The 72,089-nt window shown below is 31.6% G+C and overlaps 3 protein-coding genes, 1 long non-coding RNA gene and 1 other non-coding gene across 54 annotated transcripts; all 5 read left to right on the top strand.

The window, feature by feature from the left end:
- The first annotated feature begins 20,414 nt into the window (after nt 1–20,414).
- Nucleotides 20,415–27,721, top strand: LOC112802150 (ATPase 11, plasma membrane-type). Of its 50 annotated transcripts, none has more exons than XM_072237538.1 (14): nt 20,419–21,001; nt 21,312–21,404; nt 21,475–21,552; nt 21,656–21,793; nt 22,442–22,524; nt 22,944–23,047; nt 23,180–23,490; nt 23,599–23,717; nt 23,814–24,059; nt 25,384–25,460; nt 25,725–25,772; nt 26,569–26,617; nt 27,078–27,204; nt 27,375–27,721. In XM_072237538.1, coding segments are annotated over exons 9-14 (495 nt in total). In that variant the 5' UTR covers nt 20,419–21,001; nt 21,312–21,404; nt 21,475–21,552; nt 21,656–21,793; nt 22,442–22,524; nt 22,944–23,047; nt 23,180–23,490; nt 23,599–23,717; nt 23,814–23,867; the 3' UTR covers nt 27,377–27,721. The 50 variants fall into 50 exon arrangements, with proteins under 50 accessions (XP_072093659.1, XP_072093639.1, XP_072093634.1 ...); XM_072237533.1 differs by having other exon boundaries at nt 22,384–22,524; XM_072237529.1 differs by having other exon boundaries at nt 21,286–21,404; nt 22,384–22,524.
- Nucleotides 27,722–31,682: 3,961 nt separating this feature from the next.
- LOC112799788 (uncharacterized) lies at nt 31,683–32,685 on the top strand. Its single transcript, XR_003201218.2, has 2 exons — nt 31,683–32,055; nt 32,474–32,685. It is a non-coding gene; the product is annotated as an uncharacterized lncRNA (long non-coding RNA).
- Nucleotides 32,686–49,136: 16,451 nt separating this feature from the next.
- Nucleotides 49,137–51,722, top strand: LOC112803827 (uncharacterized). The gene is made up of 2 exons (XM_025847286.1): nt 49,137–50,981; nt 51,711–51,722. Exons 1-2 carry the CDS (start codon nt 49,137–49,139, stop codon nt 51,720–51,722), a joined length of 1,857 nt encoding a protein of 618 aa, XP_025703071.1.
- Nucleotides 51,723–53,025: 1,303 nt separating this feature from the next.
- LOC112802149 (indole-3-pyruvate monooxygenase YUCCA2) lies at nt 53,026–56,596 on the top strand. The gene is made up of 4 exons (XM_025845213.3): nt 53,026–53,964; nt 54,866–55,114; nt 55,309–55,431; nt 55,829–56,596. Exons 1-4 carry the CDS (start codon nt 53,248–53,250, stop codon nt 56,048–56,050), a joined length of 1,311 nt encoding a protein of 436 aa, XP_025700998.1. The 5' UTR covers nt 53,026–53,247; the 3' UTR covers nt 56,051–56,596.
- Nucleotides 56,597–70,961: 14,365 nt separating this feature from the next.
- Nucleotides 70,962–71,069, top strand: LOC112804230 (small nucleolar RNA R71). Its single transcript, XR_003202847.1, has one exon. It is a non-coding gene; the product is annotated as a small nucleolar RNA R71 (small nucleolar RNA).
- The last annotated feature ends 1,020 nt before the right edge of the window (nt 71,070–72,089 follow it).

Below are 72,089 nucleotides of genomic sequence, written 5' to 3'. Positions count from 1 at the left end.
AAATATTAATTTAATTTTTTAATTTAATAATTCAATAACAAAACTTAGTTTATATTTTTAAATATTAATAACTAATTAATAATAAAAAATAATAAATTTTAATAATTTTTTAATAATTTTTTCTAAAAAAATAAAATAACAATTAATTTTAAAAAATTGATATTAAATATCAAACCCAGCAACCAAGTAGTCACCAAAAAAAACCAGCGATCAAGTACTCCACACAACCAACTAGTATAAACAAAATTGACTAATAGAAAATATTAAAAAGCAGGATTATTATTATTATTATTATTATTATAACTATAACGTGGCACATTTACAGTCGCAACTTTTTTATTAGCACCTAGATTATAGTAATACCACAAAACAACAATTTTTAGCATGATATATGTATCAATTTTTTATCGTTAATCCAATAGCAACAATTACTTTCTTGTATGAACAAGTGCCAAATTGACTAGTGTTATTTTTAAGTAGATAAAATATATTTGTTATTTTTAAAAATATCTCTATAATTTGATTTAATTTCAATTTTATTTTGTCCTACAAAATCACATATAAATATTTGTGAAATTATACGTTATAAATAGTAATTTAAAATTAAAAATAAAATTTATCCTTTCAATATTTAACTTTAATTTAGGTAAAATTTTATATTATTTTTAATTATTTTATTAATATAATTATAAGCGTCAATTTTTATTAATTTTTTATTAAAATAATATTGTATCTCTAAAATAATATTTATTTTATTTTATCAATTAATTTTAATGTATATTTTAATTTTAAATAATTTATTTTTTGAAAATATTAAAAATGATACGTACTCTAAAAATATTTTATTGAATACGCTCTATGTTTACAATTTTTTTTAAACAATACTTCAATATTTAATTTCATTTAATTTTGTTAATATTTTTTATTTATATCAAACTATTTTTAAAAATTTTTAATTTTATTCTTAATATTTTATATAGAATTAACATTTATAAATAATTTTAATACAAATAAAAATATTAAAAATATTTTTTAAAAAAACACAAATATTTTTAAAAAAAACTCAGATGCGCTCTCACAAGTCAGGCAGTCACCATCATCATCACTTATTCACTTACCTCAATTTTGTTTTATTTTAATTTTAGTTTATGAAAAAAGAAAATTTTAAAGCCATCCACAGTTATCTTAGAAAGTGTTTATATTAATAAAAAAATCTCGTAAAAATTTGAATTAATTAATTGAGTCCATTAAAAGAACAATGGTACTATACTATGTTAGGGACAGTGGCTTATGTGTGTCCGGCTTTTTATATTTTTTTAAAAAAATATATAGAGGAATAACGATTTTTTTAATAACTTAAATAATAGGTTAAAAAAAAGTTAATTTTAATTTTAAAAATTAAATTTTGAAGTAATTAGATTTAATTATAATTATAATTTTTTTTAATCATTACCACTCTCTCGTAATATTCTTGTGCCACCGTCGCCGTTTTATCGTGATTTTAATATGGGAAAGTATAGGGAGCCAATGGTTTAAGACGTACAATGCGTACAATGGAGGTTTAGAAAGTATTAGAGATATAATCATTAATGTTATATTGTCCTATTAGGTTACGCTTTTGGGATGAGTGGTTTCATGATATGATATTAGAATTCTAGATTCGAAAGGTCAAGAGTTCGATCCTTGGTAAACCCCAAAATTAGCTCAAGTTTTTAGGTGATTGGTTTTATGACTGAGATGTTTATTTATCCTGGTATCCGAATGGTTATTCTAGATAGTATGGGTGATGTTCATTTTATTCATGAACAAAGATTTAGCCCGTTGTACACATTGTACACTTAGGCCATTGGCTCCCTAGCACTACCCTTTTAATATTTCCACAGTTGCTGTCTCGTTACTTATTTTTTATCAACTAAGTTAGATGTTTATTTTACTATATATGTGGATGTTTCTTTTCATTCTAAAATGGATGTTTATTTGGGTATATCATTGATATTTTACTTGATTTGTTTGATTACGAATACACATGCTCCGCAGAATATTTATTTTACTATGTATGTAGATGTTTCTTTTCACTAAGATGTGGATATTTATTTGGATCATACCATTTGATTGAACGAAGTAAAGTGGCATGCGATCGAAGTGGCAAAGACACGATGCATAGCGGCGTGGAAGCAAGGACAAAAGTGCAGCATTGGAGCAGCGACAGAACAAGGCCTTTGGCTCGGCGATGGTGCGACGTCACGGAGGGGAGAAGAAGGCACGCAGCGGCAACGCCACTTGCAGGGAGAACATGAGCGCTGTGACGCATAAGAGAAGAAGGTGTAGCAACGGCGTTGAGAGCAGACACTAAAAGAAACACCGTTAAAATTGACAGCTAAATCGATGGCTAGGCCGTTGATAATATTAAAAATTGGCCGCAAAATCGAACGGCGAAAGTGGTCACTATTAAGCTTGTCAATTTTTCAAAATTCTAATAAAATTGATGGCTTCGATAATAATTCAATAAAATCGACAATCTTCCTGACTATAATATGAGTTTAAGAATTTTTCCTGCTTAATAAAATCGACAGGTTTGCCGTTAATATTATTATATAAAATCGACAACTTTTCTGTCGATATTTGATTTATTAAAATTGACAGTACAGCGGTCGATTTAATTATTAAGATATTGACAAGTTTGTTGTCTATATTTTATTTTCTTTTGTCTATTTTAAATTTAAAAAGCGACAACGCTACCGTCGATTTTAATAGTCATATTTTTTAAATTATTTTTCTATTTAAAAAATAGTAGACAATTATGCAAAAAAATTTTAAATATAGAATAAAATTTATACAAAATATTACATAACAAGACAAATAAATTTTTAAATATAAAAATAAAATTTATACTAAATATTAGATAATAAATTTACAAACTTATCAAAATAATAAATAATCCTCTAACATAAAGACTTAAGACAAGATAAATAACTAAACTCAGACTTATATTCGTATAAATTGTAATCCACTAATAATACAAAATATTCAAAGCAAAGTAAATAACCCTATATTCATACTCGTCTAAAGGAGACAACAAAGAATATGGATTGTGCGTGTGTAGATGGCATCCCAGGGTCAGATTTCATGGCTGAAGGACATTCCTGATTCAGTATATTTTTTTAACAAAACAGAGAGAAACAAATTTAGAATAGACCCTACAAAAATCCACTAGGCTTCTTCAATATCATGGCTCCAAAGAATGAAACCACCAAAAGAAATAGCTACTATTCACTTGCTCTGCAAACAAGAAACAACATTACAACATCCATTAGCTTATAGAACTATAACTTATAATGTTAATTTCATCCTCAATAACCAAACCTCGAGATAGGATAACACAAATTTCTTGTCCTTTACAATTGGTTAAATCAACACCATTTCAATTCGAAAGGTACCCCATGATATCCTTGAGATTTAAGTAATATTATTACATTGGATACCTCTGTATACTATAAGAAATGAGACTAAGCACCATGTAAACATTGAAGGAAGTGAGTCCAATTTGCCCAAATGTAACACAATAAGTATCTATACAAGCACACCAATATAGATTTGCACATTCATCTACCAAAACAAAATAGACTAATCTAAATTCAACTAATCTTCGATCAAAACTATGTTAAAATCCAACCAAAAGTAAATTATTGCTCTGCAAATGAAGAACAGCAACTTCTCCCTTTTTCGCGGTCAATACCTTAATCTAATTCATGCTAAGACTGATCTATCACTTTTAGTTAGAAAAACAAAAACAAAATAAATTGTGTAGTGCCACCTAAAGCATGAAAGTCTCTTTATACCTCAGTAAGTCTCATTTAAACAAAATAACAAGTACAACACAATCAGAGTATTATAGTAACATAATACCAAAAGCAATAACACAATCAGACAACAATTTCAGAAAAAAGTTTATGTAAATTGCGGGAAAAAAATCCAAAGAACTGAGGACGAACAAAACATCAGAAAAAAATAGAAAAAAAGATTTGTAGGGGTGTCATGAATCAGTTTAACATGAACCAACCTTTAGAAATTAAGTAATTAACATAAGAAAATGGCATGTAAAAGGTAGAAAACCATGCCTTTACAGAATCAAGGAGAGCAGCGACAGGTAGCACGCTGTGATGGCAAGCACATACCAGAAGCAGAACAAGGCCAGAAGGGCTGAAGGGAAACTATAAGTGCTTTATATGCTTTAGAATGGGGTCTGTCTAAAATCAGCTCAAGTCTTTTGAGCTTATCTGATGCACCATATAATTTGAAGCGTTAGATTAGATTGATAATAGATCTAATGATTTATATTTAATTTATAAATAAATTATTAAAAATTACAATAAAAAATAACAAGTCTTTGGTATTTTAAAATTGGCCCCATATAAAATTTGAGTAACAAACCCTCGTTTCAGATGCTTGCTGCCGCTTCTTCCCCTTCGTGAGGACCTCTTCCTCACCAGGTACCTTATGCTTGCTGTCGCTTCTTCCTTTTCGTGAGGACCTGTCGCTTCTTCCTTTACTGTCTTCCTCACTAGGTACCTTCCTTTTTCAACGTAATTTTTCGATTTCATTAAAATTCCCTTGAATTCGTGTCGGACGCGGTACCTCTTCAGTTCTACCGGGATCCTCCTTGAGACCGTTATCAAGAGAATTCTCATTGGCACAAGTTAGTTTTCAAGGTTTAATACTTTGGCATTTTCAATTTTGTGCATTTTACAATTAACGGATGTTGATGATGATGATTGTTTTGTTTCGATGTGTGATTTGTTGAATTTTATTTAAGCTACCACCAACTTCGTGGTGCTCGTGTTTCTCAATTTGTTCTGCTGCACCACACTCTTCTTCGCGTAAGGATAGAGGTTTAAGGTTTGGCTTGTGCACCCATCTTTTACTATGTCCCTTTTCAACTCAATTGAAGTTGTAAACTTATTTCTTTTAATTTTCTCTTTTCATCATTCAGAGTTTCATCATATGCTTCTGTTATTTAGAATAATCATAATACTGGGTTTTCTGTTATTTAGATTTTAAAGGGTTGGATGGGTGCTTTTTATTGTAAGATCTTTATATCTTGATTTAGAAATACTGAAGATGAGCGGATAGATATTTATTTTTGTATATTATAACCTGTTGTCCAATATTAGCTATATTTTGTTAATTTGTATTATATTTTTAAACTGAAGCAATCCATGAAAATATATGATAAGCTGTTTTCTTGTCTTCTTTCTTTTCTTTTGTTTTTACCTTTTTCTCTCTTTTTTAATATCCTGTATATGAATATTTGCTAAAACTTTAGTTATATCTTAGCTCCCTTATTGATGAATCCATGTGCCAATGAATGATGTTTGTGTAAAGTTTTTATTGCTGCTGAGCATTTTGAATCATCTTTGTTCTTGTCAACACATGTCTTGAAGTATGCTTTAGCTAGATGTTGGATTAATGGTGTTTACAGAGTTACTTTTCAAGTTGGAAGTCTTCATTTTTCTCACTTTTAACATTTCATTATTTTTGGTATACTGATCTCTTGTTCTGCGCTATTCACATTGTCCTAAAGCCTGTAAACTTCATCCTGTTCTTGATGTGCAGTATGTAATGATTGTACTAAAAGGGTTAGTGCTCATAGCCTTTGGCAGGAATGAGCAGCCTGCAACTTATAGTGAATTGGTGTCCATTGGTGGTCTTAACCTCGACATGAACAAGAAGCTTAGCGCTGGAATCACTTCAATTCTTGAAAACAAGCTGTCTGTGCCGAAGTCAATATTCTTTCTTTTTAGCATTTTAATTGCCTGGATTAATTTTTAGTTGATTTAGTTCTTTATTCTGATTTTGATTTCTCTGCTATTTATAGACATGTTTAATGTGCAGGATGCATTCGATGCACTATTGTTAAGCTTTATGCATGTTTCTTACTACGAGTTGTCATTGGTTATTCCGTGATTTACAAAAACTTGTATTATTTTTAATACCTTGGCTTTCTTAAAATGTAGAGGCATATTTTTGTCATTGAGAAAGAAGAGAGGTGAACTCAAGCTATTATGGACAAGAGGCGAACCGGAAATGCCTTGCACTCATAACCAAGAGTCTCAACATTGAACGAAGTGATAATAGGGATAGTAGTATAGTGTACCATAGGGGTTAGTTTAATAGGAGTCTGATAGAAAATCTAGAAGACTATGTAAAAATTTGGCACTGTCATAACCAAATTTTAACCAAATAAACATTTTTCACTTGTGAATCCCAAACACAATGAAATGAATTTGGATATTGTCATGTTGCCCTCCCTTTCATATATATACGAGTGTGACCACGCCATGCCACAAGCAACCAGCAATACATGATTCAAGAAATACAATTTGTTGAAAGAAAGTGGCCATCAATCAGTATGATGGTATGTCCTCTCCATAAGCTAGAATAAAGTTAATAATGCTAGTGATCTGCCACTGCAACTATTCTAAAGATAATGATTGTCATCCATAAAAATAAAAATACTACTTCAAATTTTAACATGAAGTGTAAACACTTTAAGATGCTTTAAGGCGTAGAGAGGCTAGATTTTTCACATGTGCACTCGAAGCTTAATCAGGTTAGAATATTTCATGAATAAAGACTAAATGCTCAGACAAGAGATCAATAAAGACCAACTTGAAGTATTACAGTTAATGCCACTATCTCCATAAGGTGGCTTTGTTTATTAATATGTGACACAACGTCACAAAATATTTCATAATCATCTGTAGTTCTAGTTTTTGACTTCATCTTCCATGATCGATGCTGAAAATAAAAATAGTTCATTTACTAGCTAAATATTACAATCCACTTATATATTATTTATTTAACTCTGAATGGTACCCAAACAGCTGCTTCTATTATTGATTTATTTGACCAAGTTGCATTCTAGGAAGAAGTCAAGAATATGAAATCAAGTTCTGCCAATGATATTGCTTTTTAGTTTTTTTTTATTGATTAAATCATATGAAATCAAGTACATTGGGGAGGTAAAGTGCTTATATCAGATTGGAAAAGGAAGTAGATCAGTTATACTCAATTTAATTAACATTCATAATTATTTAGGTGCAAAAAAAGACAAAATGGATATGTTCATAGCACTAACAGTAGCTTAACAACAAAACCTTTTCAGAGGGAATCACATAGTACCTCCATGACTTCTTGCTACTGGTTATTTTCAGAGAGAAGCACAATGAATCATATATATTCAGACAGCAATAACAAATAAAAAATAGAACATCATGAACAGAAACATAAACCCAAAATTAAAATCAGAATCATAAAAATAAATACCAAAAATTTTAAACCCTAACTCAAATTTTAAACAACCATATAAATGGTACAAAACTACTAATTTAATGAAATGAATGAAATAAGTAGAACAAAGAAAATAATTGAATGCCTTCAACGAAACAGATTCATACATCAGAACATAAAGGGATAAAAAAAATGAGCTAAATGAAACAAGTTCATACCTGAGGTTGATGCTCCATTGGAACTCTAGAAGTGTAGCGATGAAAGGGGAGACGGAGCACCACGGCGCTGACGACGATGCTGGCTCTTTGAGACCCACGCCACCACTGCCTGCTAAGGACGATGGCGCTGAGCAGTGAGATCGACGATGCTTAACGGCGATGAAATGACGCAGTGCACGATGATGGCAGAGAGAACAACGACACTCTAATACTAAGAATAAACCTGAGAACGGCGCCGGGAGAAGCTGAGAACGGAGCGATGAAAAAGAGAAGAGTAGACGTGGGTTCTACAAAAAGGGAAGAGAAAGAGAGAAGAGTGTGTTAGTTACTGAGTGAAGGTAGAAAACCTAGGGTTGTCCAAATGAATTTTAAAAATATTTGTGATAAAAGTAAAAATTTAATAATTATTATTAAACTTCTATATGGGTTATATTTATAAATTATTTATTGTGCTTATCACAAAAGCTCAAAAAACTTGAGCTTATTAAAGACAAACCCCTAAAAATGCACTGAATCAACCCTTAATGAATAAATTTTGACTTCAGCCTCAAGAGTGCAACTTGCTTGCACAAACAAACTCAAAATGAATATGCACAGACTACACAGGCATAACTAAGATTTTAGAACCATTGCTGCCAAATTATTGAACAATCATTGCCATAATTCATAAGTGCAATTCATAAACAAGGACAAGTTCTGCAGAATCTCGAAGCAGAGTGAACCAATCCTCATTGCATATAGATTTGGAATTACTTTTAGTGGCATCATTGCAATATAACAAACTTTATAAATGATTAAACTATGATATGATATATAAACATTGACAAACTCTACATACCTAAGGGATTATTGTAGCCATTGTTACATACTAATTGTCGCGCTAATTAGCCCCATTTGCGCACACATAACCGCACTCATACATATTCTTCGCAGTAATAACAATTTTTTTAATCGAATAGCTAGCTATAACAACATCGGAAAACTGAGTATGCACGAATTGAGCACAAATGCACCTTCTGAAAATTAGTCTGCATATATCCATCTTCTTCTCTAGCCTTGATAATATCAGTTATATGGTCAATCAAATTCAACTCCCACGTATTTTTTTATTAATGTTCTGCACTAAAGAAACATTTTTTGGAAAAAGAAAATCAAAATACAATTTAGTTCAACTTGTAGAACTTTTTCTTATTCTTTTTCTGTCTGTCTTACATTTTCACGGAAAAGGATCAAAGTAGGAGGAGCGATTGGCACGACAGCAGTGGAGCGACAACGGCATGAGCAAGAGGAGCGATAGTAGCATGAATATGAGGAGCGACAGTGGCATGGCAGCAACAGAACCCGACGGCGGCGCGAGTAAGAGGAACGACGGTGGCGCAACCATGACGGAGCGATGATGACAACGGAGAATAATGGTTGAAAATGGGGTGAATTTGGGATAGAACGAGGGTTTGGTGATGGAATTTGGGGGAGTTGTGGTTCTGAACTTTTGATGCGGGGAGTGGACGCGGTATATGTGTTTTTAGTGATAAAAATCGTCCGCATATTGGTCGATTTCAATTTAAATAAAAGCAATACCTTAAGCGTCTATTTTATACATTAAGTCTATACTGTTTACTTAATTTTAGAAAGCGATCTAGACCGCTTAAATTTATCGATGGCAATATGATGTCGATATTTTAAATAATAAAATAGACGCCATGTTCGTTGATTTGAAAATAAAAGTGTTTTCAACTCCTGATTTGTCGATAATGTGACGATAGCAGAGGAAGATTAATGCATCATAAAAATATGGATGACCTGGTTGTTGATTTTAATATTTTATTTTTAATTATCTTTTTTAACAATATTGACAGCAAGCTGTCGAAAAATATCGACAGCAGAAATAACCGTTGATTTTGGTGTCGAAAAAACGCTTTTTCTTGTAGTGAGAGGGCGCGATGTAGGGAAGAAGAAGATGCAACAGCGGCGGCGTTGGTTGCAAGGAGTACAGGGACGACGCGATGCATGGGAGAAGAAGGTGCAGTTGCGGTGTGGCGCGTTGCTTGACGGCGATGAGGTTCGTTGGCGACGGTGCGACAGAAAACGGGGAGTAAAGTGGCTGCGGTAAAAGAAGAGAAAGGTGAAAAGTGAGAGGCTATGATTGTGGTGGATAAATGTGTTAGAATATTTTTTATTTTATTGAGTTTGGAATACAACCTATTATTCACGCTGTTCGCATCTTTTATTGTCTATGTAACAGAACTAAGTGATGGTTAGACTTAGATATAAAAACAGAATAAGCAATGATTTTTTTTTAAGAATATAGGTGTTTAAAAAAAATAAAAAAAAAGAAACATGATATGAAATATGAATTAAACAACTAATGATAATTATCCCACAATAATTGCACAAATATAAGAAAGTAGAGTCAAATATTTTACCATTTCAACCATAACTATTAGAAAAAATTAACATTTGACATCATACAAGAAAAATGATTTAATTGAAAAAAAATTAGGTGGTTACAAAAGTATATTTACATTATAATAAATATGAAGTGTGTAGTATGCTATCTCATCAAAATATAATTGTTTTTATAATGATCATTAATTAACAATATTATTCTGTCAAACGTTATTTTTTTTGGTGATTAAATGTTGTTATTATTTTAAAAAAAATTTCATATATTTTTTTATTAGGAAAACAAACTACTTATTTATGTCATTTAATTTTGATAGACTATTACACACTTGTAATAGATATTCAACTCATTTGTTTCAAATAATTTTTATTTTTTTTTATCATTTAGTATGGACTATGGATTAAAAAAATAACTTATTTTTTAGAACATATTTTGGTCACTTTTAGTTAAACTTACCATCCTTTATTGATGGCGACCAAAACATTTTAATAATTATGTTCGAAACGTAATAATAATTAATTGATAAGTAGTGACCAATAAGATTTGCCTCTTTCGTTAAAAAAAGGAACATGGCGATGAGATAATATTTTCAAAGGTATTCTCTGTGAAAGAACTTCTCCTTAACAAACATCACTTAAATAAATTATTGTTTTTTTTATTTTGTCATAAAATTATAAAAATTAAATAAAATATTAAAATAAAAACATAAGCAAAAAAACTCATAATTTTTATAATTTTTTTTTCAAATACATAATATATTTGTATTAATGTAATATTTTTTCATATTAATTTACTTTGAAATTTACTCATAAGAACAAGATATTGTGAAGTGTGATCATGAATAATAATAAGAGTAATACTCCAAATAGGTCCCTAAGGATTTGGCTATTCGGCTAATTTGTCTCCCAAAAAAATTAACTAGGTCTCCGGTCCTCAAAATTATTAGATACATGCCATATACGTTTCCAGCCCAAGTTTAGCCGATTTACAGAACACTCTCTCTCCTAGGTGGAGGTAATTAGTGTGACGTGTCAAGTATAATGATATGCATCGCTTTCAGGACACATTAGTCCCTGTACACATGGCCAAAACGACATATTTTTATGACTTCTCCAAATGACGTCGTTTTGAATGGGACAGATTAGTCCCCAACCTTTGGCCTGGAAATTTTTAATACGACAGCATTTTGAATGGGGGCCTTTTAGAAAAAAAACTCATCCTTTCCCTTTCTCTCTGTAAAATTACTTGATAACCCAAACCCTCACTCATGTTTTACAAGCTAACCCTTCATCTTCCTCACCCCTATTAACGTTGATTGAAGTCTGTAACGGTGCTTTGACGGAGTTGACGGCGACTAGTTGGTGTTTGTGTGTTGTGAATATTGCCATTGTTCGAAGTAAGTTAATCAACTTTTTTCTGGATTAAATTGGAAGTGAAGAGCGACGTATGATGAACGTGCATATCATGTATAGAATAGATAAAAGATAATGTGGTCCTTATGTAGCTTCAGTCAAAGTTGAATGTGGTTTAGGGATTGCCATTTGATAATAACATTAATAATGCAGGTGTTAAAAATTTGAATCCATTTTGATGTTATTGTATTGTGTTTGTCGTTTGGTTAAATTGTGATATATTTTTGTTTTTTTATATTTAGATGAGTGAAGACGTGGTATCTGTATTTCCCTAATGCGTGAGCATATTTCTTGTATTTTTTTAGTAATTTACATGTAGATTTGCTATATCATCCTAAGATTTAGGTGTTTTAAGTCACTATGAATGCTACTTTGAATTGTTTTGCAAATTGATTTATTACAGGTAGCATTCGAGCGAGTTTACCAGAGCTCAGAGGGGCGAAAAGATGAAGAAGCGCAGTAGGAGGTGGCGCCAAACGCCACATCACGGCGTTTGGTGCCATGTTGAACGCCATACACCACAAGCCCTCAAGCCAAATGCCTGGAATATCAAGTATGGTGCCATCAAACACAAGCTCTGGATTTTATTCAAGAGAGAAGATTTTGTTTACTGTATAAGGTAACTCTGGATTTCGAGTCAACACTACTTTTAACCCTGGTGAAAAATCTTCAGTGAAAATTTTTTTGTTTCTCCATCCCCTTGGCACTTTCTTCTTGGGCACTTTCTCCTTAGTGGATGATGCACACCCAAAACCAAACTTAATTTTGATGTCAGGTGGAATTGCATTGATTCCCACACAAAGGAGGCTTGAGCTGCAAACTCTGTTTTACATCATTCACCACAGTGAAAGTTTTGTTAGAGACAAAGAGGGGATACTTGTGTACATCAATGGAGAAGCCAAAATTTTTTCCCTATGGACATTAACTTGATATGTTTCTTTGACCTGAAAAAACTTTTTTTGAACTTGGGTTACCGTGACTACAAGGCAATGACTTGGGTTACCGTCACTACAAGGCAATGTATTGGTATGATCCTGGTTTTGTTGATATGGAATCTGGTCTTCACCCAATTCACGGAGATAAAGAGATCAGAGCTATGCAAAAGAATAAGATACTAAATGAGGATACTAACGAATTCTTTATCTATTTTGACTATCCAATCATGGAAGATATGGAGTTCATTGATGATGATGATGCTAGTGTTGAGGAGGTAGATTGTTGAGGAGGTAGATGTGTAAGAGGTTAGTGCTGAGAATGATGGTATTGACAATGATGCAGATATTGAGAGTTCTGATAGTGATGATGGGTATGAGTCTGCAGAAAATGAATTGTACAAGCCCCCACCTTTTGGATATGGTTTTTCGGATTCAAGTGAAGATGAAGAGTCAGTTAGAGGTGGTAAGAAAGGGAAGAGTAATGAGAACAGGAAATCTCCAATGAAGACCTTACATAAGAAATCAAAAGTTGGTAAGTTTGTTAATGGGCCAGTTGGCAAGGGCAAAGACAATGGTAAATAAAAAAGGACAAGCATTGGAAGACAAGAGAAAGCTGGACCATCTGTTTAGAAATAGAGAAATGGTGGGTCTACTAGGCCCAATTAGAGTGATACAGGGCCTGTTGGAAAGAGGAGATTCTTAATGGACCTTTTAGTGACAACAAAAATAATATTATACCTATTGGTGCCAATGAAACTGCATCAAAATCCAATAAGCTTGCTACACATGATGAAGAACTAGGTGTGGAGTTGTTACCAGCTGAATCATACATTGAGTTTGAGTATGAGTCTAACCAATTTTTTACTCCTGAAGACTAAACTGATGATGGAGAAAATGGGTTTGATTGGCCTCAGTTTAATCCAAGTGTAGAATTTGGGGAGGTACCATTTTAGCTGAACATGGAGTTTGAGTCACTTGAACAGTTTAAGCAGGTTCTGAAGGACTTCACCATAGGAGAGGATAAGAGGATATTTTACATCAAGAATGATAAAAGAAGGGTTTAGGCTGCTTGTATACATGGAGAATTCATGCCAGGAAAGGAAGTACAGAAAGCCAAAGCAAAGGCAAGAAAAGAGGCTAAGGAAAAGGCAAAGTTAGAAGCTGTTAAGAAAGCTAGTGGCAATGACAAAGCTAATATAGTGGTGGCAACAAACGAGGGTGAGGGTGAAGGTAAGCAAGGCAGTAACATGGTAGTGGACAAAAAGTATAGAGCTAATGCCAATGAGGAGCTACTGCCAGTGGGGTACAATGACAACCTAATGCGACAGGCAAGGAAAACATTGCAAATCAAGGTGAGAAAAATGGTGAATCATCTAAGAATGAGTGTCCTTAGCTTATATACTGTGCAAAGAACACACAGTCAGGTGGGTATCAAATAAAGATTTACAACACCACTTACACATATGGAAGAGAGTTTGACAGTAATATGACAGATCAAAATTGGGTAGTAGGTAAACTAGAAAAGAGATTGTTGAGTCAGCCATGTTTGACACATGCAGAGACATGGGATCATATGAAGGTTGATTACAATGTCATACTGAGTGACAAAATATTGTACAAAGGACTACGGATGGCTAGGGAGAAGTATGTTGGTAACGAGAAAGCGCAATATGGCAAGCTACGAGACTACTTAAATGAGATATACAGAAGCAACCCTGGATCATATGCACTATTGGCAATGGAGCCTATATCTCAATCTCCTCCATTGTTTGACAAATTGTACATTTGCTTACATGCCTGCAAAAGGGGGTTTAAAGCTAGATGTTGCCCATTGATAGGTTTAGATGAATGCTTTCTGAAGGATTTTTATGGAGGACAGCTATTGTTAGTTATAGAAAAATACGCGAACAATCACTTTTATGGGATTATGTATGCAGTAGTTGATAGTAAGACAAAGGCTTGTTGAAAATAATTTCTAAATTTGTTACAAGATGATCTTGGGAAGTGCACTGTTGATGGTTGAAACTTCATCAGTGATCAACAAAAGGTATCCCCAAATATCACATATGTTTAATGTTTCAACTTTGAATGTTTGCTATGTTTACTATTACTATTTAATCACTTTTATGGAATACCTATTATAATGTTTGTTATTTAATTAGTAGTTATATGTATGTTATTATCTACTGCCATAGGTTTAGTGTCCTATTTTTTAGCTGCACATATTTTTCATAATTAGTAGTTTTATGTATGTTATTTTCTGGTCTGTTTGAACTGTGATATAGGGTCTTCTATCAGCACTAAAAGAGGTTATGCCTAATGTACATCACAGAAACTACGTTCGGCATGTTTAAAAGAATTTATAAATAAATACAAGGACAAGTAGCTTAAAAACATGGTCTGGGCATGTGCCAAAACTTCAACATTTACAGAGTTTAATGAGAACATGTAAAGGTTGAAGAGGATGAACAAGGACGCATGAGCTTATCTTGCAAAATTCGATCTAGAAGGCTGGACTAAGTCACAGTTCAACTACTGGCTTAAGTTGGACAATATCACTAATAACATGACAGAGGTGTGGAATGCTAAGATAATGCATCATAGGTTAACCCATCCTTACAATGCTAAAGGAGCTCAAATGTTACATTATGCGGAAGATGGCACAACACAAAAAGACTGTAAACACGTACAGTGGTGTAGCTGCTCCTGTGCAACAAAAAAGGATGGAGAACATCATGAAAGACACCAAGCACTGGACTGCTCAATGGATTGGAGATGATGCCAGACATGTATTTGAGGTGTAAATGCACATGAAGAAGTTGGGAGTGCACTTGGGTAATAGCACATGTACATGTAACATGTGGCAACTTATAGGTATAACACTAAGGAATTATATAATTATATATCTAATTGTAGTTGATTATCACTTATAGGTATTTCATATGTACATGTCATGGCTACTATTGCTAAAAGGGAGACAAATCAGGCACATATATGCACACGTGGCTGAAGATGGATGCTTTCAAAGAAACATATGGTCATTCCATTAGCTCTGTCAACAGTCAAAATTATTAGGAGAAGTCTGAAAAAATAAGCTCAAGCCCTTCCAAAATTAAGAAGCCAATAGGTCGTCTAGTAAAGACAAGGAGACTAGATCTAGTGGAAGATGGACCAGAGGGTACTAAGGTAAAAAAGACCTTCAGAGTCACCTGTGAAAAATGTGGAGAGTCTAGCCACACTGCCAAGACCTGCAAGGGAGCTCCTAAGGCAGGAACTAATGCTAAAGGTAAAGTAAAGGGAAAATCTAATGAAAAGTCATCCGTAATACAAGAAGAGATTCAGGTTTCTCAATTAGTACCAATCACTTAGGTACTCATGATTATCACTTACTTTCTGATACTAAATATGATATACTGTGCACTTGAGATCTGTGATAACATGTTTAGGATTGCATTCTTTGATAGAAAGTAATTGCTTTATTCAAGGGACCAATTTGACATATAATATAATTGTTTAGGGACCTATTTGACTTATAACAGAAACTTTAAGAGATATATTTGACTTATAAGATACATCATAAAAGATTGAATCGTCCTAATAAATTTGTTCATGTATGAGATAACTCAGCCTGACGCACCAACAAATGTTGTTGTACCAAATATTGGAATGAATGTAAATGCTACAAGTATAAGTGTATATGCGCAACGTATTTTACTATTTATCCCTAACACTAAATCCTAATATCTTTTTGTCTTGGATTCTCAAAAGGTACCTACTAAGGAAGCAAATATGCATGCTAGACCTCCACAGCAACCTTTTAAGTGCCCGAAGCAAACTATAGTGAGGCCGAATTGACTAGCTGGTGTCTCTGGAGAGACAATGGCAACAACAACAAGTGGCACAACTTTCAGGCTCTTTGAATTCATTCCTACCCCAGGCCTAAATTTCTCTAAGAAGAAATAACTACTTGTAAGTGAAATTTTTCTTTTTCGAAAGTAACACTTGTGTGGCTTGTTCAAGAAAATAGACCTTATTTTTGGCCTTGTATGGTGTAAAATATGAGAAATTAGTAAATAATTAGCCAATAAAATAATTATTAATCAAGAAATTAGAAAATGAAATTTTATAGTTTAATGGAGAAGAGAAAATTAAAATAAGAATTTTGAGACTAATTTCAAAGAATTTGGCCCAATATTGGGCTGAACGGGCCGAACCGGACCCGTGGGCCCAACCAACTCACTTCTCTCTCTTCTGCATGCAAGAACACAGAAGCATAGCCAAGGGAAGGGAGGAGAACGAAGGTGAGACTCCAACCCTCACTTCCATATTCAATCTAGAGCTCTGATTGACGAGCCGTCAGTGGTCACGCGTTCGTCTCGGAATTATCTACAAATCCCACTAACCAATTTGGTAAGAAATCCAATTTTCTTGCCCAGAATCTCCCTCTTTAGTTTCAAAATTCATGAGTTTTGGAATTGAGAGTTATGATATTTTGATGTTTTAGGATCGAATTAGCTTGCGGAAATTTTTGGGTGTTGTTCTATTAGTCCATGGGTAAGGTAAAAAGCCCTTAAACCTTAGTAAGTTTCCAATTTAGTAAACCTTATGTTGAATTTTGATGAAATTGTATATTATTAGATTATATGTATGAAGTTTAAAGTAATTGGTGGTATTGGTAATCTGAATTTGGAATGCGGTAACTGAATTCTATTTGACGCACTAATTGGAGCTTTGGGTACTGCAGAATGGTGATCATTTGTGGTGTTTCGAGCCTTAGGGAGAAATCAGTCAAGGTATGGTTTAGGTTTCTCGTATATAATATGTAGTGTGTCATGAAAACTTAGGCTAGATGACCATAGGATAATTTGGATTGAAGTTGGTTTGTTGATTGGATTAATGAACATATGAGTACTTGTTAGTGTTGTTGAGTTGGGTGGTTGAATTGTGTATTGTATGAATGATGTGTTTAATATTGTATGTGAAGATTGGTAAATAATAATATTGATGTGGTTGATGAATTGGAAATGGTGGGTATTTATAAGGCTTGGCAAGTTAAGGTTGTTAGTGAAATAATGTAAATTTTGTGGAAATTGATGATGTGTATATGCATGTTGTGAATTGATGTTGTAATAAGGAAGTTGATTGATGAGGTGATGATATTAATGAGGAATGAATTAGTATTGTTGGTAAGTTGAGGAATAAGGTTATAATGAGTGAAATTGTTGGTGTTGGTGTTAGTGATTATGCATAATGTTGTTTGGATATGAATTATTGTGTGTAAATATAATTGTGGCCTCGGGTAGTAGGTAGTGGTGATATCCACTTGCTCTGGATATGGGCTAGAAAAGAAGAATTACGAGAAACAAATTTAATTATGAAGTTTTGAATGAATGTATGTTTAAGATCCTGGGTAGTAGCAAGGGTGGTGGTTTGTCCCGCTTGCTCCAGGTTAGTGATTGTGACGCCTGGGTAGTAGCAGTAGTAGTGGATTATTCTGCTTACTCCGATCCAAGTTGAGCTTTTAGACACCCACTTGGGTAGTATCCGCAGTAATGGTTATTCCACTGGCTCTGGGTTAAGCGGGTAGTAGCAAGGGGGTTGTAGCTCAAACTCACTTGCTCTACATGGGTGTTTCCGTCCATGGTTAGCTTCTAAGACATATCGGGTTGGCTATATAACCGACAGATGATATCATCAGGCATAGGGCAGGCATTCATCATATGCATTTGTATGTTTTGTTTGATTGTACATTGTCTTGACTTGCTTAATTGTTTATTCATATTAATTTCTAACTGCCTACTTGTTATATATGTTTTCTGTATGTGCTTGAGTTGTCTGTTTTGCTTTTCTGTGCACCGGAGTTAGAGGATTAGAGGGTAGGCAGAGGATTGAGGGTTTTGATTAGATTTTCATAAACTTTAGAACCTTAGATATCTACCCCTGCTTATGGTTTCTGTTTTGAATCCTTAAGTTTTATAATCTAGGTGTTGGTGTTATAGGATTGTCTCTGGTTTTTTCGAGACCTTATTTATTATATATGTTGGCACCTTTACCATGTTGAGAACCCCTGGTTCTCACCCCATACGATATTGTTGTTGTTTTTCAGATGCAGGTCGAGATGCACCCCAGTGGTCGATATTTTGTTTTATGCTTTGTATATATACGTATATAGATTCTCCACCCTTGTATTTTGTATTTTGTCCCTCCTAGAGGTTGACTTGGAGAAATAGGTGTTTTATCATATAGTTGGGTTACTCTTTTGGGTTATATATATGTATATGTATATATTTGCTTTGGCCAGTTCTAGCTTCGCGAGCCGAGTCAAAAGCCTTGCTATATGTATCTTTGGAATTCTTCTCTCCTAGTTATCGTTTACGTGAGTGATGCAATTTTCCGTTTAACGCTTTACTTAACTCTTCTTCACAGGCTTCTAGTGAAAATTCCTTTCAACTATTATTATATATTTTTACTTTTAGAAGTTGTAATACCTTGCCACTTTAACTTTATGACTTAAGCATAAGATTCTGTGTGATAGGGTATTACATTTGGCTAATAGTTTATGGTCATATTTTGTTGTTTAAGATTCTCTTGCTTAAGGTTTAAGTTATTTGTTTAACATACTCTATTTTAAGATATTTTATTATCTATGATTTTATGAGATACACTTCTATGGTTTCTATGTCTTTATGAGCTACTCTATTTTAAGATACTTTATTATCTATAGTTTAGATACTTTATATCTTTTTGAGTTTACATACAGAATAGTATATCCTTAATTCATATATTGCTTATCTTATAATTTGGGATTACATGTACAATGTCACATTCACCAAAATATCATTATAGTCATTCCATATGTTATAAGTTATTAGATCATTTGAAAGAACAACTAAATTTACAACTCTAAACTCCGCTAAAGCTACAACAAAAAACAACTACAAATACCCATAATATCAAACCACTAACAAAGGCAAAAATTTCATATTCTTTAACAACATTATCATTTTTTTCCTCAAATATTAGTTCTTCCAATACCTTAACTCTCTCATCTAAACCACTATGTAAACCTGCACCATCCAAATAATTATTCAAATAAGCCAATTCATTTCGATCTGCTATGCCGTCATTCACATAACCAAAATTGTCGTCAAACCAGCGAAAAAAACACAATGTGGTTGATTTTTCAGCATATATAATAACACATCCAACAATCACCAACTAATTCTTAATATATTTCTTCGAAATTAAGATCTTCACATTAAATAAAACCTACAAATACCTTAAAGTAAGGACACCCAAAGAAAACTCTATTTGAATTCTTCACTATCTGCGACTAGGTGATTATAACATACATCTCACACTTGCACTTAAGGTGTTCTTCTTTTTTAAAATGTCTCTTACCGCCAAAAGTGGTGCTTTCAACGCTCAATCTAGCGCTGTCAAATCTCCCACCACGACACCTACTTGTTATCGACGTGCTGCCTCCCATCACCATCACCAATTAACTTCCCTCAATCTATAATGGTCTTGGTCGAATACAGAAGAGAGATCAGTTATAGATTACGTTAGGAGAGAGTTGAAAGACAAATCCTAATTTTATAAAATTTTCAGGCCAAAAATTGGGGATTAGTCTGTCCCATTCAAAATGACGTCCTTTGGAGTAGTCATAAAACGATATCGTTTTGGCCATGTGTACAGAGACTAGTGTGTTTTGGAAGCGACGTGTATCATTAAACCTGACACGTCACACTAATCACCTCCATGTAAAATAGAGAGAGTGTTCTGTAAATCGATTAAACCTGAGTTGGGAAATTATATGGCATCTATCTAATAACACTACTAGAAAACTAGTTATTACAGACGGATATTTCCGACGGATTTTATCCCACTGAAATACAGATGGAATTTCAGAGGGATTTTTTTGTCGGAAAACAAAAAAAATAGATTAGTATAAATTACAGACGGAAAAGAAAATCCGTCTATAATTCCGTCAGAAAAATTAATTTTTTTCGCAGAATGGTTACAGACAGATTTTCCATCTGTAATTAAGCTGGCAAAACGCGCATTTTATTAAATTATTACAGACGGAAAATCCGTCTGTAATTTAAAACTTTCCGCCGAAAAAAAAACTTATACCTAATCTACCCCCTGTCTCTCTCGAGCACCTTTCACAAATAACTCTAACCTAATCTACCCCCTCTCTCTCTCTCTCGACTCCATTTACAAAGCATTCCATGAAGATGAACACCGTCTTCATCGTGCCTCAGGAAGACGATTAACCTAGCTAACCCTAACCTGTCTTCATTGTGCCTCACTGTACCCTAACCGTCTCTTCATTGTGCCTCACGAAAAACCCCTAACCACCACGAAGAACGTCGCCGGTCGCCGGCGCTTGCAATGCCTCCGTCGAAGAACCCCTAACCGCGATGAAGAACCCCTAACCCTCCTTTGAGTTTCTTCGCTCTTCTCTCGCCATTCTCACCCTCAAGCTCACTGAGTCTCACCTCTCTCACGGCTGGTCTCGCCGTCGACCTCTCTCTATCTCTCCTGTATATCGCTTCTCTCGCGGGCGTTTCAGACTCAAGGTCGTCACGCTTTGTTTCCGTCGCTGCTCTATCACCGTTGCTGCTCTATCGCGCTCTGTCGCAAGCAAATCGATGGAATTCGACCCGATCCCAATCGTTCCTGCTCCAAAGAGAACCAGAGCAACTATCAGTAGCTGTTTAAATTACGCTGATTTAGGTATGCATTGTTTAAATTATGCCGATAAATCTTAGGGCTCAATTTTTCTGCGCCAGTTTTAGCTAGGTTTAGGCAATTTGTAAGATAGAATCAGTTATACACTATACACTAAAAGAGTTTTGATTTCAATGCTTAAACTACTTTAACTATAGTATGTAGATAGAATTTCTCTTCCTCTTTTGAATATTATCCGAATCTGGAAAGTGGAAGCTTGGTTCTTTTACTTGTCATAAGAAACATATCAGAGACTCAAGCTAGTTCTTTCTTTTTGCTGCTTTTCAAAGATTCTATCTCTGAATGTGCAAAGTAGGACAAGATGGAAAGTAGAAGGAGCAAAGCAATGGCTGCACAGAAAAATGGGCGTCGATCAAATCAAGAAAGGAAAATGGCTTTGATACAAGATGTATGTGATAATTTATTAGTGAAATAAATTTTCAGTACATAGAGTAAATTAATGTTTTCAAACTTGACAGGTTGATAAATTGAAGAGAAAGCTGAGACATGAAGAGAATGTGCATAGTATACTTAATACTTGCTTTCTTTCTTGTCAGGTCTAAAAAAAACAAACTCACTCTTACGAAGAAAGTATAATTAGGAATTTAGGATGGATGAATTAAGTTTTAACTAAAAAAAATAATTTTGTGCGGTTACTAGGATCAATACAGGGTGTTTATTATTATTCTATCAAATATTAAGGAACAAAGTCGAAGTGGCTGCACTAGAACAGAAAAGGCTAGGCATTGGCGATGGATCAGTTGGGATGTTCTCCTCACTTATTGTTCGCGCATGCAGGTAATTCGCTAGTCCATAGTCAATTCCATTCACTTTTCTCATTGCATCCCCTTTCCTTGTTCTCTTTGCTTTCCTTTTCCTTTCTCTTTTTTGTTCTGATTAAGCTCTGAATATCAAATTGAAACATGATACTATTTTACTTCTGTAAGAAGGATACTGTTTCTTTCTTTGATTTTAGAATTTGCTTGATTGAAAATAGAAAGATTCATGAACCTTTATACTTGTCTCTCTACTTCCTTTCTAATTCATGTAGTGCAATAACCAAATTGTGCTTTTGCTTCTACTTGTGGGAGTGATATAATATGACATTAGGCTTTATATCAAAGTCCCTAATGAAATTATCCTTGGTTTTTGATGAATCTGATGATGATATTTGTGGATCATCAACAACAAGTATCTCTTTGATTGCTTCAGGCATGCTTTGCCCTTTTATCATCTTCTTCTAATATTCTCCCACCAACTGGTACTATATATATATAGATTAATGTTACAAGTTTACTTGTTCAGGCTTTAGTGAAGTCCCTTTTGAAGTTTTAAACAATCTGATTGAATCTCCATTTTGATATGTTGATGCTATTTGACGTGATCAGGAAGGTGATGCATGGTTTCTAAATACTCCTGAACAATCATTGAGCTTCATCCTTGCAGATCAAGGTTTTGATGTATGGGTAGAAAATGTGCGTGGAACACACTGGAGCCATGGTCATAGGTCTTATTCAGTGAAGAATAAGGTGTGTGGCTCTTCTTTGACCTATAGAGATGCTGACGGCGTGTGTGATTAAACTGAAAATAATATCAGTGCATAAAGTTCAGTGCTAAATAATTATGAGTCAAAACTAAGAACCAAATGTTCATTTATTCTGAATTTGAATTGGGGGAAAACATTTGCAATTGATATGAATAAGGTCACACTTTAGTAGGTTTTATCATTCAATTATTTAATAGTAAAAGGGTTTGTGCCGAATACTATCAAGCCTTTTCTATTTACTTTGATATGTTTGAAATAAGAATTATTAAATTGTTCTCAGTGCTGAAGCTACTTATATTCAGCACCAAATTGAGTTCCACAGCACTGTTGATGATCACTGATCTTGAGAAAATATTCTAAATTGTCATGATACTTATATTTTCATTTCACTGTCATTTTCAGTGTATATTATTTTTATTGGAATTGTTAGAGCTAGAGTTTGTACAGTGCTTGTTGTAAAGTTTTCTTCTGCTGCAGCAGATTCCATTCATTCAGATGAAGATCAGGTAACATTTTTTTAAAAAAATTCAACTTGCTTTTGGTATTAATGTGCTTTCTTTGTCAGACATTACATCCCTGGTGCTTTTGTGTGTTCCATTTTCTTACATGGCACCATATGTTGCTTTCATTGGCTGCAGTTTGATGTAATTCCACCAGAAACCGGTTCCGTAAGCTCACTTGGAAAGAAGAGTATTAGAGAAGAACCATCTAAGAGAAAGAATCCTGGAGCAGTCAAAATTAGTCCTTGGACATTGGCACGATTAAATGCAGAAGAGGTTTCCAAGGCAACCTTTAGTTAATGATATTAGTTGGATAAAACTCTTTCTAGTGATACTGAATAATTTGAAACATACATTGAAAATAAAGCTTGTCAAAGTTTGTAGTTTAAGTTGGAGAGGGGGACAAATCCGTGGAGTTAGAGGCTGTTCTCAAAGAAACTGTTGATTTGGTAACATAGATCTGAATCACTATCATTTATTGGGTCTCTTTTGGTCTAATTGTTATCCTCATTGATGTTTTTTTTTGTTTTTTTTTTGTTTTGATGAATGAATGTAAGAAAACATACCTATTGAGGAGGTTTTTGAGAATCTGAGATGTAGCAGAGAAGGTCTCAGCAGCAAGGCTGCTGAGGAAAGACTCGCCATTTTTTGCCACAACAAGCTTGAAGAGAAAAAGGTCTAACCTTTCTCTCATTTCATTGACCCCCACATGAATTTTTCTTTCTCCTTTTTTGTTTTGGTAAATTATCTTGTTCTGGGTTGTGTTTTTCAGGAGAGCAAGTTTTTGAAGTTCTTGGGATTTATGTGAAATCCTCTTTCTTGGGTTATGGAGGCTGCTGCTATAATGGCAATTGTACTTGCTCTTATTATTATTATACAGGGTAAGCCTTCTGATTGGCAAGACTTTGTTGGTATTATCACTTTGCTTGTCATCAATTCAACCATCAGTTTCATAGAGGAGAACAATGCTGGTAATGCTGCTGCAGCTCTCATGGCTCGTCTCGCTCCGAAAGCAAAGGTGTGGGATTCAATGTCATTTTCTTATGTCCTTAATGTTTGCATTGGATACTGGTATTGGACAAAACATGCATTGGATAAAACATACTGAATGATCTTTCTTCTATTTTAGAATGACAATTACAAGCCACTGATTGGTTCTTGAATTAAATAGTGAGAGGAATGTTGGATGAGGATTTTTCTTATCAAACTTTATCCATCACTTTTATAATTTTTCAGTCAAATTGAGAACTGAGTCATGGACTGTCCTTCGAAATGGGATTGCTTAATTTTCTAAAGTTACTTACAAACTCTCAATAACTTTACATAGATATGGTATTTTAATTATAACTTCTCTGAAGAAAAATATTGTAACCGGTGTTTATTTGATCCTTTTCAAATGCTTTTATTCATCTTATTTGCAAGTGAAGTTGTCTGGATCAATTAGCAGTCAATACTTGACTGCATTGCTCATGGCAGCTCCTTTGGCCCTTGGTGATGTTGAAATTGAGATTATCGATAAACATTTTGATCATGCTTAGGTGTGTTTATGTGTGCTTATATGGTTTCAATCTCATATGCTCTGTACTAAGACAAAGCAAATCTTCATTCTCACTGATACAAACTGCTTTATCAGTTTCTGCCAAAAATGATTTGGAGTCAGCCTCTGCAAGTTGCGATTTAAAGATCAAGAGTTCCATATGTTTCTCTTCAATTGCACAAAAACATTTTTCAAGTTCTGTTTGAAGCTCCCTTATTTCTTGTTCTTTGGTGTTCAGTGTAGACTTGAAAGTACTGATATCTGCTTCCATCTTTTCCACTTGAGAACTCCATTCTGATTCCTTAGATTTGAGCACCAAGGAACAATTTTTTATCAACAATCCACTTTAGCTCCTTTTTTTATTTTCACATTGATGAAAGCTTTCCTATTTTATCTTATATAGTTTAATTTCTTCATTTTTTCTCTAAAAATTAAATAAAAGGTAGCACCACTTACATGGTTTGGCCATTTTGATGAAAAAGAAAGGGACAGTGATATTTGTCTTTATACATATACAACACAACAGCTTTATATATATATATATCTCTTGCAGGACAGTGTGTATTGTATTGTTTTATAGTAACCTTTCTCAACATGCATTTGTATGTTAATAACGTTGAAAATGAGAGAATGAATGAGATGTTTGTCGTATTAAGATTTTGTGACACATCACTCACCTCACTCTTTTTTGTTTTCATTATTGGATTATTGTATATGCTCCACTGTGTTCTTTAGAAAAATAAAATTTGGAGGTACAAGAATATCTTTGAACACAACACATTATGTACCATTCCATTTACTGCAGGACTTGCCAACTACTGTGTTCCTGCTGGTGAAGCTTACACAAAGGCACTTGAGGTTGCCAGGAATATCAATGAGAAGGTAACATCACTGAAAAATATCTTTCATGTTTGTTGAGAATCATGCACTGAACTGGGCAGCATCAATTAAAATTCAAGAGAAAGTGTTTTTTTCCCCGAATTATGGTTGTCTTTTCACTTTCTTTATTTTGAAGATATTAAAACATGGGTCTTAAGTAATATCATCATTGTTGGGTTATCATTGTTTTTCTCTCTTTCCATACCTGCCTACTTTCAACAATATGGTCTCTCTCCATCCAACATGTTAGTGCCGAATTATTTCCAGTCTTATGTTGTGGCTTCTCATGGACCTATACAGAGCAAGAATGGAGGGGTATGTCTTTCTCATGTTTTAACAAACCTTATGCTTGCATTCTTGGTGTCAAATTTTGTGAAAAAGATATTCAGAAGTGTCATTGTCTATTTCATCTGTTGGGGTTAGTGCAGTAGATAAAATTGTTTCACTGCCTAAATATCTGAATGATTTGGTGAATGGAAGTAAACTAAAATAATTTTCAATAGGGAATAGTTATTTGCAGTTTTCTGTTATTTGGTTTTGACTGTATATTTCGCATCATTGACATTCTCTTGCCTGCTCTTATTTAATTAGTAATTGCGGCATAATCATCTTTTCTTTTTTCCTTTTTTTATTTTTATTTTACTGGTACTACATTATATATTGTTAATGTGTGTGTATATGTTTATATTTTAATATGTGGGTTCATGTGACTTGTGAATTCAAAATCCGGTGAAAGATATATATATATATATATATATATATATATATATATATATATATATATATATATATATATATATATATAGCTTTAGTTTTGCAATGGGCCTGTTCGTTTGTACTTGAATGCTTTCTCTAAACTACTATGCTCCAATTATTCAGGGTCAAGTTCCTAAAATAACACGATATTGGTTCATTTTGCAGCTGATGTTGGTATCTCTGGCTACCACTTCTTTGATTTACACTATTGAATGTTATTATTATTACCTTTATTATTTAAGCTTTTTGTACTTATTACCTTTATTATTTACCCTAGAATGAGTGACCTTTGTCGTCATATTTAGTGGGCTTTTTTCCTCCAACTTACTCATTCATCTTCTGTCCACTATAACAGGTCTGGAGAATGGGGAGATCATTTGACATTGCAGGCAGCTGCTGATAAGGTTTGTTGCTGTGTTCCAATACTTTCCTGTGTAATGCTATCAAGTATCAACTGATTATTAATTTATCTTTTTCCCTTTTTTCTTTGAGCATGCCCCTTGCTTGGACCCTGCATTATGCGGGATGCTTGTGTACCAGACTTTAATACCTCTTTTTATTTTATAATTTTGGTATTAGAATAATTTTTGCTAATTGTGATGATTGAGTTTTATGCATGAATTAATTTTTATAATTTGTTATGGCACAGTTGCATCTACGATTAACTGTTGCTGGCAGTAGCTAACTAAATGATACATCTGCATGGAATTAAATAACTTCAAACTGTTATTATGTTTGAGATTCCTTCTTCAGGGTCAATGGCTAGTCCCTTAAATTATTAATTTGTATATATCCCCCTTTTTCTAGAAAGCTTATCTAGTTAACTTGTGATCTTGGTTGAATCTTTTTAGGTTTGCTATGCAGATATATTTGCTCTCATTCCCTAAGAATTGGATCTCACTCAATCTGACAAATAACTTGTATGCATGTTTGTTTTTATGCATTCTGTGTATGACCATGATTGAAGAGCATGCAAGCATCTCTCTTAAATGTGAGTGTTCCTGAAGAACAAATTAAATGTGCTTCAAGAGCATGCAAGCATCTCTCTCTTGCAGTTCTATTTTAAAGTTGTATTTTTGTTATCCTCCTTCACTTTTTCTTAATCCTATAAAACATTGCAAGGCTTCTGAAATCTGTCCATATCCTATTTTTTGACACCAGGAAATTGCATATACTCAGTCCAATGTAAACAAATCAAAGAAGAAGAACTAGATGAACAAATACTTTCAAGTTTCAGCTACACAAGAGTTTACCATGGAGTAAAGAATCATGTAACTCAGATTAGATCGGAGAGTTTAAACTTTAAAGAGAGCATGAGGAAATAGTTTTAAAATTTAGGCTGAAAGTCCTGCCCTTCTCTATTGTAGTTTAAAAGAAATTTTGGGGTATTTTTTTATCGAGACAGTGAGATATTGAATAATGGTGTTGAAAAATAACATCCAATTTTATAGGTATCATGTAATGAATATTATGTTTATCTATGTGATTTTTGGCTTTCATTTTTTCAATTTACAGTGTGTTTGATGGAGTAAATTTAGAAAACAAATCTAAAGTATTTATTTTCCAATAGAAAAATTAAAAAAATTTTCTATTTTACCTTACTGACGGATTTACAGACGGATTTTTTGTCTGTAATCATGATTTTCCAAAGTTTAAATTACAGACGAAAAATTCGTCTGAAAATCCGTCTGTAATTACAGACGGAAAATCTGTCAGAAAATCCGTCTGTAATTACAGACGAAAAATCTGTCTGAAAATTTGTCTGTAATTACAGACGAAAAATCCGTCGGAAAATCCGTCTGTAATTACAGACGAAAAATCCGTCTGAAAATCCGTCTGTAATTACAGACGGAAAAATCGGTCTGTAAGTTCGTCGCCTTCAGGAAATGGAGGGAGAATTTACAGAGGGAAAATCCGTCGGTAACTGGTAAAAATCCGTCTGTAATTTTCCGATGGAAAAAAATCCGTCGGTAAATAATTTCCGACGGGGCTTTTACAGAGGGACAAAATCCGTCGGTAATTTCGTCGGTAACCAAAAATCCGTCTGTAATAAAGATTAAATCTGTCTGTAAATCTGTCTGTATTAATCCATTTTCTAGTTGTGTAATTTTAGAGACTGGAATCTAATTAATTTTTTGGGGGACAAATCAATGAGATGGCCAAATTTTTGGAGACCTATTTGAAGTATTAATCTAAATAAAAATATTATTTGAAAAAATAAAAAATATAATAAACAAACCCATTTATTTAAACCGATAAGTTTTCTTTAAACGAACCAGATCTGTATTTTGCAAGTTCGTAAATATACTTAATATATAATTAGTCTAATTCGTTTACTCAAAAGCTTAAACTGCTAGATCGACTCGTTTGACAATCTTACACAAAATATGTGATACTTTTAAAAGAGGATTTTGCATTAAGGTCGCCGGAAAAACTACCACTAAAGTTGTGAGCGAGGAGGAATCAGTGTTGATCACACTTACCTTTAAAAACAACGACGCAATATTTATTTCTTTATAATAATTAATAATCAGAGAGACAGGGACGAATGTATGTATATGAGTGTGGGGACAATCGCCCCCACTACGATTTAAAATTTTTTTTGAGTAGTATATGAAAATAATATTTATTTGTCCCCACTAAATTATTAAATTTGACCCCACATTAATTTTTTACTCAATTTTTGGTATTTTATAGTCAATTTAAAAATTTTATATTAGATGTCATTAAAATGATCAATTCTCAATTTAAATTAAATTTGTATTTTTTTTAGAAATTAACTAGAAAGAGTGATATTTATCTTTTTTTATATTAGTTTTAATTTTTTTCTGTAACAACTACATTAATTGAAAGAATTTTTTCAACTATAAATCTCAATAAGATTTGACTTCTAATTGTATAAGAAGTAAATTTTTAAATAAGTATTTACTTTTATATATATATATATGTAAAAGAATCAATATTACACATCCAAGTCTTTTTATGAACTAAATCTAACCAAGTTAAGCAATAAAACTTAAAATAATATTAGTCATAAATGATTTTTGTTGTCTTAGACAAATTTGATCGGACTTGGTTAACAAAAAAATATGAATACGTAGCATTATCCTATATAAAAAGACAGATATTTATAAGGGTAAAGTATATTTTTTGTCCCCGAAGTTTGGCAAAAATTTTAAAAATATCTCTAAATTTTATTTTGTTTCAATTTTGTCCCAGAAGTTTTCGATTTGCATCAAATATACTTTTGAAGGCTAAATTTTCAAAAAATTTAAGACTAATATAACAATGCATGAAAATCATGTTTGATTTGCTTGTGTTGAGGGATTGTTCTTATGAAATTATTGTTGAATCGATCTTAAATTTTTTGAAAAATTAGTCGTAAGGGGTATATTTGATACAAATCGAAAATTTTTGGAACAAAATTAAAACAAAATAAAACTTAGAGATATTTTTAAAACTTTTTTCAAACTTTAAGACAAAAAATATACTTTACTCTATTTATAAATAATTATTTTAATGTTTTAATTTATAAAATTAGATGTTATAAAAACTAATCAGGTTATATTTACATCAAAAATAACTACCTAGGTATATATATTAAAAATAAATTAAACAATACACATATTTATATACAAATACATAATAATTAATAAATAATTTAATAACTAATTTTTATATACATATAATATTTTTATTATAAAAATTATTATTATTATATATATATATATATCTTTTTTTTGTCCCTACTATCAAAATTTTTTATCAAAATATTCTTTTTTTCTTATATATGGTATCTGATAAAAATTAATTCGTCGTGGTACTGAGTTTTATTTAATAGTTTATTATTGGCTAATAAATTACTACATACATAAAATAAAATTCAAATTTTCAACATTTAATTAAATAAACTAGTAAACTAATCATTAAACTAATCCAACTTAAATTATTTTCGCACTCAATTAATTAATAGATTGTGGTAATAGAATCTAGATATTGACGCGTATCGACAAACGAAAATAGAAAATCCATTAAATAAACACAATATAATGCATGTGAAAGACTGAAAGTTGGTTTTGTGCGGGTGGCATTGCGGCAATGTTGGTAATTCCTACATATATACACGTGTTTATTAATTTAATATAACCAAAATATGTATGCATATATAATTTCCGTGACCAATAGTGATCCTACAATAATACTACATGATGAGAACCTTGATCGATGTTGAGAATATATATGGCAATAGATTATTACTGACGTACATATATGCTGAGGCATGGATTGGTTGAAATGGAACAAGTCAATGAGGATTGAGGACACTTATATGAAGTTGGTGGAAAAGATGGACCACAATCAAAGTATATTAAATTAAATTAGCTTTTATATATGGCTTTGTGGCTGAATGGTGCTGTGGCATTGTCATACATTTGACTTAATATGAGAGGGGAAGATAAGCAACAATAAAATGATGAATAATGCTATCTTTACTTCCCCTCTTTATGTGGCATGCATTACTTGGTTCGCCCAAATAAAGGTTACAAGATCGTCGCAATAACTAAAGCATATATCAACTTGAGTTGATCGAGTGATCAGTTTATTTATCTATTTAAATAAGTTTATTTATCTATTTAAATAAGTGTTGAAGATTCGAATTTCACCTTATATATGTAGTAATTCATTAATCAACGATAAACTTTTAAATCGAGCTTAAACTCGTGACGAATTAATCCTTAGCATCTCAAATATCATTTAAAAAAAAACTAAAGCATATGATATGTTTTAATACGAAACCAGTTGATAAAGTAACAGGAATATACTTCAAGGTAGTTATGAGCTATATGTATAATCTTCCCTACATATATATCAACACATAAAGGTTGAGAACTTTATCTTTTTTTTAAATCTTTATTATATTTTATATTTTTTGAGTTGTTTTATTTATGCTTCCTTTAACAACACTTGGAAGCTCTATGTTCTCCTTCATAGGCTATATTATGCCTTAGGATCTTTGGCATTGTGCTTCTAGCAAAGTTACATAGATGTCACTCTCTTTTAGGTCCATAAAAGTTTTATAACTGTCTTCGTATAAAAATATTTTATTTTGATTATTAAATAACAGATTTTAGAGTTTGATCTTTATATATTATAAAAATATTATTTTGATTTAAAGTATAATAAAATTAGGAATGACAAAAATTTTTGGTGGAACGAGTATTCGTGGGAATTTACCCGCCAAAAAACAGATATGGAAAATTTTTTGAACCCGCAAAAACAGAAAACAGGAATCTATTTATTATATAGGACGGGGACGGAGACAATAGTACCCGTCTCGTGGGGATCCGTTTAATCCCAGAAACTACTAAAATGCCTCTTTTATATATATATATATATATATATATATATATATATGTATATATATATATATATATATGTATATATATATATATATATGTATAAGATATGAGAGTTGGAGGCTTGGAGCAAACCCTAGCCGTCATTCACATTGCATTACGCTCCTCCCTTCTGTCCTCTCCTCTCCTCCCTTCAACTCTATTTTTTCAAACCATTTCATCTCACAAATTCATCACCGTCGACCGCCACCGCCACCTCCTACCCCTGAGCCCCTCACCGACAACGCTCAGATCCTCTCCTCTCAGTCTCGACGTCACAACAGCAGTGAGTCGTCGTCGTCTTCGCCGTATACGTAAGAGCGTCCAAGTCTCTACGCCACTTCTCAATCTTCGTTGTCTTCGCCGTTGAAATGTCAGAGCCTCTACGCCACTTTTCAGCCGTCGCCGATCTTCACTGATCTCCGACCCTCTGCTCTTCCGTCTGATAGGTAGCTTCTATGAACTCTGAATTTCTTTTTTTACTTTGATTTGAAGCATTTGTGATTCTGATTTTGATTTGAAGCATAAAAAATTTTTAGTTTGTGATTCTGATATTAAGTTTTAGTTTGTGGTTTGAAGCATCAGAAATTTTACTTTTTTTTTACTTTGATTTGAGTTAGGTTAACTATAATTTATGTTTTTTATTCTGATTTTAATTTTTGTGATTTATGTGTGATGCTTTGTTAATTCTGTGATTTATGTAATTTTATGTGCTTATGTTACATTTTTTTATTTTGATTCTGATTTATATAATTTATGTGATTGTGTTATAATTTCTTTGATTTAGGTTAATTATAATTTATGTTTTTTATTCTGATTCTGATTTGCATGACTTATGTTTGTGATTTCTGTAATTTATGTCTGTAGGATTCAAGTAAATCGAAATTCACATCACTACCATTACAACTACTACAAGATGAAGAAGGCTTGAGAATTATTGAGAATTATATTTTTATGATGTGATGAATTATGTCTGGTTGTTTGTGGATTATGTATATGTTATTATGTTTGGCTGATTTTGAATGTAATTTGGGATCTTTATTTTCTAAATATTTTTCAATTTTTTTTATTTTTCTTAATTTTTATTGTCTGTTATAGAACTCTGCGAATATCCACGAAGACTTCGGTCCTCGACGAATACAGAGTCCCCGTTATCCGTAACGGGGACGGGAAAGAGACGGAAACATATTTTGGAGGCGGATGACGAGGGCGGAAACCCCCCACCCCCATGGGTACCCGTTACCATCCCTAGATAAAATAAATAAGCCACACTTTTTAAATTAAGATCATTATAAAAAAATATTTTTAATATATTCATTAGAATAATTACCTTCCTTAAATCTCAATTCATAATGATTCACGTCTTCAAATAAAGCATAACCCGGGGAGTTGAGTTATTATCATTCATGTTAAAATTTTAATATTAACACTAATTTAAAATTGAATTCAAATTAATAATAGAGGATGATTTGGTGCAAAATAATAAAATAAAATAATGAGTCAAATTTGCAAATTTACTATGAATAATATATTAATATTTAAATTCAATAAGTAAAAAATATTTAATTTTTATTCGATTTAATGAATTCACAATTTCCTATATATTTATCATTTGTAAATAGGTCCTATAAAAAAATTGTAATTAAATTTTTACTTAAAAAAGTTTTATAATAGTTCTCTCGTATCAAAATAATGTCAAAAGATACATAATATTATTTTTAGCTATATTTTTATAGAAAATAAATTAAAAAAATTATAAATATTAAGGATTTAATTACAAACATAAAATTACAACGGGATATTAGTTACAAGTTAATAACATAGTATAAGATAATATATTTCATTGCATAATTTTACTTAATTGAATACAATATATTTAAATTAGTGTAATAATCTTTTTGAAAAATTAATTTTATGACATAGGCAAAGTTGCGGAATGACAAAATAAAGTAAAACATGAAATTTTTGTTTTTGGTTATATGAATCAAATATGAAATTTATTACTTGCCCAAACTTGAAATTGAATTGGGCCCATCAAAAAAGAAATGGAAAAAAATTGGCAAAACAATAGTGTTTCTTTCCGAGTACTCCTTTTCTTTCATTCCCAAAAATTAAAATGGGTTTTGTTTTGCAACCTAACTAAACAAAAACATATTTGGGGGAATCACTGTCAGCTTTTCATTAGCATACGTTTAGCAATTGTGGTTTGGGTTGATGCTTTTGATCCCTATAGTCACAAACCCATGTCCAACGTAACAATAGAGTAGCAGCTGAACTGCTGAAGCCTTAGCCCCAAAAAAACTTTCATACTTGTTTTTGTACTCTATTGTTACGTTTTATTTTTTCAGATGAATTGGTCATATCCCAATTTTAGGAATCACAATACACTCACATTACACATTTATCCACACAATACTAAAAGATTCCTTTTTAATATTTTTGAACTTGGGTGCAACGTATAATAGGCACATAAATTACCATCGAGAATGAATTATTTTAATTTTTTTTAATAATTAAAAGAGTAAAATGTGATCTCTTAGATAAGCACAAAATAGACAACTTTTTCAAACACTACAGAGACATAAATTTGTGTCTCTGCAATACTTGAAAAGATTGCTTATTTTGTGCCTACCTTGTTTTTTTTCAATTATTTAGAATGTCTAGTTGAGAAGGAATAGGCGAAAAAAATAAAATTAAAAAAAATATGAAAAAAAAAACATTAAAAGGTTAGAGATTATATTTTACTCTTTTAACTAAAAAAAATTCAAAGATCTATTCACTCATTTGTACTACTAACTTTAGGGTAAATATTGACCGAAAAAATAAAAAAACACTTACCATAGATATTTCACTAAGTAATTATACTACATTCATATTTAATTTGGATTGATCAAGTAATTAGCTTATTTATCCGCTTAATAGAGTGTCGAAAATTAAATATTGTCTTGTATCGAATTAAGAAATACTGTAAAAAAAAATTTATAGAAATACTGAACCATAACATTAGTCTCTAATAGAATAAAAGATATTACTCTAATGTATTTTCACAAATGATAAAAATTTGGCCCTACCTTATTTAAAAAAAAGTTAGTTTCATAAAGGGATTAAATTTTCAAAAAAAAAATTAAAATAACAGACTAATTTAGCTTTTGATTTTATTAAAGACTAATATGTTTGATATTTTAAAGGCCAAGGACTATTTTAAAAACTTACTCCTATGATATAATTATATAGTTTTTGGTTTCCGAAGTAAAATATTTTAATAGAAAGTATAAATAATGTTATAAGCTTTTATACATTGAATATTTTTGTTGATAATGCATTAGCAAAACCAAAATCTCACTAAACTTCTTCAATTTGCCCCATTACTTTTCCCTGAATTCCCTCAATGACGACCATTATTTTATTTTTTAAACTAATTAATTATAGAAAAAGGTGCGTCATTATAATTATTAGATTTATTTATTTCTTAATGAACATTAATATTCAATTATTACCATGGCGATCGACCCTTAAAAAAAAAAGAAAAAGGGCTTGTTATTGCACATATTTTTTTTAATCACTACTTTTTAGTGTGTTCTTTTAAATTTAAATTAGTCCTAATTGGAGAATCGAGTGAAGAAAAAGGATTAATTTGGAGAGCTAGTGAAATGATTAAAGTTGGGCCATTAAAATCTGTACTGATTATAAATACTACTAGTTGTTTACTTCTATCAAGTTTAGAAAATTTATTTATTCTGAAAAAAAAAGCATAACACCAGGAATTTATGCAAAATATTCACACAAATCTTTAAAAAAAAAATTGCATAATGATGTATCAAAGATATAAATATTCATATATCTTTTTTTATTAGTTTAAATTTTTTTTAAAAAATAATTTTATGACAACTATAAGATTAAACAACTTATGCTCCAACCTTAAAATTGGATCTGACTCAATTTCTCTTTCACGTTCAATCAATGCAAATAGATTACATGCATATACGGGTGAATTAATTATATTATTTCATTTGTCAATTTATGAATTGCTAATAATTATATATCACAATATTAGTGCTAAAATATTACATATATTTGCCACATATTATTAAAAGATTTTATAAGCAAGATTGATATAGACCAATCCATGATATAGATAAAATCCCACTTATTATATATTTGGCATGCTAGCTAAGTAATCAAGATTTTATTTTTAAATATGGTTTGATCAATATATAATTATGATCAACAATTTCCATGCATACATGGCAAGTATGTCACCATTGACGTAGATAACACTTCCAATATTTAGCATTAATAATTCATGGTTTAAATATGTACTTTGGAATATATTCATAATCCAACTAGAGAGAGGAAAATAAAGAGACATTCCCACAAATGTCTAATCAAACTTTTAATGTACAAGTGCTTAAAGGTTACACATATTATTCTCAGTGGTTCCTATAAAGGGTAGAACATGGTGGAATATATGTGCCCACAGAGATTCCTTTGTCTAATAGTTGACATATAACTCATGAACCCCTTTGAATGCTAAGAAACAACTATCATTTCTTAATTCAAAAACCATATGTTTATCTGCATTCTACGCTTAGAAAGGGAGACAACAAAACAAATAACCTCAACCTAACTCATTCTCTTCTTTTTTTTTTTCCCTTCCTCTAACCAATTATGCTAGTTTACTTATTAACTAAGTGTATGGATGAATACATTATGTATATATATACCAAAATCAACCACTAAATTTAGATATTAATATATATATAAAAATATAAAATAAATATTAAAAATGAATTAAACTATATATATTTATACACAAATATATATTAATTAATTTTAGTGATTAATTTTAATGTATAAATAATATATATATATATATATATATATATATATATATATATATTTGGATACACAGTAATTAAGATTTAGAGGGCTTCTTGATATATATAGGTTTCATTAATCTCGAGCACTGAGAAAAAGTAGTATCCTTATTAATTAACATGTATTCTTAAGTCTTAACTTCAAATGCAATTTTCACCGGGTGTTCTGGTAGATTTCGATGACAATCAAATCATCATCATCACTGGTTACTGCATTTATTTACTTGGGAACTAACCCAATTAATCTCTTACTCTAATAAGGCAAAACAGTGTTATTATTATCTGTTTTAATATTGAGTTTTTTCTACTTTTTAACTGTCATCTTGAGTTTGAGAAAGCTTTAAGAATAATAAGTGTTATAAAATTATTTTCTTAAAAAAATTTAAGTTAATAAGAAGAAACATATAAATGATTATATCTTTGATATTATTCTTTAAATAAAAACTTTTTTTGGATTTACTTAAATTTTTATATAGACTTTTCTTTTTTTTTAATTTTTCGGTTATAAAAATTTTAATATTATGTCATAAAATTATTTTTTTAAAAAAATTTAAACTGATAAAAAATATATAAAAAATATATCTCTAATAATAAATAAATTAAGCAGGATTCATTAGTTAGCTATAAATAGAGTTAGTAATAAATTTGTTGTGTTAGATTTTGATTACATGCATTTCTTTCTATTATCAGTTATTATTAGCTTTTTGTTAAGTCTTATTGGAGGTTTTCTTAATAAAATAAATAAATAATAACATTGAGGTATATTTAATGAATTTCTTTATTTTCTAATAACATAATTATAACTTTTGCTTTCTTTCTTAGCAAGAAACCTTGTTTAATTAATTTCTTCCACTACTAGTATATATGAACTTTTAGATACTTTCAATAGGTACGTAATTATGCCGAAATTAACAATTATTAGATGCTTTTATTCGGAACTCGTAAATGTATAGTAAGATGCTTTAATTTTGTGTATATATTATAAGCTTAATTGTCAGAAAGAGAAGTTAAATTGTACATTAAGATACGTATTGTTATCGTGATCTGTCACAATCATGATATTATACCTATTGTTTTATTAATTTATTAGAATTTTTTCTCCTCTGCTTTCCTAGAAGAGTATTTTCCTATTTTCTTATTTGAAGAGTTATAATTAAGAATACCATTCCGGATATTCTAAAAGATTTAAAAAAAAGGAAAAAAACATCAAATTGTTTAATTTATATTTTATATATAATGCACTGAAAGACATTAGAGTGATTAATCACATATTAAATTTAGTTCCATATATGGTTGGAGTTAAGGATGGTAATACGCAATGGTGATACTCAATTTAATCTCTAATGGATAGAGTATGATATAGATTGAGTCTTAATTCTATTCTATCAATTTGTATTTTATATATGTATATGTTATATATTTATATAAAAATATATTTTAAGTGAATGTTAAATAAAATATTTTTTATTAGATGTAAAAAAATTTTAACCATTAAAAAAATAATTTAATTAATAATTTAATACTTTACATAGAATTTAGTTCTATTTTAAATTATCATCGAGTTATATAATAATATTGCATCTTTTTTTATAACTCGCGAATAAAATCGGATATTTGCAAGTTAAAAATAAATAGAATTAGAATTATAATATTCTTAATATACAAATAAAATAAAATAAAATTTATATAAAAATCTCAACCCATAAATAAAATTAAAATTAAACCAAAACTCTACGTACATTATTCTATTTTATCCATTATCACGCTTACTTGGACTATTCTTCAGAACTTGACATTCCTTCATTTCTTGATCACTGAATTTAGGTCTATATTCTCTAAAATCAATGGGATGATTTAATCTCCACATTTATAAGTTATTGAAGCTGTGCAATAATGGGGCGGATGGGACCGGTATCATAATTATAATATAATTAAGAAATAATGACGAATTTGATTTGTTTGGCAAAGTGAAAACAAGTGGGGGACGTACGTTCCTAAAGATAATTAACAAAATTAATTAGTTAATTAATAGTTATTTTATATATAAATTAAAGGAGAGAGCCGACTTCTCATTAGGGTTTATATATTGCCATTATTTAAATAAATTAATGCAAAGTACATCTTATTCATTGTTATCTACCGTATGGAAATTTAATTGTCTAATAGCCATATAATCTGATAGATTCCGATGTCCATATTAATTAACAACTTTTTCTAAAATCACATATTATATTAAATATGTAATTATTTATGTTTTTTATATCAATTTAATATTTAGAAAAATAATGAAAATTTTTGAACAAAAATATATAAAATTCAATTCAATAAAAAAATCTATAAAAAAATTTATATAAACTCAAAAAAAATTATTACATAAAAAATATAATTATTCATACATCTCATTTTATTAATTTAATTTTTTAAAAAAAAATTCATAATATATCAAAATTATATTTGACAATTTATTCTTTTAAAAAATAACATTATATATAAAAATAATATTATAAATTATTAGATAATTTAATTTAATATATTTAATTAAATATATTAAATTATCTAATTATTTATAATATCATTTTCATATAAAAATATGATCCTAACCGTATTCATCTAATTTTAAAAGGCACCAAAAGCAAACAAAAAAGGTCTTCAATAATTATTTAAGGAAAGAATGAACACTATGGTATATATAATTATATATAGCTACTGGCTAGTAGGTATAGCACAGTAATAAGTACGCGTAAAGGCTAGGGATGCTACTCTCATTTCCACTGTTCTATGTTCCACCTCAACGGTATCATGCGGGACATGCTAGGCTTAGCAATTAGAAAGCAGAATTAGAATAAATACTAAAAATTAACTTTTAACTAATTAATATTAATTAATAATTGTTTATTATAAAATTACCTTTTTCAATTTTCACTTTTTAAAAAATTTAGAATCCTTTTGTCTGCGTTTTATATTTTTTAAATACTTTCTATTTTCAAAATTTTATAAAAAACAAAAAATAAAAAAAATTTATTTTTTTCACAAAATTTAAAAAACAAAATATACTAAAAATAAAAATAAAAATAAAAAAATGTAGATTAAATACATCCTTAAAATTTAAGATTAAAATATAAAATTTAAGATTTAGAATTTATAGTTAAAACTTAGAATATTCAGCACATAGCAATGAATAGTTAATGACCGTATATAGTGGATGACCGATGGCGAGAAATGAAAGTTGGGAGAAAGAAGGAGAAAGAAGTGAAAAAAATAAAAAAAATAAATATAAAAGTAAAATGATAATTTTTCAAAAATAATTGACTATAATTGATAATATTGGCCGATGAAATGGTATTTCCTCGCCTAGTGAGATTGATAATATTATTATATAAATGCAATTAAGAAAAACTCCAAACAACTTATTAATAATTATATTTTCATGACCTACTTATCCAAATGCAAGTGTCTTTCACAGAGCAAGTATATGTGCATATATTTTTTTTTGTTTTTAATTTATGTTATGTGTAATTTCTTTTTTTCTAATTAATAAATATCAAACTCTAAATTATTGAATCATAAAAAATTTTAATATTAAGTCATTAAATATTTTTTTAATTCAAATAAATGAAAAAAATATACATATATATATATATATAAATAATTATTATATATGTAAAGATATTGAGAATATCAAATTATATGTGACACATAATACACTTAAGTATTTACCTTGTACCACCTTAGGCTTTTGTAATTGTTTGTGTGGCACGCATTATAATATGAAGTTGCCTCAGGAGTTTAGATACCTAGGCGCGCGTGCCTTCCAGTTCAAAATTGATTCTGTTGTCATGTTTAGATCACATACATTGATTATTTATTAGTGTACGTTTACATGGCCTGATAAAGTATAATCTTCACCTTTAACCTAAAGCCATTCATAGCTTTTTGCTGTTTTATAGTTGACTGAAGCAAATGCTCTAATTATTTTAGCTCATAGCTACAAGAGTCAGCATGCTTCACATAACTTTTGTTGTTTCTGTTAATTTTGTATCTTAGCATCCCAGGGAAGAAAAAAGGGAGTAGTATATATTATTCTTGCAATTGCAATAATCAGTTACACCAAATTGTAAAGCATATATAAATTTATGAATATTGTAGGTTTTATTTAGCTAGCATCGCCCACAGATTATTGTATGGTCTTGATGATATTCTTGTTAAGGAAATGTTAGGAGTCAATGTTTCTTTACTAATATTAGCTAATTTGTTTTGTTAATATTTTATTTCATTCTATTAAGGATTAGAATTTAGTATTTAAATTTTAAAATTTAATATTTAGCTAGAGTGTTAATTAAATATTGATTAAAAATAATAAATTTTGTTAGTCACGCAACATTATTCAAATTGTTTTATGATATACTATTTGGCGTATATATATTAATTTAAATGAGATCATATGGTAACTAAAATCAACTGGTTATTAATATTGTTAGATATAATCATTTGTATTTTTATTTATTAATTTAAATTTTTTAGAATAAATAATTTTATCGCACAATACCAAAATAATATTAGAAATAATAGTAGTAGTGTTGTTAAAAAGAGTAAAAAGAGTTACTGATTCTATTAATCAGTTATAATAGATTCTTTAAAAGATTGTTAGCCTTGCATGTTTTTCATTCAATAATACAAGTTAATAGCCTTTTCAAAAAATCTGTTATAACTAATTAAAAGAATTACTAACTTTTTTTTTCACTCTTTTTAACAACACGATTATTAGTCATTCATGCCCTTACTTATTTGTTTAATTCTTTTAAATAAATGATTTTATAATAAAACAGAAGTTTGAATTATACCATCAATGCAAGTTTAGTATTAACAAATTTACATTTTTATTTGGGTAAATTAAATTAAACATAGAAAATAAAATTCCTAATTTGTGAAATAAGTAACAATGGGATAAATTAGTTGCTAAGAAGAATCTGTATAGTTGGTTGGTATATGAATGCAAAACTTGGTGAAGATGCCAAAGGAATATGCATGGCATATATGTATATATGGTAAAAATGAAAAACAAGAATTGAAGATGGGGGCATGATGATGTCGCACAATGGGAGTATTCTTATTAATGGGGTGAGTACGGTAAGGGATGAAAGGACTATTCTCTATAAATATGCAATGTTGATCAAAAGATCATAAAGAGTTAAAGACCTATGCTTGCTCATACTTAGAAGGCTGGAATAACACTACTACTTTCTCTTTGTCAGAACAAAACGTGATCTATGTATCATGCCCACCAACAATGGCCAAAAATTAATCTCTCTCGTCTCATTATAGCATTTGCAGAAGTAGTAGTAATTACTTATTGGACTATATATATACATATTAGAAATGCTAGGAAGCCATTAAAATTTATTATTTTTGGCCATTATTTATCCATCAATTCAAATTTTTTAATATAGTAATTTAACGATATATTTTATTCTATACTTTTAAATATTAATGACTAAGTAACGCTAAAAATAAAAGATTCTAATAACCTTTTAGCATTTTTCTTATATATTCGTCATGCATATTTTCTAAGCTAGCTAAGTCTGATCTCTTAGCTAGCTTTTAACATGCTCACTACAAGTTGACCATGAAACATGCATAGTCTTGTGTTGTGTTGTGTTGTCTGAAACATCCAATCAAAGTGCAAGACAAAAACATGAATCTAATCTTTGAGGGGCCGGGTTTAGGATACTAATAATGCCATGTTTTTACTTTATTTCAAGAATGGTTTATAAATATATGCTCATCCTCCCATCATGCAGAAGCCCACAATATAGATGTAGATTCATTCAAATGTTATGTATGAAATTATTATTTAAAAGAAAAGACTGAGAAACCGATATAGGCTCTTTTAATAAATAAAAAATTATAGGGAATTAATTTTTAATTAATTAATATTGGCTACTTTTAATTCTAAAATTTTTTGTTTTTTTTTTTGGAGTATTTAGAATTTAGGATTTATTATTTAAAATTTAAGATTAAAGATTTATGATCTAGAATTTAAAATTTAAAATAAATAAAATAATTTAAAAAAAGTTAAAAAATTGATTCTCCTAAAACTTTAATCTAATAAGATGAAAGATATAAATAATTATATTTCTAATAATCTCTTTTATATAATTTTTTTGGATTTACATGAACTTTTTGCATAGACATCTACATTCTTTTTATTTTTATTAATTGTATGTTAATTTTTTTTAAGTAATAAGGATCGAATTCTAAACTTTTAATTTATAAAAACTCTAATACTACGTTATAAAATTATTTTTTCAAAAGTTTAAGTTGATACGAAGAGTCAGATAAATGATTACATCTCTAATATATATGAGTTAGTTGAAAATCAAGAAAAAAATCATTAGTTTAAAAAGTGAGAGATTAGGTGAAAAATCCATTAGAATGTACATTTTGGTTGTATATTGCTTCTGGTGATTTAGAGTTTATCTGATTTTTGGGGTATAAACTTGGTTTAGAGTTCCCATAGATATCGGTGTATAATTCAGTTTGAGTTCACATGGTTTTTGGTTTAGAAACCATGGATTCTGGTATTTCTGGGTTTAGGAACATTAGATAGAATTTTAGTGATTTCTGGTTATGAAATCCTGTTTTTAAGTTCATCCTTTTGTACTTGTTGTGGTCTATTTTTGTAACTTGGTTTGATAGTAATGCAAATTTTACCATCATTTGTCATGGAAAGTAGATATAAATTTTTTCATGTGAAAGCTAAATTAGAATACGTGGCCGTGATGTCTTTTTGTGGCGGGTTACTGTGAAGAATTCTTAACCATTGAGAAAATTTTAGAGAACACTTAAGTAAGAGTATAAAATAAATAAAAAATATCACATTCCATTCAAAATTTTAATGAGTTAAGTCAACGAATTTTTATCTTTTAAATTTTTCATCTTTTCTCGTTTTTTTATTTTTAATATGATTTTAATTTTTTATACTATACAGTAGCGTTTGGTGGAGAGATAGAGACAGAAAAACTGAGACTGAGAGACTGAGACTAAGAGACAGGGATTGAAACAAATCTCACTGTTTGGTGCAAAATGGAAGACAGGAATTGAAACAAGAATGAAACTCTAATTTAATTTGTACAAAGGGTAAAATTAGAATTAATTAATTGAAATGAAAGTATTTTAGGTATAAAATGTTATTAAAGTTTCAGTTTTCATCTCTAAAAATTTCAGTCTCCTGTGTCCCTACTTTTTGGAGGTACTGAAATACTAAAATTTTGAAGACAGAGACAGAAATTTTAGTACCAGTCTCTGAACTAACAAACACGATACTGAGTCTCAATCTCTGAGTCTCAATCTCTCAATTTCTGTCTCAGTACCTAAAAACAAACGCTACCTACATACTTGATGAGTCTCTTTTTTAAGTGTGAATTATCACATCAAGTACATCATTTATTTATTTTTTTAACTCTTTTATCACATTTGAATATTTGTCTATCATATTATTGTACTATAATGTGGAACACACTATTTAGACCACTCTTTTAAAAAAAAAATTTGATGTCACTCAATTACATCTGTAGAAAAGATTTTTGATACTTCACTTTAAATACTTTTTAATGATCAGGACTATTATAAAGAGTTCTTAAGCAATAGAAAAATTTAAAAAAAAAATTAAGAGAACACAAGATAAAAAAATGACACATCTAATTCAAACCCTTAAAACATTAAACTATATGAGTCACTCATCTTATAAACACTTCATTTTTTTATTTTTTGGATGTGAAATCAATTCTTTATATTAGTTATATTTGCTACTTAATAATTTTTGCATTCTTTTTGAATTAGTGTAATGAGATAAAACAAAAAAATCTCATGCATGGCAGGTTTTTTTGTTTTAAAGTTTCGAATCAGTAAAAATTTAAAAGCATATTGATTCAATAGTCCCCTTTTAAAGGTCCAGTTAAACCACTAATTAATGTAGTCAAAAGATTATTTCAAGCCTATTAAATATAATATTTTTATAGTTAATCTATACTTTTTTTCTTCTATATTGTAAGTCTGAAATAAGTTATAGATCAGGTAAAATTTTAAAAAAAATCAGATTTAATATAGTCTTAATAAAATAAAATATAATATGTTATTATACTTAGCTTAATCTTATTTTGAAAAGACTATTAGAGAAACAAAATATATTTATTTTAAATTTGAATATAACTACATTTTTAAAATTAAATTAAATCTGATTAAATTAAACCATCCAAATAAAAAAATAAGAGAATTTATAATTTCTTTTAAAAAATAAATCATCCTTATCATTTATTTTTCAATATAATTATATGTATAAAAAAATTAGTTATTAAATCAGTTACATATATAAAATATATATTAAAAATAAATTAAATAATATACATATATTTATATATAAATATATAATAATTAATTTTTGGTGTGCACCTAATATTTTGTATTGCGTTAATATATTTTTCATAAAACATATATTTTTTTAATTGTTATTGAATCAATTTCATGAAAATGCCTTTTATCGTGTTTAAATAGTGTAGAAAACCGCATTTTCTCTGCAACTACCAACTCAAATACATTGCCTTTTCTAGTCGAACATTGCTAAATCTTACCAACTTCAACAGAAGAGGATAGTAGCATGAGATAGTCATTTCACTACTAATGTAGCTCCCATGTTATCATTTCTTTGTTGAAAAAGAAACATATATATCTATATCATACATATATATTAACAAACTAAAATACTTGGAAAATATTAAAGGGATTTTGTTTGCACGCCTCAAAAGGGAGTTTCATGTAGGGTAGAATCATAGAAAACTAAGTTACCTTAGATCTTGTCTTATAATCATAATTTGCTCAAATAATAACCTGAACTTAAAAAAAGAATCTGATGATCTTAGTTTACAAACATATACAATAAGATAATAAAAACAAGATTCTACTCCAGGGGCATTGGGAATTTAACTTGGATAGTGGAGTTTTATTCACATTTAACACCCCACCGTAATCACCGGGGAGTTTCCGCTTCCATGCAAAAAAATTGTGCGCAAAAGTATGAACCCTTTTAAAAAATAGAGATAATTGATTGGACTAAATACTTATTTTGGACTTTAAAATTCACGCAATTACTCAATTTGGTTCCTAAAATTTAAAATTATCTATACTAGTCCTCCAAATTTAAATTCGAGCACCAATATAGTTCCTCAACTTTTTTTAGCGATGACTAGGCAAATAGAGTGCTGAGATGACACCCTCCCTGCCACATTGGATGATGAGTAAACAACATCGTTTACCCTTGGCGCCCAAACAAGTCACAAAATGAAGAATAATGAAGGTAGAGAAGAAGAATAATACTTTATTTTGGGTCTCTATCGTTTCTTCTCCCTTCGTATACAAAGCAACGACATTTATGACTTATTTGGATGTCAAGAGTAAACGACGTCGTTTACTCATCATTCAGCGTGACAGAGAGAGTGTTATTTCAATATTTTATTTGTCTAATCATCGCTGGAAAAAGTCGAGAGACCACATTGGTGTCCGAACTTAAATCTGGAGGATCAGTATAAATAGTTCTAAATTTCGAGTACCTAAATAAGTAATTGCGTGAATTTCAATTACCAAAATAGGAATTTAGTTTAATTGATCGTGTAAATGTAGAAATTTTGAAAGAGAACGATCCCATATGGTTTAATCGCCCATGTCGGTTCCTTTTCTACCGGTATAGGCTCCTTTTCACTAACGTTTGTGGTAATTTGAAAATTAAATTTCCTTGCTCATGTTCCATGTGTTGAAATTCATACACCTAGTTAGTATTTTTTTTTAAATTACTTTCAGAACTCAAAAGGAAGCTCAATTGTTTGCCTTGTTTCTCCGTTCTCAGTGCATGCTTGAATGATATCTAGAAGCTTCTTATGTGAAAATAATTCAAAAGTTGTATTACTCATGATCAATTGTGTACCAAAACTAACACAGAGAAGAAGAGATGGGTGAATCCTCTCATGTAATAGAGTAACATTGCTTTATGATAAAATAATATGATTTGGTTAACAACGTAACTAAGATTTTATTAATTAAAAAATAATCATATATAAGTTTAATTTGATATATTAACAGCGTAAAAATATTTTACACAATTATTTAATTACATTTATTTTTTTGGATGATTATTTATACCGTAATATAAAAAATAATTATTTTTATTGATATAATGTTACGTAATTTTATATTTTATATTATCAGTATATTAAAATTAAATTATATATATATATAATATTTAACTGATTCAATTGTAAATGTTTAAGTTCGTTACCCTAATAGAATTAAGAAATTTTAGGAATGGTAGAAATTGAATAACAAAAACTTCTAACAACATTAGCGAGTTTGTTAACCAATAATTGCTTATTTTGGTGTCACTCATGCTCAATAAATAGTGTAAATAAAGGCTAGTTTTAGAAAGAAAATCTATATATATGGCATGACCTACCCTAGATGAAACTAAAGCAAAGTTGTAACTTTAAGTGTAGGTACAAATTAAAGTGAATTAGAAATGACAGAAATAGTGTTATTGTACTCATTTTATATGTGATTGTGACGCTTTACAAAACTTATTAATTCTTTGCCATCCCACCTCCTTACTAGAACCTCCGTCCCGTTCTCTATATGTATGGGTTGTATGTTGCTTTTTTTTTATGTTTTTTTACCTCTATTTTGTTTTATCTTTTTAACTTTTTTTTTCTTGAGAGTCAAGGTTTAGATTAATTATCGATTTTTTTTCATATTTAGTTTTGAAATAAATAAGTGTATTTTAATTTGAAATTTAGCTTTACATGAACTTTTGTATATATATTTGCTTGATATAATAATGTAATAGGAGCAATGTTAGAGGACCATCAACTTTTGTGATCAGTAGCCATCAAATAGCTATCAATGCTAATTTAATGGTGTGAGATTGGTGTGAGATTTCATCTAATGATTCACCCTTCTCTACTGGCTACATGCTGGCCAAAATTTAATAAAATTGCTGGCTCTCTAGACTTTTTCATGTAATAGTTCTCTTCTAGAATTAATCCAATCTTAATTAAAATTTAAAAATAAATCAAACCCCGTTCACCGTAAATAAAATATTACTATTGGCACTCAAGTGACATAAATTGCTACGTGTACTATTTATGTCTGAAGGCTGTTTATATTGTGAGTTGTGACCCTATTTTCTAATGCCTATAGATCCGCCGCTTCAGCTTCACTTTCACGCGTGTTTCAAAGCTAGACGTTAACAAAAAAATTAATAAAATGTTAACGCGGACAGTTAGATTTCAGATTGAATTCTGTAAAATAATATTAGTTTTTTAACATAATAATAAAAAAACAACATCATATTAAGTAGTATTTAATAAAAATTTTTCTGTCAAAACAAGTAATTTAATGTTGTTTTTAAAATATTTGAGCGCCAAAATTAAAATAACGATTGTTTTCAAATTTTAGTATTGCATCTAACTATATATATATTAGCACTTCATTAATATTTGTGTATCGAAAATTGTCATAAGAATTAATATAAATTACATTTGTAAAATTTATAGACTCACTACAGAACGCAAATAGAACAATAGCCGCAGTGCATAAGGGCGTGAGCAGTGGCGGATCCACGGGGGACCTAAGGTGGCCATGGTCCCCCCCAAATTTTTTTAAAAAAATAGTAAATAGTAATAATTAATAATATTAAATTTTTTTATATATAATATTAAAAAAAATATAACTTACAAAATTTTATAAATTAAAAAAACTAAAAACTGCATTATGTATTAGATATTTGAATTATTGTTGCTCTTGTTAACAAATAGCCCATTCTAATAATTAATAAAAATGGTTCTATTATACTAGCCCAAGTCCATACTATTAATTAAAGTAACCCTAGTACATTTTTCAAATATTTGTTTCAAACTATCATAGGCATAGCGCCACTTTTCTCTCTCTTTTAGTGATTCCCAAACTTTTGGTCTTCTACTCTTCTCATTCTAATTTTCTTTCCATACCAAAACAAGACATACGAAGAAAAACCATTGAAGAGAAGTGAACAACAAAATATTAATCATTGAATGCACAACAAAGATTCAAAGAGGTATATTTCAATTTTTTTTAAGTTAATGACAATGTCAAGTATTATTTACATTATTTATTTAAAATAATTAATTTATTTTTTTTATAATGGACAGTGTTCAAAGATTGAAGTGAGGACAAAACTCAATAGAATTATTTTTTTGTGAGACTTGGAACAAAAAATAATCAGGTAAATCAATAACTTTATTTTTGGTTATTATATATTTGTGTTTCTAAAATTATTTGTTATTGCTCAATAGGTTTAATATTTTTTTTAAGAAAATAATATATATGCAATTATTTTTGTTTTTTTTTGTTAGATAGTTCAAGTTAAGTTAAAAATGTCAAAGATGAAAACAATTCACTCATTTTTCAAGAGAAAAGAGAGAATATATGATGAACAAAATTCAGCTTCAGATTCTTTGAGTAATGTTCAAAATATTATTGAACAACCTGTGACACAACTTGTTGAGCAAGATATTCAACCCCCTGCTTCCAAAATAGCAAGGACTGAAATAGATCAAGTTAATATTGATACATTGATGCGTGATCCCGGAAAGCGTCCGCAAATTTGGAATTATCCTATCAATCAACAAGATGAAATCCGTAGAGCATACATAAAGTTTGGACCATATCAATTTATTATGGATGAGTACCCTCTTTCTGGTCTAGAAAGTCATCCTCGTCGTTTCAAAGCTCATTGGTTTAAGAGTTTTTCTTGGCTAGAATATTCGCCAGAAGTGGATGCTGCATTTTGTCTTCCATGCTATTTATTTTCTAGAAAATCAAGTCCATTCACATCAGGAGGATTTCGCAATTGGAAAAAAGTGAATAATGGAAAGGATTGTGCATTTTTATCTCATGTGGGTAAATCTCTTAATTCTCCTCATAATATTGCTGTTAAGTCTTGTAAAGATTTGCTTAATCAATTATGTCACATTGACAAAGTATTGGTTAAGCAAAGCTCACAACAAGTTTTAAGCAATAGATTGCGTCTTAAAGCCTCTATTGATACTGTCAAATGGTTAACGTTTCAAGCTTGTGCTTTTAGGGGACATGACGAGAGTCATGAGTCTCAGAATCGAGGAAATTTTCTTGAAATGTTAAAATTATTAGCTTCTTACAATAAAGAAGTGGATGCAGTTATTTTGGATAATGCTCCTCAAAATGCAATATACACATCACCTTCTATTCAAAAGGAAATTCTACATGTTTTTGCTAGAAAGGTGCAAAATGAAATTCGCAATGAGATTGGTAATGCAAAGTTTTGTTTGATTGTTGATGAAGCTAGAGATGAATCTAGAAGAGAACAAATGGCACTTGTTGTTAGATTTGTTGATAAGCATGGATTTGTCAAAGAAAGGCTAATAGATGTTGTTCATGTCAAAGATACTACTTCTGCTACTCTAAAACAAGAGATTTGTTCTGCATTATCTCATCACAATCTCAACATTCAAAATGTTCGAGGTCAAGGGTATGACGGAGCTAGTAATATGCGTGGAGAGTGGAAAGGGTTACAAGCTTTAATTATTCAAGAATGTCCTTATGCATATTATGTTCATTGCTTTGCTCATCAATTACAGCTAGCTCTTGTTGCTGCGGCTAAAGAAGTTGTTGATGTTCATGCTTTTTTCCAAAGTTTGAGTAATATTATCAATGTTGTGTGCTCTTCTTGCAAACGCAATGATGAATTACGATCTGCTTATGCAACTGAAATTTCCCATTTAGTTGCAACTAATCAAATTGAAACAGGAAGAGGAGCAAATCAAATTGGCACATTAAAAAGATCAGGAGATACCAGGTGGAGCTCTCACTTCAACTCAATTTGTAGCCTTTTACGTATGTTTGGAGCAACAACTTCAGTTCTGGAAGATTTGGCTACTAATGGATCTACATATTCTCAACGTGGTGATGCTACTTATGCTCTTAAATCTTTATTATCATTTGATTTTGTTTTCATTTTGCATATGATGAAAGAAATCATGGGAATCACTGATAAACTTTGTCAAGCATTGCAACAAAAATCTCAAGACATTTTGAATGCTATGCATCTGGTTTCTAGTACAAAGTCATTGATTCAACAGTTAAGAGATAGTAGTTGGGGAGCACTTTTGGAGAAAGTTAGTTCTTTCTGCAATGATCATGCTATTCAGATACCTGATATGGGTGCTTCTTTTAGTGACATAATTCGGTCTCGTCGTAAAAAGGATGTTGTCACTGTTGAACACCACTATCGTGTTGACATTTTTACTAGCGTGATAGATTTTCAATTGAAAGAGCTAAATAGTAGATTTAGTGAGCAAGCAACCGAGCTCCTCATACTGAGTACATCTCTAGATCCTAAAGATGCTTTCAAGTTATTCAGTGTTTGCAACATATGCAATCTTGTAAAGAATTTCTATTCTTTAGATTTTTCTGAGCAAGAAAAGATTCAATTGGATTATGAGTTACAACATTATGAACTTGATGTGGTTAAAGCTCCAGATTTTCAGAATTTGTCTACTCTTGCTGAATTGTGTCAAAAATTGACAGAGACAGGAAAATCAAATATATATCCTTTAATTGATAGATTAATTCGTCTTGTTTTGACTCTTCCTGTGACAACAGCAACAACTGAACGGGCCTTTTCAGCTATGAAGATTATTAAAACAAGGCTTCGAAACAAGATGGAAGATGAATTTTTAGCAGATTGTATGATTGTATATATTGAAAAGGAAATTGCTTCAAAATTCACTTCAGAGATGATAATTGATGATTTTAGTTCCATGAAGCATCGTCGAGCAAGTTTAAAAATATCAAAATCTTAAAGTATGTAGTTGAACATTGACTTTTATATAATATAATTACTTTTTTGATATATATGCTACAAATCATATTTTGTTAATTTTTTGTTATATTTTATATTTAATTGGCCCCCCTCTTATGAAATTTCTGGTTCCGCCACTAGGCGTGAGGATGGTATTTTACGGCAGTTCTCAACAACTGCCGGCATAACTATTGTAAAGCAGTTATTTTACGTCGGTTAAATTAGCGGCGAATTTAAACCACCGCAATATTACTAAAAGTGATTTTTTCACATATTTGTGACTCTTCTTAATCGTTGCAATTTGTTGCAGCATTTTATATGAAATTATGACAATTAAAATTTTATAAACTAAACTGATACTTATATCCAAATAGATAGACTAAATTAAATATTAACTCCACATCTATATATAAAACATCTCAACTCATGAATATCTAAAATTTTGGTTTTAAATTACGAGACCAAAAATATGATATAATATATAAAAATAAATAAATTATCATTTTTACTCTTTAAAAATTTAAAATATAAATAAATTTATTTATAAATAAATAAAATTGATTTATATTTATGACAAATAATTCTTGTTTATCAAATTAAAAATATTCAGAATTAATTAATTTCATTCATAAATAGATTTATAAATATTATTTTAATTTTTATAGGTAAAATTTATAATTTATTAATATTTTGTGAGTATAAAATTAATTTTTATTTATAATAAATTTATATTTTTAAATTTGTATAAATACAAATAATAATTTATTAATGTATAACATAAGCAGAAAGATGCACTGCAATTATAATAAATAGCACAATAATAATATTATATTATAACGATACAGTTGTATTGAAATTACTTTAATTTTCTCAATCAGTTAAACTAATAGAAAAAAAGTATGAACAATTATATTTCTAAAATTAATTATTATATAGTAAATTATAATTTAAATAGTGAAGTATATTTTTTGTTTTTAATATTTGTGATTCTTTAAATTTTTTTAATATTTAATTATATTTAATTTTATTTCTAATATTTTTTATTTATATAAAAATTATTTTTAAATAATTTTATTTTATGTAAAATGTTAGAAATAATATTAAAAATTTACAAAATTAATTTTGACACAAATAAAAAATATTAAAAATAAAATAAAATTAATCGAAACGTTAAAGACAAAATTAAATAAAATTAAACATAAAAAATTTTTAAAAAAATCAACAAATTATAGAGATAAAAAAATATACTTTACCCTAATTTAAAACAACAAGCTTAGAATTGATTGAGCTTCTACATAAATGTCATGTATGTCTACCTAATTATATATGCATTAATTAGTTGAAAGTACTAACAGATTCCATAGGATTCCTGAGTAGCTACTTGTCTTCATAGGCTGGAATGTTTGCTTGATTGCTCTCTTTTCCCTCAAAGTGTGTTTTTTGGGGGGGTGAAGGGGGGAGAGATGAAATTAAAGTTTGTTGTTGGTTAATGTCAGTTATTACCAAGATATACAAAATAGCTACATATGTCCCACATAACCAAACCCTGCTTTCTAAGCCCTCATGATTCATGAAACCACTCACCCAAATTCATATATATACCAACTCACTTGCTCAATAATAACACATCAAACACTATTTATTCCCTCAAACTTTATATTATATCCATCACTTACTACTTCTACTTCAATTCTCTCTAGCTTCCATATCCAACATATCAAACACCATCCATCCTTTATTATTTATCTTGCTAGAGAAAGCTATTTGGAGAAGATCATTAGATGAGTATAGTCATGGTTTCATAATTCTACTCTATCTATATATCTGTGTTTGACTTTGTTGAGTTGATGGAATACTTGAAGGAACTAGAAGGAAAAAGCATCCATGATTATTACGAGCACAAAATAAAGAAGGACAAGATGGTGGCTCCTCCTCCGATATGGGTTCCGGGACCAATTATAGTGGGTGCTGGTCCCTCAGGCCTAGCTGCATCCGCATGCCTTAAACAGAAAGGAATTCCAACTCTCATTCTTGAAAGAGAAGCTTGCTTAGCTTCAATGTGGCAGCTCAAGACCTACGATCGCCTTCGCCTTCATCTTCCCAAGCAGTTCTGCCAGTTACCCCTCATGCCATTCCCCAACAACTTCCCTTCTTACCCTACAAAGCAACAATTCTTGGCATACCTCAAGGCCTATGCTGAAAACTTCTCTATTAGGCCTCTTTTTCGCAGGACAGTCGTTAGCGCCAACTTCGACGCGAGTTTTGGAGGGTTTTGGAGGGTTAAGACGAAGCTTAACAAGAACAATAAAGAGGAGGACGAGGAGGAGGAGTATGGTTGCCGGTGGCTGATTGTGGCCACCGGCGAGAATGCCGAGGAAGTTGTGCCCCAAATTGAAGGGATGGGTGAGTTTGAAGGGCCAATCTTGCATACTAGCTTGTACAAGAGTGGAAGCTTGTTTTCTGGGAAGAATGTTTTGGTTGTTGGATGCGGAAATTCCGGCATGGAGGTTTGTCTTGATCTTTCCAATCATAATGCAAAGCCTTCCCTTGTTGTTAGAAACACGGTGAGTACACACTTCAAAATTCATTTCAGTTCTTCAATTAAAGTATACCTAAAATCACAAACTTGAGTTTAAAGTTTTTAATAACTTTAACGAAAAATGCTAGTCAATAATAGTAAAATTTATTTTTTTTGTCAATAGTTAATTAATAATATTTTAAAATTTAAGTTGTTGTTGAATTATTAAACTATTGATCTTAAATTTTTTTTCAACTACATCTTAGATATTATTTTCGCTTCCGCGCGTCACTGTATGATTAGTATTGTTATATTCCCTTCAAGAGAAGGTGAAGATTCTTCATAATACTAATAATATAAATATTTTTTCCATATCTAAATCTGAAGTGTGATTTGATAGTGTAATTCTGGTTCACCAATTCATATAACACACTTGTTTTTTTTGGAGACAAAACTGGAAGCTGCTGAGTGAAGACAGCATGCTGTTATATTATTTTAAACTATAGAATATATAACCGTCAAAAGAGTTTGTGTCGTTCTTCTCTCACCTCATTGGAATCTGTTTGCATGCGCAAACATTAAAGTCATCATCCCAAAATGCTTGAAAAAATAATAATGACCTTCGAGTTTGAGATCAATCTTTTTCTCTGCAAAGAACCGCTGTCAGTACTCAGTAGCTGCTTGCAGAAAATATCCGGAATCATGAAAACATTACTCTCATGACTCTTGTGCCTACAATTTCCTAAAAAGCTACTTAACCACCTTATTTAATATTTATTAGTATAGTGTAAATCAATAAAAATGATACTGTGAACCAGTACCATTTTTACGTTAAGAGTTTTTTGTAAAGTAGACACTAATCAACAATGGTAACTACTTTTACATCTATTGAAATTCGATTAAACAATATTAAAGTATATTTGTTTATGTTTGTATTGATGATGCAGGTGCACATTTTACCACAACAAATGTTAGGGAAATCAACGTTTGGTTTATCCATGTGGTTGCTGAAGTGGTTCCCTATACATATTGTGGATCAGTTTTTGCTTCTAATGTCACATCTTATGCTTGGAGACACTTCCCAATTTGGACTTAATCGTCCTAAGCTTGGACCCTTAGAGCTCAAGAATTTGAATGGTAAAACACCAGTTTTGGATGTTGGCACATTAGCTCACATCAAAAGTGGCAAAATTAAGGTCACATTCTCTCCCCATTATTGTTTTTCCAATAATAATAAAAGACTTGTTCATATATTCTGTTTCCTTGTCTTAATCAACTACAATCTATATATCCTCTAATTTTTTTTAGAAAGAAAAAAACATTTTTTTTTCTTCTGTTGCATTTTTTCCAACAATATTACACATATTTATTTGTCCAATTCTGTATATAGGTTTGCCGGGGAATTAAACGACTAGCACAGCATTCAGTGGAGTTTGTTGATGGGAAAGTTGAGAACTTTGATGCCATCATTTTTGCAACTGGTTACAAAAGCAATGTACCCTCTTGGTTAAAGGTAGTGTGCTTCCTTTAATCATGTATATTTTCGCTCCTAACTTTGACATAGTATATATAGTCAATAACATCATATTGTTAATCAAATTAAAAATAGAAACAATTAGGGTTTAATTTGTATGAATTGTTAGGGTAAAAAAGAATAAAAACAGATATTAAATTATATAATGTCATATTAAAAAAAATTAAATATTTTAATAATAATATCTTACGTGAAAATTACATTATGAACTATTAAATAAATTAATATGTTTGACTAAACCATCTAACGATTCATAATATAATTTTCACATATTATTGAAATATCTACTTAGCCGATTAGAATTTTATATTGTGAGTGTATATAAAAGAATTAAATTCTTGTATAATTGACTAATAGTTTGGTGATGATGATTTAGGGAAGTGAAATGTTCAGTGAGAAAGATGGATTGCCAAGGAAAGCATTCCCAAATGGGTGGAAAGGAGAGAATGGATTGTATGCCGTTGGTTTCACAAAGCGTGGGTTGCTTGGAGCATCTATTGATGCAAAGAGAATTGCTGAAGATATTGAACATAGCTGGAAAGCTTGTGATGCCACGCATCATCTATTGGACTTCACTTCTCCACTTGCATCATCATGATCATGATCATGATGTGAGATACAAGCTAAGATACCCCAAAAAATAAAAAGAAAAATTCAAAAAGTTTTATTTAGGGTTAGAAGGAAAAAATGAAAAAAGAAGAAGGGATATTTGGTACATTGCTTTGTATGTACTAGCTAGCAAAATAGAATGCGCAAAAATAAGACAACTAAGGAGCTTCAGAAAAAGGAAAAATGAAAAAAAGAAAAAAAATGTTTTATGCCTAATTTTTGGTTTGGTTTTGGGGGTTGAAATTAATTAATTAATTGATTAGGTGCTTGCGATCATCATCTTAGTACAGATTTGTATATCGTGTACATTATATATTAACTAGTTGAGTTAATTAGCTAGTTAGCTAGATGGATTTTTTTGGAGAAAAAACCGGAGCTGATGCTATTTTTTTTTTAAAATATTAGGTTTCTTAGTTGGGATGAGTGATATGCCTATAATGAAAAATTTATTATTCCATGCGAGGTTAGTGCATAAGAGTTATTATATATTATGTAATGTATCAATCAATTAATATATATTAGTGATTATTGATCAGGGATAATTTCATACATGCTTTGTTTTATAAATATAAATATATATAGTATATAGTATTAAGTTGGAATTGGGGGACCATGGAAAAATCTTATATTCTGATAGAAAACGTTGGAAAAAGGCATTATGAAAAAGAGAAAAATACAATACAAAAGGCATTAAAAGAAAAAGTCCATTCGACTATGAAAAGGCCCCAATTCCCATGAAGATGAAAGTGGCCCTCTGGTTATCTATACTACTTAATGCAGGTTACCTTTCTTTTTGTTTTCTGTTTTTTTTTTTAATTGATATATATATATATATATATATATATATATATATATATATATATATATATATATATATATATATATATATGTTTTACATGTAAAATGAGTCATACTTTAATCTTTATTTTCATTTGCCGCCAGGCCATTTCCATCTTCATCAATAACTCGGACCACATTTACTCTTGCTCAAAATTTGGCTGACTTGGATAGAAAGATGTATTTTGAAGAAATTATTATTGCATGCTTATAGAATATGTATTTAAGTAAATAATACTTTATTTATTTATTAATAAAATGATATGCTAGTATTCAATAAAGTAAGATCTATACTTATTTTTAGATTTAATTATTTTGTTAATTTTTATTATTTTATTAAATTTATAATTAAAATTTTATATTTTTTAATTGAATTTTTATATTATTTTTAGTTTTGAAATTAAATCTTTTCTATATAAAAATATTAAAATTAACGAAATATTTTTCTTAAAAAAATATGTGATAAAAAATTTAGTTAAAATTTTAATTATAAATACTTTTAATTTATAGACTAATATTTTATTAATTTTAAAATTTTTTATACTGATAAAAATCTAATTATAATATTAAAAATAATATAAATATTTAATTAAATAAATATAAAAATCTAATTATAAATTGGTAAAATTATAAAAATTAATCGAATAATTATACCTTATTTATACCGAGAACGACATTCATACTTATTCATCTTAGTATTCGTTAATTAAAAATATGATTATTTATATACGTCCAATTTTAAAAACTTAATGAATGACGAATTAAGATTGAAGACGTCACCATAAGTAATCGAGTGGTAAAAATTTAAATGGTACGTATCAAATTTTAAAAATTAAGTTCTAGTGCTATTATTATCCAAAAGAAATTGAAAAACGAATTCGGTGTGCAAAAATAATGCGTGCGTGTGCGAGTAAATTTTAAAAGGTTTTAATTGTTATGCTTGATTTTTATATTTTTATTAAATTTTTATTATTTTTAATTAGGTTGATATATTATTTTTAATTTTATAATTAAGTTATTTTTGTTTAAAAACGTATTTTTTTTAAAAATATGTGGTTAAAGATTTAATTATTAGATTCTTAATTAATTATGGATATTTTTTAATTTACGGAAAAATATTTTATTAATTTTGACATTTTTTATACTAGCAATGACCTAATTACAAAATTAAAAGTAATGTAGAGACCAATTAAAAAAAATATAGAGATCCAATCTAAAAAAAAAGTATAAAAATCTAAGTGCAAATTTGTTATAACTATAGAGAAATTAAACCATTTTAAAATCAAACATAAAAGATGATAACTATAATTTAAAAGTGAAATGTATCAGAACTTGAATAAAAAGTTTAGAAAAAGATGAAAGAAAGTAGAAAAAAAGAGTGGTTAGGGAAGTTTGGATTTGCAATCTGAATCTGCATTCTGTATTCAATGGATTGAACCATATAATAAGAATTTGATCCCTTTTATAGTTATCACGAAAGAGTGAGTTCTAGAAGCCTATGAAAGCTCAACATACAACTAATTCTACTAGCTTCTACAAGCTAACTTCTAACTGATTCCTAACTAACTCCTTCAAACAGAAGACTAAAGCTGAAAGCACAAAACTAACTTTCTCTAGCTAATTCAGCAGTGGTTCAACACTCCTATCATCATCTTTACTTTCTTTTCTGCTCTTTTCTGCTTAAAAAAATCAATCTGCTTTTGAGAGGATTGATCTTAACTTCAGAATCAACTAGCTCTGCTCACCACCTGTATAGCCTTCTATTGCTGTAGGGACTTGGTCTCCACCATTCTGAGTTCTACTCACCACTTTGCATCTGCTATTGCCACTACTCTATCCTCTTAGTTGTTCTGCCTCTTTTCCATACTTTAACTCAGCAACGCCTAGCTTGGTTCTAAAGTGTAGGAAACTCTCAGAGGATATAATCTTTGGTAGAATGTCTGCCACTTGGACTGCCCCTGGAATGTGATTTACCCTGACAGTTTTGTTATTTACATGATCTCTCACAAAGTGTAAATCCATCTCAAAATATTTTGACTTGGAGTGAAGAATTGGATTAGTAATAACACTGCACTTAAGTTATCATAATATATCAGTGGTGCTTCTTTTAGCAAAAATTACAACTCAACCATTAAGTTCTCTATCTAGAGTACTTCTGCTACCAAAATAGTCATGCTCCTGTATTCTGTTTCTGTATTGGATCTTGCCACTGCTATTTGCTTCCTTGAAGTCCAAGAGATCAAATTAGAACTAAGGAACACACAATATCCACTTGTGGACTTTCGATTATCAAGATCTCCAGCCCAATCTGAATCACAATAAGCAGTCACTTGTATCAAGTTGTCTTTGTTCAATTGCAAGCCATAATTTCTTGTCCCATTGAGGTACCGAAGTATCCTTTTTACCATTCTCTAATGAGTGTCTAAAGGAGCCTGAACAAATTGTGACATTTTGTTGACGCTGTAGGAGATTTCTGGTCTGGTTACTATTAGGTATTGTAGACTCCCAAATACAGATCTGTAAAGCTGAGGATCATCAAAGCTTGAACCTCCAAAGGTTGAGAACTTCACATTGGATGGCAGAGGTGTGTGGGAACTTATGTACCCATCTATATTAGCTTTCTTTAATACTTTTCCAATGTACTTTTGTTGTGACAGGATCAATCCTCCAATTCTTGTTTTTGCCACTTGAACTCCTAAAAAATAGTGGAGATCACCCATGTTTTTGAGTGAAAACTTGGCATTCAGCTTCTCAATTACTTCTTTTACATGTTGTTTAGAATCACCAATAATGATAATGTCATCTACATATACAAATACAAAGGTCTTTATCCCACTTACACTTCACAAAAATACTAAAACATCCAACTTTGTTGCTTGGAAACCAATTTCAGCCAACCTATTTGCCAACTTGTGATACCATTCCCTTGGGACTTGTTTCAAATCATAGAGGACCTTTGTTAATTTGCACACTAATGAAGAATCACCAATTTCATACCCTTTAGGTTGTTTCATGTATACATCTTCCACCAAATTCCCATGTCGAAATACATTATTGACATCTAGTTGTTTGATTACCCAAGACCTAGCCATGGCAATTGATAGGAGTAACCTGATTGAGGTAGTCTTTACTACTGGACTATATGTCTCAGTAAAGTCAAAGCCAGGCCTTTGTGCATAACCTTGTGCTACCAGCCTTGCTTTGTACTTTTGTATGGATCCATCTGAATTGTATTTGATTCTAAAGACCTATCTACTCCCTATTGCTTCTCTGTTTTGAGAGAGAGTGACCACCTCCCAAGTTTTGTTTTTTTATCAATGCTGCATACTCTAGGTCTATTGCTTCCTTCCACTGTGGTGAGTTGAGGGCTTGCTGCACACTCCTTGGTTCTACACTTGCTTGAAAAGCTCTTGGCTTGAATGCACCAGCTTTGCTGCTAGATATGAGTTGTTTGAGTTACTTGCTGCATAAGGGGCTTCTAATTCAGCGAGTGATAGTACAATTTCTATGTCATTGATTGGCACTGGAATCAGAGTTGCTGACACTGCTATTGGTCTTTGTTAAGCTGATGCTATCCTGATTGAATTTGTCACTACTGCTATTTTTTGCTGCATTAAATCTCTAATTCTAGAATAGTTTAGGACGGTTGCTGTAGATCTTTGCTGGCTAGAGGATACTGTTCTACTTGCTTCTTCAACTCTAAGGATGCTGCTTGGAGAGACACTTGATGATTGGGATTCAGGTTAACTATTATCTTTTGCATGAATTGCTATTATAGGCTCTTAAAGTTGCTGTGTGACTTCAGTAAGTCTTGGAATTGTTGGAATGGCTGAAATTGTTGGACATGAGGCTTCCGATTCAGGTATATTGTTGACTTTCTTTCTTGCTTCTTGAAAGGGAAACCTATCTTTAAGAAAACATGAGGAGTTATGATGACTCTTCCTTGCTAAGTGAGGCACTTGTATCCTTTGTGAATCATACTGTATCCAATAAAAGTGCAAGGAGAGGACCTAAAATCAAGCTTGTGTTTGTTGTAAGATTGTTGGTGAGGGAAGCACAAAAATCCAAATATCTTGAGAGTTTCATAAGGGGGATTTCCTTTCCAGTAACTTCTCTGTCGGTGACTGTCCATTCAGTACAGGTGTAGGTAGCATGTTTATCAACTTTGCTGCTGTAGTAAATGCCTCACCCCAGAACTTTGTAGGAATCGAAGCTCCTGCTAGCAGTGTTAAACCCATTTCAACTACATGCCGGTGCTTTCTTTCTGCTGAGCCATTTTGTTGGTGTACACGAGGACAAGAAAACCTATATTGAACTCCTATTTCCTACAAGACCTTTGACAAACTAATATATTCAGTTGCATTGTCGCTTTGAAGTATTTTTAGTTTTGTATTCAATTGCAATTTAACCAATTGTTGGAAGTGATTAAAATTTGACTTTAGCTGAGCTTAAACTTAATAAGATGTAACCAAGTAAATTTTGAGAACGCATTAATAAAGTTCACAAAATACCAATTTTTATTATTATCAGCTATGGGTGATAGTCCCCATATATCTGTATATACAAGTTCTAAAGGATTAGAGTACACTGTTTGTAAAGTGGGAAAAGGGAGGATCACTGATTTGACTTTCCTATATAGCAAGTTGGGCAATTTATTTGACTACTAGCTTAAACAGAAATGTTACAAGCATTTAGAACTTTTGACACAACATTTTGACTTGGATGTCCTAATCTAGCATGCCAAATTTGAAGATTGGTCTTCTTGTTCAGAGAGGTATGATAAGTTGTTGGTGTGTGCATTATAGTGAATTTGAGAAATTTATAGAGACCTTTATCAACCTTTCCTTGGAGCACAATTTTTTTGATTTTTTGTGATTTAATGCAACACTTATCAGCATGAAATTCAAAGAAAATTCCATTATCACAGTAGAATTTATGTACACTCATAAAATTTTTTGTGATTTCAGGTACAAACAATAGTTTTCTTAACAGAAACAATCTAGAGCTCAAGTCAGATTTAATGCACAAATTACCAACTGAATTAATTTGCATACATGTCCCATCTCCTATCACAACTTGTTCATCACTAACATATTCTTTTTTCTCTATCAGATTTTGTTTATCATGCGTCATGTGGTGTGTGGCTCCTGAGTCAGGATACCCGTTCGGGTCTTGAATGGTTGCTGGTGTGGCTAACACATTGTTGAAGTTGGCTTTAGGTTGGTTGACTTGATTGCTATAGTTTCTTTCATATTGCTCCTCATTATATCTATACCAGCAAGTCTTGACTGTGTGACCTATCTTATCACAAATTTGACATTGTGGCCTTTCATATTATAACCTTTCACTTACGAAATTTCTTCCATAATGCATTTTGCTTCTTCCATACTGTCTTCTTCGGTATCCATAGTGAGACTGTTCTTGCATTTCTCTATTCTTAGTATATTGACCTGACATTTTTCTTTCTCTACTCTGCAGATCTTGCATCATTCTTCCTTCTCTGCTCATTCCTCCTACTCTTCCACAAAAATGATCTCTAAAGTTACCTCTTGCCATTGAATTTTGAGAAAGAAATTAGCTCTGTTAATTTTGTGAATACTGTGAATGTTGAGCTACATTCGCTTGCACAAAAATTTTAGATCTTCTTAATCTTGCAAGCATACTCTCATGAGCTAATAGTAGTGCTTCTAATTTTACTACACTTATCCTATGCGATCTTGCTAAGACTGAGGTCACCACATTACCATACTCTTCAGTCAAGCCGTGTAGAATCGAATTAACATGGTCATTTTTCTTCATCAACTCACCTATAGAGGCTATTGCATATATAATATTTTTTATTGACAACACAAGTAACTGATGCACCTATTTGAATAGTACTTAGTTTGTTCTTCAACTGCATTACCTTGGTTTTAATTTGAGAAGAAAAATGATATTCTAACCTTCTCCAGATCTGATGCGTAAGTGTATAACCAACCACCCTTGTAATGAAAGGATTTGACATAGAAGCTAGCAGCCACGACTTCAGAAGAGCATATTGTCGCTTCCATTTCTAAAACTCTGGATTCATCGTACTATCAGAGAGAAAAACTTGAGGAATATAATCTCCAGTAAGGTGATTCAGCATGTCATTTTCTTCAACTATTAATTCTTCCTGATCTTTCTATTGTAGATAATTATTTTCATCCAATTTTATGGATATTGGAGTTGCAACAAAATTCTACACCATTGCTCTTGAGATCTGTTCTACTGTTTGCGACAGCTATGGTACCTCAGCTCTGATACCATGAAAGGTATTAGAACTTGAATAGAAAGTTTAGAAGAAGATGAAAGAAAGAAGGAGAGAAGAATGGTTAAGGAAGTTTAGATCTACAATCTGAATTTGCATTCTGTATTCAATGGATTGAACCATACAGTAAGGGTTTGCTCCCTTTTATAGTTACTATGAGAGAGTGAGTTGTAGAAGCCTATGGAAGCTCAACATACAACTAATTCTAGTAGCTTCTAGAATCTAACCTCTAACTGATTCCTAACTGACTTTTTCAAACAGAAGGCTAAAGCTGAAAGCACAAAATTAACTTTTTCTAGCTGACTCAGCAATATTTCAATAATCTTATCATCATCTCTATTTTCTTTTCTGCTTAAAAAAATCAATTTGCTTTTAAGAGGACTGATCTTAATTTTAGAATCAACTAGCTTTGCTCACCACCTGTGTAACCTTCTATTGCTGTATGCGCTTGGTCTCCACCATCCTGAGTATTAATCACCACATTGCATTTGCTACTGTCACTGCTCTGTCCTCTTAGCTGTTCTGCCTCTTTTTCATACTCTAACTCAGTAATGCCTAGCATGGTTCTAAAGTGCAGAAAATTAAACTCTCTGATGGTATAGCCTTTGTTAGAATGTCTGTCACTTGGACTACCCCTGGAATGTGACTTACCCTGACAATTTTGCTATTTACATGATTCGTTACAAAGTGTAAATCCATCTCAAAATATTCTGATTTGGAGTGAAGAATTGGATTGGCAACTAACAGCACTGCACTCAAGTTATCATAATACATCAGTAATACTTTTTTTAGTGAAAATTGTAACTCAACCATTAAGTTCTTTATCTAGAGTAGTTCTGCCACCAAATCAGCTATGCTCCTGTATTGGACCTTGCCGCTACTATTTGCTTTCTTGAAGTCTAAAGATCCAAGAAACACACAGTATTCACTTGTAGACTTTTGATCATTGACACATATAGAACTGAAAGTTTGAATGAGAACACCTAAAAAACTAACTTCTCATTAGTTAATATTAGTTAATTTTTTTGAAATTTTATTTTTAGCTTATAATAATATCCAATTAAACATTCGAAATTACACAATAAAAAAACATTTAAAACCTACTAAAAAACATTCAAAAGTTGAATAAAATGCTATCAAATTCATTTATTTAGGTTAACATCCAAAATTAAAAATCAAAATTCTCAAAATATCTAAATAAGAACATCCAAAATTTAAAATAAAAATTAAAATTCTATTAAATAGAACATTCAAAAATATTTCCTGTAAAACATTCAAAACAGCTTCATAGATCAAAAAAGAAAAAAGAAGAACAATAGAAGAAGAAGTGAAGGCAGAAATAGAGACATAATGATGAAGAACAAATTAAAAGAATGGAAGCAGAAGCATGAAGCAATAGCTAATGCAAAGAAGCAAAAGCAATGAAGTAATGGTGCACGAAATTGTGATCAATACTTTTCATAAATCAAATAATCCCCGGTAATGAATCCAAAAACTTGGTATTCAATACCATGGCATAAACACAACTTCGCACAACTAACCAGCAAGTGTACTGGGTCGTCCAAGTAATAAACCTTACGCGAGTAAGGGTCGATCCCACAGAGACTGTTGGTATGAAGCAAGCTATGGTCACCTTGTAAATCTTAGTCAGGCAAACTCAAATGGGTATGGTGATAAACGCATAAAACATAAAGATAAAGATAGAGATACTTATGTAATTCATTGGTAGGAATTTCAGATAAGCGTATGAAGATGCCTTCCCTTCCGTCTCTCTGCTTTCCTACTGTCTTCATCCAATCCTTCTTCCTCCTTTTCATGGAAAGCTTAAGCAAGGGTTTCACTGTTGTCAGTGGCTACCTCCCATCCTCTCAGTGGAAATGTTCAACGCACCCTGTCACGGCACGGCTATCCATCTGTCGGTTCTCAATCAGGCCGGACTAGAATCCAGTGATTCTTTTGCGTCTGTCACTAACGCCCCGCCCTCAGGAGTTTGAAGCACGTCACAGTCATTCAATCATTGAATCCTACTCAGAATACCACAGACAAGGTTAGACCTTCCGGATTCTCTTGAATGCCGCCATCAGTTCTAGCCTATACCACGAAGACTCTGATCTCACGGAATGGCTGGCTCGGTTGTCAGGCGAGCACTCGGTTGTCAGGCGATCAACCATGCATCGTGTATCAGGAATCCAAGAGATATTCACCAATCGAAAGTAGAACGGAGGTGGTTGTCAGTCACACGTTCATAGGTGAGAATGATGATGAGTGTCACGGATCATCACATTCATCAAGTTGAAGAACAAGTGATATCTTAGAACAAGAACAAGCGGAATTGAATAGAAGAACAATAGTAATTGCATTAATACTCGAGGTACAGCAGAGCTTCACACCTTAATCTATAGTGTGTAGAAACTCCACCGTTGAAAATACATAAGAACAAGGTCTAGGCATGGCCGTGAGGCCAGCCTCCCAATGATCTAAGAACTAGATGTCCGAAGATGATCATAAGATCGAAAAATGATCCAAAGATCCAAAGATGAAAATACAATAGTAAAAGGTCCTACTTATAGAAAACTAGTAGCCTAAGGTTTACAGAGATGAGTAAATGACATAAAAATCCACTTCCGGGCCCACTTGGTGTGTGCTTGGGCTGAGCAATGAAGCATTTTCGTGTAGAGACTCCTCTTGGAGTTAAACGCCAGCTTTAGTGCCAGTTTGGGCGTTTAACTCCCATTTTGGTGCCAGTTCCGGCGTTTAACGCTGGAATTCCTGAGGGTGACTTTGAACGCCGGTTTGGGCCATCAAATCTTGGGCAAAGTATGGACTATCATATATTGCTGGAAAGCCCAGGATGTCTACTTTCCAACGCCGTTGAGAGCGCGCCAATTGGGCTTCTGTAGCTCCAGAAAATCCACTTCGAGTGCAGGGAGGTCAGAATCCAACAGCATCTGCAGTCCTTTTTAGTCTCTGAATCAGATTTTTGCTCAGGTCCCTCAATTTCATCCAGAAAATACCTGAAATCACAGAAAAACACACAAACTCATAGTAAAGTCCAGAAAAGTGAATTTTAACTAAAAACTAATAAAAATATACTAAAAACTAACTAGATCATACAAAAAACATACTAAAAACAATGCCAAAAAGCGTACAAATTATCCGCTCATCACAACACCAAACTTAAATTGTTGCTTGTCCTCAAGCAACTGAAAATCAAATAAGATAAAAAGAAGAGAATATGCAATGAATTCCAAAAACATCTATGAAGATCAGTATCAATTAGATGAGCGGGGCTTTTAGCTTTTTGCCTCTGAACAGTTTTGGCATCTCACTCTATCCTTTGAAATTCAGAATGGTTGGCTTCTTTAGGAACTTAGAATCCAGATAGTGTTATTGATTCTCCTAGTAAAGTATGATGATTCTTGAACATAGCTACTTATTGAGTCTTGGCCGTGGCCCAAAGCACTCTGTCTTCCAGTATTACCACCGGATACATACATGCCACAGACACATAATTGGGTGAACCTTTTCAGATTGTGACTCAACTTTGCTAGAGTCCCCAATTAGAGGTGTCCAGGGTTCTTAAGCACACTCTTTTTGCCTTGGATCACAACCTTATTTCTTTTCCTTTTTTTTTCTTTCTTTTTCTTCTTCTTTTTTTTCGAAATTTTTTTTTCGAATTTTTCTTTTTTTTTTTCATTGCTTTTTCTTGCTTCAAGAATCATTTTTATGATTTTTCAGATCCTCAGTAACATGTCTCCTTTTTCATCATTCTTTCAAGAGCCAACATTCATGAACCACAAATTCAAAAGACATATGCACTGTTTAAGCATACATTCAGAAAACAAAAGTATTGCCACCACATCAAGATAATTAAACTGTTATAAAATTCAAAATTCATGCAATTCTTTTCTTTTTCAATTAAGCACATTTTTCATTCAAGAAAGGTGATGGATTCATAGGACATTCATAACTTTAAGGCATAGACACTAAGACACTAATGATCACAAGACACAAACATGGACAAACATAAGCATTAAAATTCGAAAAACAGGAAAATAAAGAACAAGGAAATTAAAGAACGGGTCCACCTTAGTGATGGCGGCTCTTTCTTCCTCTTGAAGATCCTATGGAGTGCTTGAGCTCCTCAATGTCTCTTCCTTGTCTTTGTTGCTCCTCTCTCATGATTCTTTGATCTTCTCTAATTTCATGGAGGATGATGGAGTGTTCTTGATGCTCCACCCTTAGTTGTCCCATGTTGGAACTCAATTCTCCTAGGGAGGTGTTTAGTTGCTCCCAATAGTTTTGTGGAGGAAAGTGCATCCCTTGAGGTATCTCAGGGATCTCATGATGAGTGGGGTCTCTTGTGTGCTCCATCCTCTTCTTAGTGATGGGCTTGTCCTCATCAATAGGGATGTCTCCCTCTATGTCAACTCCAACTGAATAACAGAGGTGACAAATGAGATGAGGGAAGGCTAACCTTGCCAAGGTAGAGGACTTGTCCGCCACCTTATAAAGCTCTTGAGCTATAACCTCATGAACTTCTATTCCTTCTCCAATCATGATGCTATGAATCATGATAGCCCGGTCTATGGTAACTTCGGACCGGTTGCTAGTGGGGATGAGTGTTGGATAAACTCCAACCATCCTCTAGCCACGGGTTTGAGGTCATGCCTTCTCAATTGAACCGGCTTCCCTCTTGAATCTCTCTTCCATTGGGCGCCCTCTTCACATATGACTGTGAGGACTTGGTCCAACCTTTGATCAAAGTTGACCCTTCTAGTGTAAGGGTGTTCATCTCCTTGCATCATGGGCAAATTGAATGCCAACCTTACACTTTCCGGACTAAAATCCAAGTATTTCCCCCGAACCATAGTAAGATAATTCTTTGGATCCGGGTTCACACTTTGATCATGGTTCTTGGTGATCCATGCATTGGCATAGAACTCTTGAACCATCAAGATTCCGACTTGTTGAATGGGGTTGGTAAGAACTTCCCAACCTCTTCTTCGGATCTCATGTCGGATCTCCGGATATTCACTCTTTTTGAGTGAAAAAGGTACCTCGGGGATCACCTTCTTCAAGGCCACAACTTCATAGAAGTGGTCTTGATGCACCCTTGAGATGAATCTCTCCATCTCCCATGACTCGGAGGTGGAAGCTTTTACCTTCTCTTTCCTCTTTCTAGAGGTTTCTCCGGCCTTGGATGCCATAAATGGTTATGGAAAAACAAAAAGCAATGCTTTTACCACACCAAACTTAAAAGGTTTGCTCGTCCTCGAGCAAATTAAGAAAGAAAAGAGTAGAAGAAGAAGAAATGAAGGAGATGGGAATGGCTTTTGTTTTCGGCCAAGAAGGGGAGAAGTGGTGTGTATGTTGTGTGAAAATGAAGGAGTGAAGGAGGGTTTATATAGGAGTGGGGGAAGGGTAGGGTTCGGTCATGTATGGGTGGGTTTGGGTGGGAAAGTGGTTTGAATTTGAATGGTGAGGTAGGTGGGGTTTTATGAAGGATGGATGTGAGTGGGGAAGAGAAAGATGGGATTTGATAGGTGAAGGGCTTTTGGGGAAGAGGTGTTGAGGTGATTGGTGAATGGGTGAAGAAGAGAGAGTGGTGGGGTAGGTGGGGATCCTGTGGGGTCCACAGATCCTGAGGTGTCAAGGAAAAGTCATCCCTGTACCAAATGGCAAGCAAAATTGCGTTTTTAGCCATTTCTGGCGTTAAACGCCGGGCTGGTGCCCATTTCTGGCGTTTAACGCCAGCTTCTTGCCCTTTTCTGGCGTTTAACGCCAGTCTGGTGCCCCTTTCTGGCGTTAAACGCCCAGAATGGTGCCAGACTGGGCGTTAAACGCCCATCTGCTAACCTTACTGGCGTTTAAACGCCAGTAGGTGCGTCCTCCAGGGTGTGCTGTTTTTCTTCCTGTTTTTCATTCTGTTTTTGCTCTTTTCATTGATTTTGTGACTTCTCATGATCATTAACCTAAAAAATATAAAATAACAAAAGAAAATAGTTAATTATAAAACATTGGGTTGCCTCCCAACAAGCGCTTCTTTAATGTCATTAGCTTGACAGAGGACTTTCATGGAGCCTCAGAAATGCTCAGAGCTATGTTGGAACCTCCCAACACCAAACTTAGAGTTTGAATGTGGGGGTTCAACACCAAACTTAGAAGTTGGTTGTGGCCTCCCAACACCAAACTTAGAGTTTGACTGTGGGGGCTCTGTTTGGCTCTGTTTTGAGAGAAGCTCTTCATGCTTCCTCTCCATGATGACAGAGGAATATCCTTGAGCCTTAAACACCAAGGATTCTTCATTCACTTGAATGATCAACTCTCCTCTATCAACATCAATCACAGCCCTTGCTGTGGCTAGGAAGGGTCTGCCAAGGATGATGGATTCATCCATGCACTTCCCAGTCTCTAGGACTATGAAATCAGTAGGGATGTAATGGTCTTCAACTTTAACCAGAACATCCTCTACAAGTCCATAGGCTTGTTTTCTTGAATTGTCTGCCATCTCTAGTGAGATTTTTGCAGCTTGCACCTCAGAGATCCCTAACTTCTCCATTACAGAGAGAGGCATGAGGTTTACACTTGACCCTAAGTCACACAAGGCCTTCTTGAAGGTCATGGTGCCTATGGTACAAGGTATTGAAAACTTCCCAGGATCCTGTCTCTTTTGAGGCAGTTTCTGCCTAGACAAGTCATCCAGTTCTTTGGTGAGCAAAGGGGGTTCATCCTCCCAAGTCTCATTTCCAAATAACTTGTCATTTAGCTTCATGATAGCTCCAAGGTATTTAGCAACTTGCTCTTCAGTGACATACTCATCCTCTTCAGAGGAAGAATACTCATCAGAGCTCATGAATGGCAGAAGTAAGTCCAATGGAATCTCTATGGTCTCATTTTGAGCCTCAGATTCCCATGGTTCCTCATTGGGGAACTCATTGGAGGCCAGTGGACGTCCATTGAGGTCTTCCTCAGTGGCGTTCACTGCCTCTCCTTCCTCCCAAAATTCGGCCATGTTGATGGCCTTGCACTCTCCTTTTGGATTTTCTTCTGTATTGCTTGGAAGAGTACTAGGAGGGAGTTCAGTAATTTTCTTGCTCAGCTGACCCACTTGTCCCTCCAAATTTCTAATGGAGGACCTTGTTTCCGTCATGAAACTTTGAGTGGTTTTGATTAGATCATAGACCATGGTTGCTAAGTCAGAGTTATTCTGCTTAGAACTCTCTGTCTGTTGCTGAGAAGATGATGGAAAAGGCTTGCTATTGCTAAACCTGTTTCTTCTACCATTATTGTTGTTGAAACCTTGTTGAGGTCTCTGTTGATCCTTCCATGAGAAATTTGGATGATTTCTCCATGAAGGATTATAGGTGTTTCCATAGGGTTCTCCCATGTAATTCACCTCTTCCATTGAAGGGTTCTCAGGATCATAAGCTTCTTCCTCAGATGAAGCCTCCTTAGTACTGCTTGGTGCATTTTGCATTCCAGACAGACTTTGAGAAATCATATTGACTTGTTGAGTCAATATTTTGTTCTGAGCCAATATGGCATTCAGAGTGTCAATCTCAAGAACTCCTTTCTTCTGACTAGTCCCATTGTTCACAGGATTTCTTTCAGAAGTGTACATGAATTGGTTATTTGCAACCATTTTAATTAGTTCTTGAGCTTCTGTAGGCGTCTTCTTCAGATGAAGAGATCCTCCAGCAGAGCTATCCAAAGACATTTTGGATAGTTCAGAGAGACCATCATAGAAAATACCTATGATGCTCCATTCAGAAAGCATATCAATGGGACACTTTCTGATTAATTGTTTGTATCTTTCCCAAGCTTCATAGAGGGATTCTCCTTCCTTCTGTCTGAAGGTTTGGACTTCCACTCTAAGCTTACTCAATTTTTGAGGTGGAAAGAACTTTGCCAAGAAGGCATTGACTAGCTTTTCCCAAGAGTCCAGACTTTCTTTAGGTTGAGAGTCCAACCATGTCCTAGCTCTGTCTCTTACAGCAAAAGGGAATAGCATAAGTCTGTAGACCTCAGGGTCAACCCCATTAGTCTTGACAGTGTCACAGATTTGCAAGAATTCAGCTAAGAACTGATGAGGATCTTCCAATGGAAGTCCATGGAACTTGCAATTCTGTTGCATTAGAGAAACTAATTGAGGCTTAAGCTCAAAGTCGTTTGCTCCAATGGCAGGGATAGAGATGCTTCTCCCATAAAAGTCGGGAGTAGGTGCAGTAAAGTCACCCAGCACCTTCCTTGCATTGTTGGCATTGTTGTTGTTTTCGGCTGCCATAGGTTCTTCTTCTTTGAAGAATTCGGTTAGGTCCTCTACAGAGAGTTGTGCCTTAGCTTCTCTTAGCTTTCTCTTCAAGGTCCTTTCAGGTTCAGGATCAGCCTCAACAAGAATGTTTTTGTCTTTGCTCCTGCTCATAAGAAAGAGAAGGGAACAAGAAAATGTGGAATCCTCTATGTCACAGTATAGAGATTCCTTTAGGTGTCAGAAGAAAAGAAAAGTAGAAGACAGAAGTAGAAAATTCAAACTTATCAAAGGAGATGGAGTTCAAATTTTGCATCAAGGAATAGTGTTAGTCCATAAATAGAAGGATGTGAGAAGAAGGGAAGTAATTTTCGAAAATTAAGTAAAAGATTTTGAAAACATTTTTGAAAAACACTAATTGATTTTCGAAAACCAAGAGTGGAAAAGAAATCAAGTGATTTTTGAAAAAGATTTTGATATTAGAAATAAAAAAGATTTGATTGAAAACTATTTTGAAAAAGATGTGGTTAAGAAGATATGATTAGTTTAAAAAAATGTGATTGAGAAGATATGATTTGAAAAACATTTTTTAAAAAGATTTGATTTTAAAAATTAATGACTTGGCTATCAAGAAAAGATATGATTCAAACA

The sequence above is a fragment of the Arachis hypogaea genome, chromosome 5, assembly GCF_003086295.3.
Source record: "Arachis hypogaea cultivar Tifrunner chromosome 5, arahy.Tifrunner.gnm2.J5K5, whole genome shotgun sequence".
Classification (NCBI taxonomy): domain Eukaryota; kingdom Viridiplantae; phylum Streptophyta; class Magnoliopsida; order Fabales; family Fabaceae; genus Arachis; species Arachis hypogaea.
Note: the sequence above shows the minus strand (reverse complement) of the source record. Positions and strands in the feature narration are given on the sequence as shown.

Excerpts from the sequence above, each read along its gene's own strand:
- LOC112802150 (XM_072237534.1), top strand. The coding sequence starts at position 23,868 with ATGGAGGCTGCTGCTATAATGGCAATTGTACTTGCTCTTATTATTATT. Across the intron at positions 25,461-25,724 it reads CCAGGAATATCAATGAGAAG|TCTTATGTTGTGGCTTCTCA; the intron begins GTAACATCACTG and ends AATTATTTCCAG. Across the intron at positions 26,618-27,077 it reads TGCAGGCAGCTGCTGATAAG|ATATATTTGCTCTCATTCCC; the intron begins GTTTGTTGCTGT and ends TTTGCTATGCAG.
- LOC112803827 (XM_025847286.1), top strand. The coding sequence starts at position 49,137 with ATGCGTGATCCCGGAAAGCGTCCGCAAATTTGGAATTATCCTATCAAT.
- LOC112802149 (XM_025845213.3), top strand. The coding sequence starts at position 53,248 with ATGGAATACTTGAAGGAACTAGAAGGAAAAAGCATCCATGATTATTAC. Across the intron at positions 53,965-54,865 it reads CCCTTGTTGTTAGAAACACG|GTGCACATTTTACCACAACA; the intron begins GTGAGTACACAC and ends TTGATGATGCAG. Across the intron at positions 55,432-55,828 it reads ATGTACCCTCTTGGTTAAAG|GGAAGTGAAATGTTCAGTGA; the intron begins GTAGTGTGCTTC and ends ATGATGATTTAG.